The following is a 71,911-nucleotide window of genomic DNA, read 5'->3' on the forward strand; positions in this document are numbered from 1 at the left end:
AAAGTTTGTCATTTCAGCTTCTTAGCAGTAGGCTATTTCCTTAGTCACCATCCATAAAAGGAGACTTTTTTTCTTTTTTGTTTCATCAAAATAAGACATTTACCAACATCAGCTTTTTCTTTGGAAGACAATGATCGAATCAGAAAATTAATTGATTTTAAATAGTTAGGCGAGTGCAACATCAATTTCTCTAAAGTGGCATTGCGTCATTGTTTAGTTGTTTTTATTCATTAAATAGTAGGGTTTAAACCACCAATAATGAACAGCAAATACTTGAATACAAAATAAAAATGTATCCAATTATTCGATATAATAATTTACCATATTATCCATTTTAATGATCTTTGATAGTGACAGCCCTAATATTTAATCTCTTATGGTAAAGTTTAAACATACGGTGCACAAGAAATTGATGACTCGTTTTTAGCAAGCGCCATGTAAATTGACATGCTTGATTCACATTCATGAGTCGCTTAAAAATGATGGTGAAGCCCAAATCTGGCTCTCGGTCCTTGAGATTAACACCTGTGATTAATAGTATGCCATATGAAATTTAGATTACCATATTTTCCGCACTATAAGGCGCACTGGATTATAAGGCGCACCCTCAATTAATGACACATTTGAAAACCTTTTCCATATATAAGGCGCACCGCATTATAAGGCGCACCCTTAATTAATGACATATTTTAAAACTTTTTCAATCACAATATCGTAATACTCAAAGTAATAACAATAATAACTCAAATAACGCTAAACTTTCAATAGCATAATAACTGAATGTCAATATGACCAACCTTGTTCAACTGTAAACACACAAAAGAAACAGGTAACGCTTACTTTATCAGTTCATTCCCCATCTACGGATCCCAATCTCAATATTGATCCATATATAAGGCGCACCTGATTATAAGGCGCACCTATCAGTTTAAAAAAAAATAAGGCTTTTAGGTGCGGAAAATACGGTATGTAAAAAAAATATGTTATCTTGTACTCACGTTTGCGAAGCAATCGATTCCTCCCTGTGCTTCTGGATGAAAGGATAAACATCTTCCAGATTTGGGATTCTTTTTACTAACTGTGAGAGAACCTTCCAAACGTCCCAAATACATTTGTCAAACAAACAGAGCAGTAAAACAAAGGTTTCTCCGTGTCAAAGCAACATGGATGAGCGAGCCCCTCCAGCACAACCCTGTTGCAGGATTCGAACTGACAAATCACAGTTAATGGACAGAGTGCCTGCCGCATGTGTCCGCGGCGAGATGTCAGGGGGACATGGAGTGGTACTTGACTGAACACGAGCGTCACAACCAAGCGGCGGCATCATGACTCAAAGCAAAGCTCTCCCTGTACTGTGGAATGAAATGGAGAGAGTCTTGGTTCATCCCTGGAATGCTGCCCGGGACTGCACGTGCAAGTCGATTAACATCATTTGTCTGAAGATGTTTAATCTATCAGGATAATTTGTTTTGCTGCTCACTTAGAAGAGTGCTCTCCCACACGCAACATCTTAATCAACTTGTTAAAACATACGGAATTGCCTTTGTCAGTCACTGCAGTCCTAATGTTGCCTGTTTAACTTAACGAATAGAAATAAATGTGTTTTATAAATGAATGTGAGTGACTTCTTTAATGTGACATTTTTTACCTACAGCTCAGGTTGAAATGTGTTTGTTGTTCTGCCCACACCGGAGCAAGCTAACGTGCTGTTATGTAATATTCTCATTCATCCTCGTCATTTCGTTCTTGGCTCAGAATCAATTGCGATTTGACTTTTTGAGTTGTCTTTGCGGTTCGGTTCTCAAGTTGGGGTGCAAGTACACCTGGGAGATATCTGGAGTATAAGTGAGAGCTTACCAGTACCAGAAAATCAAAGGTAATTCTTTTATGTCATGACAGAAACTGTTTGAGTTTCTTTTCAAATTAAGAGCAAATTAAGTGTAACATGGAGTGAATTTTGCAATATCTTGTCTAGTATCATATTGTTTGGTTTTATATGGATCTGCATTATCATTAGTGGCACTTTTTCATCAGATGAGTCAGAAATACAACAGTTGATGTTACAAGATTTTTATCTTCTGGAGTTGCTGGGGAAGATACGCCTAGAGATAACACTACAAATCCAGTACCAATCAAACATGGCTGGCGCAGCATTTTTTTTTCAAGTTGGTTTTTTTTTTAATGTAAAAATGCTATACACTGGCTGAAAAGAAATCCAGGAGGGGTACATTATTGAAAAACATTTATTCACTAATGTCGCCCTTGTGAAATATTTTCAATGCTTTCACATACTAAAATAGACACAGTATATTGTTTCTTTTCAAACTACGAACAAATTAATTGGAACCTGAGGCACTTTAATGCTAAATTGTGTTATAGTGACTTTTTTGCAAACTTATGTTTGCTTTTATTTTGTTATGCTTTATATGGATGCACATAGTCATTAGTGACACAATTTTTCAGCAGACAAGACAGAAATGCAACAGATGATGTTACTCTATCTTCTGGAGTTGCTGAATAAAATACATCTAGAGATAGCACAGTCACGAATGGCACAGCACTGTGTTTTTAGTCTTATTTTTCACCAACGTACCCCATGTGAAGTAGATTTTATGATTCTTATTTGACATGGCAAGAACATTACATTTTTCCTTTCAAAATTCAAGTAATGAAGCATGAAGAAAATTATTTCAAAAGTGAGATAAAGGGGTTTCTATGCCTTTATTTTTATGGAATTATTATTAAAAAATCAGAGGGTACGAACACAGCTCTCATTTGCACGATTATGACTTTGCGAGACACGACTTGACGTCTTTGCATGAATCTCCTTTTTTGATGAATGGATCTGATCCTTTGGATTTGAGTTGAATATGCAAATTAAGTTGGCGCCACGCCAAGCTACCTTGCAAATTACCTTGCAAACCACACGAACGCCGAAGCGGAAATAATAAATCATATAAACATCTTTATTTGTAAATGATTCATCTTTTTTTTTGTTAATAGTATTCCTCTTCAGCGTCTGTGTGGGCATCAAGACCAAGAGACGTCAAGTCGCGTCTCGGAGGTCGTACAAACGAGAGTTATCTTGAAAATACTTTGCACTTGCAAATGTTCAATTCGTTAACTCCGTTTGGTCACCTCTGCTCATTTTGCACTGCTTTGCTCTGAGCCCCTCAGTAAATTGAGCAGCTTCTCCATCTTGGCCGTTTCCACTTCAGGACCTTCGGGGATCTCTTGACCTTTCTTGCCCTACAAACACATGAAGGCACACACACTCACAGGATTTATTTGACCTTTACAGTGTAAACACCAAGAGATTACATATACAGTACAGTTAAGCTGGCTGCAGTTATTTTATTTGGAACGACAATAAAAATAGAAAACTGATATCAACTGCAAACATATACACATTCATATTTGTGTTTCTGAAGATCAAAATTTAAATCATAATTCATCATTAGAACCTATTTTAACTCTAACCCTAGACCATGAACACACACACACACACACACTGCATATTTCTTCCAATATTTGTTTTTCAATTCTTTATAATAATTATTAAAATTCTCAACAAAAGGCTTTCACAGCATGCCAGTAGCCGGGTGCACCAAAACGTAAACAAAATTCTAGACAACAGCCCTCCAGCTCAGATCAATAGAACAGATAATTAGATTATAAAAGACGCTTTACAAACGTCATTAAATTCTCATTTTCATTCGCTGCCTTTCCTTGTAAACGTCAAATAATAGTCGAAATTACACGCGTGTGGGGCACGACATCCTGAATTTTGTTTCTGTGCGGCACCTATTTATAGAGTTGATTTTGGGGGTCTCTCTGTCTATGTTATTAGCATATTGTTGATCATTTTTTTGCAGTGGGTGCTTGTGTCTGATGGCTATTTGCCACGCTGAGGTCCAAGAGCACTGTCAGCGGTGCTGAACTTTGTAATTATGTCCCAAATGTACTCTCAAGGACTGCAGTGTAAGGTTGATAATGATGTGCCACGGGCCTACTTGCGTGTGTGTGTGTGTGTGTGTGTGTGTGTATATTCTGTAGTCACTGTTTGAGATAAACTTATGAATATGGCCCAAAATCCGTTGTTTAATGTATAACGCAATAAGATCATTATAATTGAACCTATTTTCATTGCTCCATTAAGAAGACTGAAGTCCTGGCTTGGTAAAGCCATTATTGCAAATAATAATGAGAAATTAAATTGGATGTGTTTTACTTTTCAATTATAAGTGTGTGTGTGTATATGTGAGCTCACGTCTGCTTTAGATACTAATGTGTTTTCCGTATTTTTGGACTATAATGGGGTTAATGTATTTTTCTGACTATAATGGGCTTTCTATATTTTCATAATAATGGGTTTACTATATTTTTTTCCAAGATAATGCGTATTTTTCAGACGATAATGGATTTATTGAATTTCGGACGATAAAGGGTTTACTATACACTATTTTAAAGACTATTATGGGCTTACATAGTGTATTTTTTTAATATAATGCAATATATTGTGAGTTTACTTTATTTTCATACGATCAAAAGTTGTTTTTTTAACCAAGTAAGTGAAAGTCCATTTACATCATTGAAAAGGACAGAACTTAAAAGGTTAGCTTCAATGAGTGAAAAGACACAGACAAATACATTTATAAAAAAAAAAAAACATCCACTACAGCATACTTAAAGCATTCAGTATGCTGTGTAAAAACTATAAATATTTGAAGTAAGAAAGTCTCTTGTTTATTAAATTAAATACATTTAGCCCTTAGGGCAATATGTTACAAGTTATGGTAATTCCTTTAAAAAAAAAAATATATACCTTAAAAGAATTAATGGGAACAACACACTAGGGAGCTGAAATTTCCAGCAGCTGATTAATATATGTAAAATTTCAAAATGCAACGATTCTGACATTTCTATGTGATTGCAGCTGGAAATGCGAGATTTTGTGTACAAAAATAATCTATTATCCAAATTTTGGTCCATGTAAGAATATCATAATTAACATTTTTGAGATGCATTTTAATAAGATTTATTACATTGATTTTGCATGCAATTTTTGCAACATTCCGTTGAACGATGTCAGCAAACAGAAAATTCTTTGTTGACTTGTGTTTCACCTCAAGACAGTAGGTGGCGGTATAGACCAGTTAATGGCCTTGTTTTAAAGAGCCATCATTGTGTCACAGACTACAAAACCAGAGCATACCATTTTTCAAATTTTTGTGGGTCTTAATAGATTTAATCTACATATAAATGTATAGAAAGAACTGATACTACTATGCCATTATTACACCTTTAAAAGCATTTCCAAAAATAGGAAAAAAAATTAAATGTGTACAGTTTGCAAAGTGTGTGCACAAGGCTGAAGCTATTAACAATTTGGAAACCCGTAGTAAAATGAATATGTCACCAAAAAAAGTCAGGTTAGATCATCTCTTTGCCTCTGGTTTTGGTGATACCGGATGACAATCTAATCTAATCTAACAAAGGCAAAGGGACACAATTGATTGCTAGTTCTGATAGTGGGTAGAGGAGCAGCTGTTTTTCAGTAAAAATGAGCCGTAGGTCATACATGTAGAACAAGTGAGTAATGTGATGTGTTCATTGACTTGGGATATTGACAAGGATGCAAAAACATGCCCGCCAGGGTTCTTTACCTTTGGCTTCTTGCGGAGGTTCGGGGACAGTTTGAGGCTGAGAACAGAGCCTCTGTCATCTCCCACGATGATGATTGGATGGACAGGATTGAACTCAATGTGAGTCAGTTTGCCCTTATTTTTTGCCACCACCGGCTGCTGGCAAATAGCTTGATACTTGTTGATGCTGAGGTCAAAAACGTGAACCTGGATAATAGGATCAGAACACAACATGGCTGAGCAAACAAAGACGATTTTAATTTGTGATTGAGATAGTTGTGTGGAATGTGTACTGCCGTAGCAATGTATATTATTTTACTCCTGGATTTATTATTTTGTCATTTTTGTCAATGTCATAAAAGTAATATACAGTATGCTGTAACTAGGAGTCTGTGAACTGGAGCAGTGGTTCTCAAATCGGGGTACAAGTACCTCTCAGGCACTTTAATTTTAATAGAGTTTCGGTAGGCATCAGCATTTGTAATTTTCTGCTTTCTAATGCAAAATAGGAACGGGATATTTGGGTTTTCAAATTAAGAGCAAATGCATTGGGACATGAAGTAAGGTATTGCTCAATTACTTATCGTGAGTCTTTTGCAAAATATTGTATGCACATATGATATTATTATAATGCATATTGTCATTAGTGGCGCCGTTTTTTCAACAGACGTCAGAAATAAAACAAATGATGTTACACGATGACCACGTGGCGTTGCTGAATAAAGTACGCCTAGAGTTGGCACTACAATTGTAGTTCTAATCAGACATGGATGGCATAGCAGTCTGTTGAATTCATTTTCTACATCCCAAATTGCCTTGTGTTCTGTGGCATTGCGGTGTGGAACTATATTGCTTAAGATCATATGTTTTAATTCTACTTATCTCGTGGAAAATTGCTTCACTCATGACAATGTGCATTCCTATGAAACATAACATAATGTGAGCATCTGGTGTTTGTATATGGAGTCATTAAATGAGCAATTAGTTTCTTCATGTTCTAATTCATTTGCTCTTAATTTGAAAACGTCTTGTTCCGTCACAGCTTTTTAAAGCATTTAACAGTAATTAGATTTGCTGATATAGTTCATCTCGCTTACCCCTGAAGTGCCTTATAACCTCATTTGAGAACCATACAACTTAACCCTCCACTAAGGGCCGACTATTAGTAAAAGTGAAAACAATTCATCGAGCTTAATGTTTGGGGCTGTTTGTCTGTTTATTTGTTTATTTATTTAAGTGAGGTCAGAAAATGGCCGGGACTGAATGAGTTCAAGGAGAATGATGAAAATAAATCAGGTGTCAGTTTGATTTTCCTTCTTGTGCCTTCATGCACGATAGTTCTGCAAAATTCAATGTGCAAAATTTTGTGCACATTGAATTTGTAGCCACTAGTTAATGTTTGTGACAGGGTGATGGTTATATACCAATACGAACCGGAATTTACTATCCTGTTCTGTTGGGGAGAAAAATGGCTCAAAGGTAACCGATCTGGATGACACGGCATAATATGTGAAGTCTTCGCAGCCCGCTCCTTCAAGCCAGCAGATGAATGAGTGTGCCTCCGGGTCACTTGTGTCCACACTAAGTGTGAGTACTGGCTGTACACAAAGCGTCACTGTCGTCAGTTATAATTAGCGATCTGAATGACTTCCCGCAGCCTGGTCTCTTTGCCAGTCAACTCCTGTGTGGTTTTTGATTACCGCCTTCTGAGATTTCTTAGTAAAATTGCATTAGATTGCCTGTCTGTTTATCAAGAATTAAGAGCAATACACATTATGTTCAATTTTCACCTGGTAATTTGGATTTACCAGACAAAAATTATTTTTATAGACCTTTATAGACCTTATTTTACCATAGCATTGCACTACATTGTACTGAGAGGTGCTTTGAGTAATACCCCCCAATCATTGATGCGATATAGAATTTAAATAACACATCTAATTTGTATTAAGAAGATGATGAAGTATATTTCAGGATAATCTCACTCGCTCCTGCTGATATTTCATCTTACTTGACAATTCCACATCTGTTTGCTCTGGTGTGAAGCCTCCCCTCAAAATGAATGAGTTTTATGTTTGTACAGGACATTTTTTCTCATCTCTCAGGCCAACAGGAATGTTGTGGAAAAAAATGATCACAAACAATATCATTGAGTCCAAATGAGTTAAACTGATCAGAATTACATGTAAACAATGAAGCATTTGGAAGACAATTTAAATTTAGTAGTAACCAGGAGAAAAAAAAAAAATTCCACGCTCATTAACATTACAGCCCATTTTGATAATGTCCACATGAATAATGTATCATCATGACAGAATTCTGGCATATGCAAGCGATGCGTATGCTTGGTGCTCTATATTAGGATTACTAAACCTTGGCAACGATATGCGCAGTAATATGTTTGCTGTAATTTTTTTTCTTGAGTTTCTATTGTCACCATATAAGATTAAAAAGTGGCATTCAAGGTTGGAGACACTTTTATGTGCTGCAGAATCTGAGGGTATCTCCAAAAAGATGATTGTGTCAGATATATTTCACAAAACCTTAGTTTGCTGTTATGAAAAAGTGTGTGTTCTAGTCGTCATTACTTTTATTTTGGACTTTTCTGCTGGAAAATTGTGTCACTGATGACAAAGGTTGTCTGTATGAAATTAAACAAAGTAAAGGCACATAAAGTCTTGCAAGTTGCTATAAGATCATTTAGAAATAGGTCACTCCATATTCTAATTAATTTGCTCTTAATTTGAAAATAAACGTACTGTTTCTGTTATCTTCTTGTGTGTTTTTTTTTAATGTTTGTAAATTATGGTGCTGAAACTATTTATCATTCCACTTGTCTAATTCAGTAAATGTCATCCATACTTTGGAAAAGGACCAGCAACTAAGTAGTCATATTTGTCACAAAAAGTCCATTTAAAAGGGTTCTTACCAGTCCTTCTGTTGTGACAGCGGCAAAAACAGTGGATGAGTATGGTGCCCAGGCCACATCACCAACTGGAGAACTGAGCTCAAACGTTAACACGGGAGTACTGGAAAAAAACATTTCCATCAAAATACCATGGGGGAATTTGTTGCAATCTTTCATTTGTCATATCTGTCTTACTTGATCGTGTGATCCCAGATCTTGATGGTCCAGTCGGAGCTGCAAGAGATGAAAACCTTTGGGTGGTAAGGATTCCACTTTACTGCATCCACTGCCATGTTATGGGCAACGTAAGTCTCCAGGAACTGGCTAGAGTAATTCTTGGAGCACTGAAGAAAGGCAACAAAACTGACTGTAAAGCAGAAGTAATGCTGAACACTCATTCTTCTCTCAATATTTTAAAGTTGCATTAAGGAATTTTAAATGTTGGACATTTTTTTTCACCCCATAAGGGCCTGCTTCATGGACGTTCCATCAAGGTTGCAGTTACACGTATGGCCTAAGAGTGTCGTTGTTTAGCATGAAACTTGTAACACCCCTTGCAGTGCCTCTCAAATATTTTTTTGCAAAGCTCCCCAGGAAAGAGAAAATATTCCACGCCCTCCCCACTATGAATAAGAACATTATCTATTTTTAACATAAAAAAAAGAAAAAACAACGATATAAATCAACTAATAAAATGTTATCTACATTTTTCAGGGTTTAGAGAGGTAAAGGTTAGGACTTTCCATGCTTCAAAGTGCCTAAAATTATAAAATATATAGATATCAATCCTTATTTAAAGTAATAACATGATGCTGAAAAAATATTAAATCCATAAGCAATAGTAAATGTAAATTGATCTGGTACATTAACAAAGAAGCACCAGTATCTTCACCATTTTAATCTGAAGAAAAACATACAAAACATTGTGCTGATTTTTTTTCTTCTAAATCACATTAATCAATAAAGTGATTTAGACAAAAAACCGTTGTGGACAACAATGTAAAAAGTTTAAAACTCCTGCACAGACTTTGACAATGAGAGTGCCACTGCACCACCTGTTGCCGTGGATGTGCAATTTCACTTCACACGGCAAAAGCATAAAACGTCCTCCTGGCATCGCATTGCACCGCTAAACAATTTGAGAACTGCTTTCATGCAACATAAGCTTTTTAAAAAATAAAAATAACAAAGAAGCAAAAATATGATTTGCAGTGGGAACGTGTTTGTTTTAGAATAGTTTGTATTTTAGTATTTGCTATGAAAAAAAAGTGTACCTTGAAGAATTGCGTGAAAAGTATAGATGCTCGTTTTTAATATTCAACAATAATGAAATCGTGTGTTTGAAGAGTTGAAAAGCCCAAGTTGAAAAACTTTGGATTGCAAGCCTGAGTGCAGTGACAAATAAAGTGCATACTCGCTCGCTAAATCAGCTTTATGGCTTGTGGGCACAGCTGCTGTATTTCAAGCCACTGACAGTTCATTGACAGCCAAATCATGGAGACTGGAATGAATTTCAAAATACCTTGTGGATTTTACCCTCTTCGGTGCCAACAACGAAAAGAGAGTCGGTTTGATTGTGGAAGTCGAAGGACGTACCTCCAACTGAAGACAACATTTATGTACTTAGGAACAATATTAAGAAGTCCACAATGACAGTGAACATAAAAACATCCTGTGAGCAATATTAGTCATATCTACAACATGTAGTTATGCTAAAACATCAAAAAAGAAAAATCTCACCGGTGCTGTGCTCCCGAATACCATCAGGAGCATCAAACACAGGATCATCCCGTGTAAGCCTGATAGCATCTGAGAAGACCAGCTCATTCTACAGACACACAAACACATTGTGACAAACAATGCTAAACACATTTATTCGCCCACTTGTCATAAAAACGAAAAGAGAGCCTACAGTACTTTAATGCAAAGTCATTCCATTTCAATGAGCTATGAACGTTTTATAACGTGAGATTTGAACAGGAATAATAGATTTCCAATTTATTTTAAACAGCACACTGGGCCAAAATGAAAAGTGAGATATTTCATCACTGAAATCATTTTATTGCTCAGGAATAGGGCTGCACAATTAATCAAATTTTAATCGCGATCACGATATTGGCTGCCACGGCTAATTAAGCTGATATTAACATTTAAAAAGTACATGTCAAATGAAGCACTTTGTCATTCTACCACCAGGGGGCAATGTTTCACGTTTGCATGATAAAAGTCTCTGCTCTTCTCACCCTAATATTTGATTTGCCAGTGTGAAATGGCATTGAGTATATCACCGGATTCGTAATAGATACGGTGCTAACTGTCAATTGAGGCCCAAAATTGGAATCAATTTAGTTTGAAATGACCGAAAATGACATTTTGAGTACTAAGTGATTCAAATTTGCTTAAGAGTAAATAATGTGCTTGATTTTAAGTAGCCTAGTATAAGGCTTCAAAAAGATAAAAGGATAGTCAGGCAATGAAAATATCTAAAAAAAAAACAAAAAAACAGAAAAGTAAAACACAGAAGAACACATCATGTCCTTGGATAACAAAGCCATTTTAAAATAGCTATAATTCATATTCAATGCAACCTAGTGTACGTTCATTTAAAAAAATTAAAACATAAAACTTGTACTATCTCTACGGCTACATTACAAACCTTAATGAGTGTCCAAGACACAACACGGCCATCAGAGGATACGGAATAGAAATTGTGGTTGTTGTCCATGTCGTCATTCTGCCATCGCACCTAATTGAAAAGTCACAATCATATATATATATATATATATATATATATATATATATATATATATATATATATATATATATATATATATATATATATATATATATATATATATATATATATATATATATATATATATACTGTGTACATTCTAAACTCACCTGCCAGACAGGGTCGGTGTGCTTGCCAGTTTGGGCATTGCTCTTGTATTCAGGTTGCAGTCCCTTCTTCTTCAAATTGTACACGCAAACACATCCATCATAGAAACCGACAGCTACCAGATAGGAATGTTGCTTATGAATGTCGAGGCTGAGAACGCCAGCACCTGTCGGGAAGATGTATTCGGGGAAGGTAGCGTTCTTCAAGGTATAGAAGAGAAGCATCCCTTTGCCCTGTTTGCTGAAGTCATCTGACGTAATACAAGAATAGATGAAATTATTAGTGAGTCATGTCAGCTTCCCAGAAAGTCAAATGATTCATTCGTCTTGATGACTTACAAGATCCCAAACCTACACCAAAAAGATCAGGATATTTCTCATTCCTGTGGAAGAAGGTGCATTGAGCGTTAAGCTTGTGCTGCGTTGTTGTGTGTTTGACGATGTGAGGAACAAAGCTTACCAGCAGAGTGCAGTGACACACATTATTTTGGCTTTGTCATAGTGGAACTTCCATAAGGGAAGAAGAGTGCCTTCATGCTCCCTAAATTCATCTGCTGCGTCCTCAAAATATTTGAAATCTAAAAGGACACACAAGAAAAGAGGGTATCAGTTTAGTTGCACTCCTTTGGCAGGAGTCTGTTTATGTGTTATTTTATCCAACAGCTCCAGAAGGTAAATTGGGTAACATCATATGTTTTTCCTGTCCTGGAGTATCGTGTCATTAATGACACTGTCCGTCCATGTAATACTTTACAAAATTAAGGCATTTATAATTTAGCAAAGGTCACAATAATAAAATTTAGCGTTACATTACTTCATGTTTCAATCAATTTGCTCTTAATTTGAAAAGATTGGTGTACTGCTCCCATCATTTGTTAAGAAGCGTTAAATTTTATTTGCTGGAACCTGCTTCAATTCAATTAAAATCTCACATATACACTGAAATTCTATCATGTTCTCCAGGACTAACATTATCTGTTTTATCGCTGGAAAATTACGTCAATAATGACAATGCACATCTATATACAACTTTCTTAAGACATACAACAGTTTGCAAAGGCGTCACCACACAATTTAGCAATAGGTTACATCATGTTCCAATTAATTTACTCTTGGTTTGGAAAATATACAGTTATTGGTCCTGTCACAGAATTAAAACACATTAAATTAGATTTGCAGATACCAGAAAATCTGTCAATATCTCACATATACCCAGAAATTCCTAAAGGGCAGTTCTACCCCAATTTGAGAGCTGCTAATCTACAGCAAAAAAAAAAAGAACAATACCTTGAGCTATGTCATTACATGTATTCTGATTGACCATCCGTTCCAGCAGTTTGACTGCCATGACCATTTGGGCAATGTCATCTCTCTGCAGGGAAAGAGAAAAAAAAGTGGCCTGACCAATACAGAAAAAAATGTGTTTCCTGTGAATATGAAGAAAATAAATCACATATATAGTAATTACAAATCGATTATTTAATATAATCTCGCAAAAGAGAAAGCTGTAAACAGTAGTTGCAGCTTGTATATTGCAAGTAAATTGAGTTACCGGAGTGTCATTAATTATCATCCCTTTGTTTTGTTCACCATCTTTCTTCTGGAAGGCTCTCTGCTTCTCCTTTTTCAATTCTTGTTTCTGCAGCTCCTCTGTGTACGCATCATATATCTCCCACTGAACACACAAAAAAGAATCAAGCATTTGTTGTAGTAGGAGTGAAGTCAGAGAATCCACTACCTGACTTGCTGTGGCTGAATAGTTGCAGCGTGGTGGAGGTACAGTCTGGCAGCTTCTATCCTGCACGGAAACACAACTTGAAGTTTAGTTTAAGGTATAATATATATTTATATATATGTTGTTTGTTGTTCATTCCTACCCGCAGTGCATTATTGAGTGTTTGTGAGGCTCTTTCAATGAAATTGAACTGATTTGTACACTTTGTGTCCTGATCATTTGTTTTGGAGGCAGCACTGTCCGGTCTGTCATCTTCTCCAGCATCCTCGTCCTCAAATCCATCAACGGATGCCTCCTTTATGGAAAATCGACAATCAACAATGGCTTTTTCTCAATTAAAATATATATTTAATGAAATATTTTTAAAAAAGGAGTACACAATTTACCAATGTTTCTATTCCCTCCTCTTCAAGTTCTGTTCGAGTATCCACTGATTCTGGACAAAACATACGTATTTGTTTTCAAATTTCATAACATGTTGACAGCACCTCTTAGTGGTGCAAAGGATGAACTACATCATCATTTTAGTCGTCTGCAATCATTAAGAACACTGCATACAATTGTACAATCACATGGGGGATTGACAAAACAATAATTTTCATGGGCTAGTAAAAAATTTGCAGGTGTTAGTAAGTACCTCCAGAGAGCTCTTCACTGGCTGCCAGCCTGCGAGCCTCATCGGAGTCCTGATGGATAAGGCAACCATCCAAGACGAAATGGACAGCCAATTGATCAACAGCACTAGTAAGCTTGAAAGCACCCTCCTGGAAAAGAAATAATTCAAATGGATTGAATGTGTCGTGCAAAAAAAAAAAAGAAAAAAAAATGAATGTCACATCGGAAATGATCATTGCCTTAGAATGCTTTAGAATATTGTCATGAAGATGCATAGTTTTGCTTTTGAACGCTTCGTTTCAGTCTGTATATATTTTTTAGCACTAATCAAACCTCATTTTCTAGTAGGCGTGATTTCAATATTTACATTTACCTTGAAGCTGTATCGGATGATGTTTTGTGGCGCATGCGGATTTTTTGCAGTCAGAATCCTTGTAACTTCTTCTTTCAGCTCCTATTTGAAATAAACAACGACCACAGTGAAACAATGAGTGAGTAGGTTACCATGGTTGATTTATTTTTTACGTTCGCTTTCCCTTACTGCATCAGTGAGCTCCAATTGATCAGTAGGTTTAATAAGTTTGCCATGCGTTCTTTCATCCCAGGCATAATCACCACAGTCATCTTCGTCATCCTGCAATGTTGCATGCAGTTGCGGAATATTTTCTCATCATTTGTAATGATATAGGAATTAACATAAGGATGTGTAGGAATTGCGTTTGATGTGACTCACCTTTCTCTTACCGGTAGCTTTTTGTGACTTTGCACCAGGCACCTTCTGGTCAATTAGACGTAAGAGTAAAAAAAAAAAAAAAGAAATAACGACAGTATCATTACAAATGTTGCATTTGAACCATGCGTGAACAAAAAGAATCACAAACAATGTCACGTATTCACGGAGCCAGGTCATTTGTTATTTAGTCAACTTCGTGTCAGTTGACTTTACGTTGACTAAGTTCGGAATTTTACCTTTTTCCCGTGTGCTGCAAGATTATTGCCTGGCATCTCCAAAAGAGTAGAGAGAACTTCAAAGGAAAAATCCAGCAGGTGAAGACAGGCTTGGCTGGCCTTGTATACAGGTTGCCGAGACAACCGCCAGTCTCAGTAGAACTTCTTCGAATGTCTTTCTGGGAGCTTGCAAACAACTATTGGTGTGCTTTACTGCCACCCGTGGATAATAGGCCTACCTCTGCTTGACCCACTTAGGTTCTCCTCAAAATAAACAAGGTGTAATATCTGTCTTGTTTTGCTCATTTCTGTGCAGTTGAGTGGCTGTCTGCGTGGATAAATATAAATGTTCTATAGTGCATTGAAAATACATTGCACTGATGTTTTGTAAGCGTGCAAACAAGCTCAGAGTGGTCTTGTGACAATTAGAATGATTTTAGACGCACTTTTGCTTCACTGCGCACTTCATGGTGACGTTGTTTTGATTGGTCGGGAGCCTCATGAATATTTAATGAACCCGGAAGTTAGGCGGTGCTGCTGTTTCGCTGTCGAGTCACCTCTGTTGGGATGGAGGAAAACGAGCCGCTATAATGCTGCAACGAAGCATCTTAAATAGGAACGCTTAGACACAAACCGTAGTTTATCGTTCATACTGAAGCGTCACAAGAGCGTTTTGGCAAACATGATGGAAGAAATCGACAGGTTCCAAGTGCCTCCAGTTAACGGAGAGACGCAACCTTTGGTAAGCGAGCAAGCGCTCATCTTTATGCTAATCGGCCCATTGAATACGATTGGAAACGTTATTTTTTTGTCTAGTTTGTGTCTTTATTTCATTATACATTCCAGCTAGTCTTCGGTCGGTGTGCGCACCGCATTTCTCATCTCGGGATGTGAGAAACGATAACGTCAGATTGATAAACGAATAAGAGCATCGCTGCCAAGTCTCGCCCCTCCTTGGATGAAATCGAGCTAGTAAACAAGGCATTATCCTTGCTTAAACTTGGCATAAATCACATCTTTTAAAACAATGCTACTAAATCCGTGTTGACATTTAACGCAGCCTGCGCCCACTACTATCACATTTCGTCATTTGGTGACGTGTTATTTGGGTGCAACCTCACATGATGAAGAGGGGCTCTGTTCTAGTCTGCTCCCTGCCTGCTACGCTCTTCACGGTTCCATTTTTAAAAACGTGTCATATGACAAATCTCAGTAACAGGAAGTCACAAGAGTATGAGTATTATTTTCTTGGGCAGTATTTTATAACCGTTACAGAGCCAAAAATATATTTATCCTATATCATCTAGTGGATTTTTTTCTGTCTTTTAATAGATGAGACAAAGATGAATGAAGATAGCTTATTTTTTAGACAAACAAACAAACATACGACCTATTAATGGAAACTTAACCATTTGTGGTTGCACTCTTTAGATGTCACTAAGACAAAAGTAGTTCTTAATTGCCACCATCTTATGTTATAGGCAATTACTAATCTTTTAGGGAAGCGTCAATTTTTCGATATTAGTGTCAGCGTATTAACAATGTGGCATTCCCTTGTTACTATTCTACACAGCAGTAGCTTCTAACATCTAATTTTATTACCCACTTTACATATCTATGCTATTTGACTGTTTTAATGGTACATATGGCAGGGCCTTTGTAATGGTAAATACTTCATTGTCATTCTGAATGAATCAACTTTGCATCTGCTACATGCAAGCATACACACACTCACACACACATACACACAACACGCACACACTCACGCACACGCAGACACACGCACACATAAACACACACACTAGCACTTGAATGGGAAGAACTACGTTGCTGGAATTGAGATCCAATAATGACGGATAACTCTGCTGACTGTAACAGAATAATGTAGAACATTTGCAATTGTCATTCGTGGTCACCTGATTAGTCAGGCCTCATTGCGATTGGCTTCTGGGAAGCTGTGAAGCCACGATGTATAATCCTCCTTCAATCTCTGTGGGCTTGATGCTGTATCAGCAGCCTTGTGGTGCTGGCATCATCAGGGAAGGGAGTAAAAGAAAGATCAGGGTAATGAAACGGATACAGTGAGAGATTGTGTCATTTATATGTCAAAGTGGGTGTCTCATATATGATACAAGGTGTGTGAAAGGCAAGGGCAGCAGACCATGTTTTTTTTTTAAACCATCTAAAAAAAAGACTCGCTGATCCTGAAAGTCATGGGTCCTAAAGTCCACATCTCAGTTCTGCGGCCCCACCGAGTAAGCGACAGATAAAATTGACTCATACATTTGGTCTTTCAAGCATCGGTCAAAAATAATCAATAATATTTACCAATTATTTGAACTTTAATGTACTCTAACCATGGACAGCAGTTGTATACATATAACACTTCTGTCAATATTTTTAGATATAAATATATGCCATAACTTTATATCCTTAATATATATCATGAAATTTGGCAAGTACATTCTGTAAATCTGTCATTCAAATGTACCCCTAAATTTCTCTAAAATCCTGAAAAATCTTGCCTGTTGAGGACTTAAAAATAGAAAAACCTGTGCCAAATATAGAACATTTTTGCCTGTTTAAACGATGGAAGACAGCGGCCACTGTGCCCAGTAAAGGGTTACATTGCTTGGGGAGCAAACCAATTTTCTTTTATTCATGATCCTTTTTTAAACTAATCGACTGATTAATCTGTATTTTTTTCTGCAAAAAAAAAATCCATATTAGTCATGCCCTTGTCAGTTTTCTGTTTAGTGATTTGTTGTTTTTAAACGTCCTTGCTTTTGTATTGATCCTGTTGGATTCTGTGGGTGTACCCAATGCGTTACTGTATCCTACTCACCCATTTTCTGATTCTTTTTTCCTATCCCAATTAGGAAACACACTGTTGGTTTAGCCCAGATTAAACTTTAATTCCTCGGAACACCCATCAATCACCATGGTAAATAAATGTTGTGTCTTTCTTGCCAACTGCCTGGCGATCTCCACCCCGTGCGCCCCTCGGAGCCCCTCCTGGTGCAACAGTGGAGAGCTTACGAATGAGCTTAATAGTGCAACTCTGTTAGCAGGGCGAGCCAAGCGTGACCCAGCTCCCCTCTCTCAATCTGTTGACGGGCCGGGCTGGAACAGGAGCCCCCTCTGTTCTCCCACGGCCTCCTCTCCATGCCATCAGCGCTCGCACAGAAAGAACTGGAGCCAGGAGTGTATAGGTCTCAGAACACTCGGGCCCATTGATGCTGCACGGCGCACGGCCACGCTTGCCCGCTGGCAATTAGTGCTGGGGTGTTGGACATGAATTCCATTTAAAAAGAGCTGATTTTGCGGGCCTTACGGCATTACGGACGAGTTTGTCTTAAGCATCAGGATATACTGAAATGTGTGTGAGGTCCAAAATAAAAACAAATCTGAATATATTACTGTTATCATTTTTTAGGATCCGGCAGCCTCTTCCAACTCAGAAGCTGACCCTGATGCCAAAGGAGAGACGGTGGCGATCAACTACAAGCCTTCACCACTGCAAGTCCAAATAGGTACTGCCAATAGGCGATATAAAGTTTATCCAAAAAATAAAGTTTTGCTTATCGTCAATTGTCGAGACGATTGCGATTTTAGTAAGAAATAAACCTAACAAACTTTTATTTAAAAGTGTGAGTTTAAAAAAAAAATAAAAATATTCAGACAAAATGAATTAATACTAATTCAATATTAACCCCCGGGGGAAATTTTGACCCAACTTGGACTTTTGATGTTTTTGTGGTGTGAAATCAAAGGAAAAGCATCCAAAAAACACCAGGAAGCTAAAATATTGCATAGATTGTCAAAACATGATGACTTTCAATATGCCATGCTGCTGTCCCTTCTAAATGCTTGCAAACAGGAGGTTGAGAGGTACACCCTATAGGCGTCAAATTTAGCCCATTTGGGGCTCGTTCATTAGTTGCGCCTTCAGCACCTACAATGTCATTTTCAGTCAACAGCAAGTGAAAAATTTGTTTTTTTTAAAAGTAGTAATTATACAAGAAAAACAATTTGGTTTCCAAATGAACTCATTCTATTCTAAGACTTAATTGTACATTTTTATGTATATTTTTTTCCAGGTAGTTTCAAGTGTTAGGCTAAAAGAGTGTCTCAAAATTGCTTGCGCTAAAAGTTAAATGTTGACAATATATTCACTTTTTTACTTCTAAAAGTGACTAGAAGTGGCATTTTGCCACTTTTGCAAAATCTTGATTTCACCGCTTAGCTCATTTTTAAATGTTCGGTTTTTACGATGACAAATTAATCAATATAATGTTTTATATCCCTGTCTTGAAATTATTTCTAGCCCCTGACTGGTATGGATTTTACTTTTTTTGTTGTTTGTTTAGGCTGATGCTAATTTTCGATTTTGGGTAGAAATATATTCTGATAAGTGATTAATTAAAAAAAAAAATCCTACAATAGTCCTAGTGTACTCACTAGAGTACTTCCCGAACCTCCGTTGATATCTTTATCGTTACAGCAGAGGTTTTACAAGTAATCGGTTTTCAAAAAGAATTAAAAGGCCAAAAGTTGCCTCATGCAATACAACCATGCCCCATTTTGCTTTTAATTGTCACATTTACTGATCACTTGACATCCTTTGGTTGCCCAGAGAAACAGAGGGATCTTGCCAGAAAGGGATCAGCGAAGAACGGCACTGTGGGAAGTCCCGTCAATCAACAACCCAAGAAGAACGCCCGGACAAGGTAGCACCTTTCTTTCCATTCAGTGCAGAATGTAGCAAAACAAGCGCACAATGGATTTGCATAGCGCCTTTTGAGAGACGTCAGCTGACTTTGGATAGCTACAAAGAGATTGCAACAACAAAGATGCGGGTTTGTTTGTGTTCTGTGCGAGCACACTCAGCCCATAAAGCTGGTGTAACCCACAGTATTGACAACCGGCTCTGTCTAATCCCGCTCCCTGGTGGATTAGTGGAAATATATGAAAGGCTAGCGAGTGGCTTCATGCCAAATGCCCTGAGGCGGACTGATAAACTTCCAGTCCTGCATTCTGAGGTTTACAAATGTTCCTCACATTTACCTATTTTCTGTGGACTTATTGCTTGTACAGATAGAGGGATGAACGTGAACATTCTTTCACTCTTTCTAGGATAGCTTTTTGGAAACTCTATGCACGTTAACATTCAGGATAGACTTGCAATTTTTTCTTTTGTGGTCTGCCTCTACTACAAGGTTTGCAAATGGTATTTATGGTGGCTAAGAATACAATGGAAATTAGCATAGTGTTCATTGATTGCCAACTTTCTTTGTTGGGTGTATAGTCACCAAAAGCTAAAGTGGCATTAAAAACTGTAAAAAGAACATAGCATTGAAGCGATTGGAATTAAGTGGAATTATTTAGAAGGCATCCTTGAGGCGAGAGAGGTAGGTGCTTCGGGCGCAATACACTAGGGGGCGCCAAAACCCAAGTTGCCCTTAGTTTTCAAACGCGTTATTTCTATCGGTTTTTCTATCAACTTCAAGTCAAAAAGGAAACAATCGTCACAATTTTAAATGATTCTAAACAATAAAATGATTGAAGAGGAACCATTTGAATAAATTTGAGGTTATCAAAGTTCCTGTCCAAACGGAGCCGCGGCTGACGCGCTGTACGTTGAAATAACTCCCAAGTGTTTGGGTTGGTTGCTGGTCACTTTTAAAATTAGTTTTCCGGCTGTTGCGCTTCAACTGGTTTAAGAAAAAAAGACTCCTTTTATTACTGAGGAACATATTGGAACACATTGGAAGAATGTTTTTATTTTATATATTTTTTTTAAATGTTACTTTAAAATGCAATAATGACAGACCCATTTGTTGTGGAAAAAAGATCGGTTTCTATGACTAATTGGTAACAGAGCCATAAACCTTTTACATTAACACATGTTCTAGTGTTATTTTTGTCCTCAATCGAATGCAAATGCTAATTAAGTTAATGCAACGCTTTGCCAGTGATAAATTTGCACGTGGACATTTTAAGTCAATCAATGTGGAAACTGAAGATCAATAGTCAGATCTTTTAATTTCGGGCTTAAGAAAAAAAGTTGAATCTTGTGTATCTGAAGAATAAATGAAATAGCTTGGATGATCTAGACATTGGTGGACTTGGAATAATTTGAATCAGTCAAGTAATGCTGAAGGAGGAGTGAACACGGTAGAATACTGTATGTTGTAAATGTGTTAATTTTGCTCGATAAAAAATTGGAAATTTTTGATAGTTGCAATTTAAAATAAAAAAAAAACAAATTCCAAAGGTGTAAGGAATGAGCTAAATGTTTAGAATTTCAGGGTAGAATGATGTAATGATGAAATGAATGGGGATTTTTACATTTATTTATTTTTTAACAAGAACTTTTGGATAGAGAAAAATAAAAGTCCACGCAAAACACTGGCTTCTAATTGAAACACAACTTCCTCTTTGCTTGTTTGCAGGTTGGTTGTGCCAAATAAAGGCTACTCCTCTTTAGACCAGAGCCCAGACGAGAAGCCCCTTGTAGCACTGGACACCGACAGGTATGCCACTTGACCTTCGTAAACATACTTTCACACTTGTGAATACGACAAAACAAAATGCCTGACCTAAAGGGAAGTGAGGGGATTTCGGTGTTGTCGGTCCCCCCGCGTTACATTAATCCATGAAGCCACTTGAAGAGAGTTGGAGCAGTCGGGATCCAAATATGGGGCAAAGCCTCTCCCAGGGTGCAGGATTAAAGGATAGTGGGGTGAGGATTTGCAGAGGGAAAAGCAGCTCAGAGGGAGCGCCTGCTTCCACCCAATATTTGGACACAGATGAGCCTCACCCTTTGTGCTCCGACCCGAGGGCAAACGATCCACCAGGCGTGTCGGAAAAGCCCCGGCGAAAAGATAGATTTCACAACTGAACTACAAGTTATGTTTGTCTTCTGCTCGGCAGTGATGACGACTTCGACATGTCCAGGTACTCCTCGTCGGGATACTCCTCAGCCGAGGTGAGATGTCTGAGGGACCAGGTATCTATGCGCACATTATATTTCGCTTCACGTAGTGTCACCCCGTTAGCCACATCGTTTAGTCAAAGAACAAACATTGCCGCCTTGTCATCAAATCCCATCATCTGCTCAGCCCTTCTACCACAGTGATTGAACCTTTTTTTCAATGGTAGCCCTGCTGAAATATTTCTTTCAGCCAAATACCTCCTAATAAGGAAGACTTTTGTTTACAACAGTGGTGAAAAATACACAACACACACACACACACACATATACATATATATATATATATATATATATATATATATATATATATATATATATATATATATATATATATATATATATATATATATATATTTTTTTTTTCTTTTTTTTTTTTCTTTTTTCAAAAACAACAGAAGCCCATTTCTGCCTGTGCTTCTTCATGCGCAAATCCATGGGCAAACAGGCATCTGACAATAAAAAGAAAAACTAACAAACCAAAAAAAAAAAAGAATCCTCCCCTTCCCCTCTCAAAAATCTTTTTTTTTTTTTTTTTTTTTTATTCCTCCAAAACCTGCTTCTATCGGTGGGGAAAAAAGAAGTAAAAGGTCTTCATGCACAAATCTACTGACAGTCAAAAATGTTTGTTTCACTGCCAGACTTCTGGTAGTAATAAAGAAATAAATGAAACTGTCTTCACGAAAACTGGATTTTATTTGTTTCCACTGGCAAAAACAAGATTTATTTATTTCTTTTTAACTGATGAAAATGGGCTTTTATACTATATATTCTATATTCTAACCAGCAAAAAAATCCTGCTTGTCAGATTTATCATACTTGAATCTACATCAGTAGTGGTATCTCGAGTCGTATTTTATTCAGCAAAGCCATAAATTAGGATGGGTGATGTCATCTCTTTCATGTCTCACTAGTCTGCCAGAAATTTGAAAAAACGCGTACAACTACGTGACTTGCTTGATGTTCCAAATAATTTACTCTTAATTTGAAAAGAAAATCATCGTTCTAAATAAAACATAAACAGCATTAAATTAGCTGAAAGCTGTTAACTCTTTTAGTGCCATTGACACAAATTCTTATAAACTATATGTTTTTTTTTTTTAAATGATTGATAGATGACATAGATAGATGAATATTATGTCAATCGAACACGGTTGTAATGCAGTTACTGTATATACATATGCAAACTGTTATTTTGCCATCAAAAACACATTTTCACTGTTTTTGTCTATGTTTTATCAAAGGGGAGGGACTGTTGAGATGTTTCAAATGCTACAACAAAAGTGTCAAAGTCACTGTTGTTCAGAAAAGACATCTTTTCACAAGGAAAAACTCATTGTCTCATTTTGTCACTCAAATGACCTATTTTCAAATACGGATTATTAAAGAACAGAAAAAGCTAGAATCGTTTTTTTTCCTAAGTAAAGAATGGAATCCAGTCTTTCATATGGTACCACGATTGTCTACATCGTCACACTATACACTATTCTGTCCAAAATCAAGTGTACTCCCCCCAAGTGCCTTCACACAATCCCAACTGGGCTACTGCTTTACCGGATACACTGATCCTGTTGTATTCTAGTGGTGGGATACATTGTATTTGTCTACCACTGGTCCTTTCGAGTTCCCTGTCCCTCTTACCCCACTGTGACTTTCAAAGATATCGTTTACTTCAGATTTCTGTCTGAATACACCATTTTTTTTTTTTTTTTGTTCTATACGATGTATGTGGTTCAAGTCCTACTTGTGTCTACTACAGCAAATCAACCAGGACCTCAACATCCAGCTCCTGAAGGACGGCTACCGGCTGGATGAGATTCCAGATGACGAGGACCTGGATCTGATCCCGCCCAAAGCGGTCAACCCCACCTGCATGTGCTGTCAAGCCGCCCCCTCCACAGCGTGTCAGATCCAGTAGCACCGCTCCTCCTCTTTCCAAAAAAAGAATATTACAGAAAGGGTTCAACAGATTGCACAGCTTTAGGAGAAGACAAAAAGGCGTTGTAAATGTCCGGTGAGGGAGGTAGGTAACACCAATGGATCTTGTGCACGTTCCTCCTATGGTTGGATGTGTGCACCTTCTGCCTTGTAGGGTGGACCGGGACTGCAATGATGGCACAAACATAAGCTTGAAGGAAAACTCAAAACTCCATTTTTTTCCCCCCTCACATGGACAATTCAGGACTGTTGATTAGAAACCATTGGATGAATGAGTAGAACATTTTCTTTGGGAGATCATTTGAATTATTTCATCTGCTATGATAAAAGATTGGAATTTGTCTGGTTCCAGGCCACAAGTTTTGTCTTCATATAAGAGTATATGCGTCCATTGATGACATACCCAGAGAAGTAGCCCTCAGCCATTAAACTTCTCACCATAAAACACTTGAAGTAGTTAAAATCTTAGTTTTCTAATGTAATGTCTGTTTCATCATTGCTTTACAAAAATGTGATAAAATACATTTTGCATGTTTGCCTGTTGAAACTGTCACGACGGCCAACTTGTGCAGATGATTACTCGGTTTTTGGACATCATTCATGGTAGCGTATGTACTAATTTAGTTTGGATTTTTCTGTTGCGTTTGTTAGCTAATAATGACGATCCATGCATAAATATAAAGGGAACATCTTGTCATGAGAATTCAGCAGAAAATGGTACGTAAATGTTATTTTATAATCTCAACGATATTACTACATGCATATGTGAGCTCTGTGTGCATGCAGCAGCCACAGCAAAACTCAGAATAGCTTGTATATTACTCACTTAAAATATGAATGGTTATAGCAGTATTTTGCTTTTTGTCATTTAAAAGCTAGATATGACATTTTATTTTGGCACAAATTTTATTTAGAAAACACTGAGCATGTCTGAGGTTTTTACTTGTTCATCTACATGACTTTTTGTACCAAATCCTACTAATTTCTCATGACAGGTTTCGGAGAGTGTTATTTATCATTTGTTGTACCTGCTGTGAATTTTCAAATAATTTTAAAAATGTGACTTCAGTGGACACATTTTATTTTATTTTTTATTTGAGCTTTCCTCTTTTGAGGAAGGTGTAAAATACTTCACATTTTTAAATTTAATTTAAGTGTAATTATGTTGTCTTTTTTTGTACATATTCAACCTGTATATTTTGGACAAATATCCATAACACCCGCCACAGCTTTGCATTGTCACTGCCAATGGCCTTTTCTCATACGGTCGCTTTGTGTATGTTTTCTATACACTACTCGGTTGAGGTAATTTCCCGCTATGTGCTAGCACTATTGTGTGAATTTGTTTGAATTAAAGTGACCCTAGAAGACCACATTCCTCCAAAACAATGGCATTTTGTCCCACTTCCTGTGTGCCAACCGTGACCAGTTAGCTGATATAACAAAACCCGTGCACGTGTGTGCGTCCGTAACACAACTAGTACAAAACAAGTTAACCAGTCTTTATACAAAAAAAAAAAATATTTGGGGAAACCCTCCGTTCATAACTCATCTTTGTTCCCATACTGTCCGTTTCCTTTTTTTTTTTTTTTTAAATTCAGAATGGAATATAGATAAATATATTTTGGGGTTAAAGTATTGCATATGAGGTCATATTCTGGTCTTCTGAAAGAAGTGCCATATGGAATGAGTTTTCCCAAATTGTCTAAGAGCACACTTGTAATGTGCCAATATTGAATTGTTGGAATTAAAGGGGAAGTCAATAGAAAGTTTCTCTGAATAATATGTTCAATGCACCCCCAAAACTCTAAAGATGGTTTTCCGATTAAAATTGCATTTTCGGAATATTAATAAAGCAGCAAAATGAACCTGATTTCATCCATCTCAGATGCTGACCATTTTGGCAGTTTCTGTTACCTAAAAATGACGGTTGCTCGAGGCTTAGTTAATGACCAATCACGGTTCATCTTGAATATCACATGACCAACCAGAGTAGTGATTTGTCTTTACCTAAGCCCAGAGCAACTGTGATTTCATTTTCAGTTGAACGCGCTTGAGAAAATGGCCGACCCAGGAATAAAACGGGTACATTTAACTGCTTAATTCATAGTCCACAAATGAAATGAAAAATCAGAATGTCATATTTAGACTAGTGGAACTGCTTAGAGCATAATATTGAAAAACAAATATCGGCTTCCTTTACAAAATGAAATCTGTTCGTTGAGAGCTTCTGTCAACTGCAAACATTTAGACTGTGTAAACGATGTGTTTCAGTCCTCTTATGAGTAACACTATTTCTGACTAGTGTCACTTGTACCAAGTTTTGTCAATAGCAAACCATTATAACACATATTTATTTGCAGCTGTATATTTTAAATTATTTCCAGCTATGTGGAATATATTTCTGTTCAAAAATGTTTGGTTTTATTTGTTGGACTCCTCTAATGACTGTACAATGACTCCAGTTAGACTAAACGGTATTCCAGTTCTGTGTAAAGTGCAAAATGTCCCCCCCAAAATAAATAAATAAATACCTATCTGAAAGCTGGGTTTGTTCTTTCGGTTGTTTTTTTTTAACTTGATAAAAATACAGTATATGAAAATATGTATCCTCCAGAAAGCCGGCCTATTCGTTTGTGTTGTAATGGAAAATAAGTTTTAGTACAACATTTTGTTGTTCACTTGCCACCTGGCTTTGCTTGTAACTATTTCACTTGAACATACATGAGGACTTTCTGTGTATGAGCGAGTAAGAATCTTCTCTCTCTTTCGTCTCTTCAAATTCTCTTACAGACCAGACCGCTCCGTTAAGACTTGTCTTTGAAGCTTCAAAGAAAAAGCCTTTTTTTTTCGAAACTGATCTTGCCTAAATCCTGAAAATTCCACAATTGTCCACTGTTGTGTCCATTTTGTCTCAGCCAGACAGCAAAGTTAACACGAGACAAAATTTGGAATGGCTGGGTTGTCATCTACTGAGCACACAAGAACTTAGTAGGAAAGCTCCAATGAGTCAAAGGATACGAACCAAAAATGGACAGATGAGTGGCAGAATTTCGTTCTGTGCGTCCATGTTGTGGGGGGGCGGCTCAGTGATTAGCCTTGAGCTGATCCCTTGGGAGCAGATGGTGCAATGTGGCTTACCTACACTCCTGGAGTCTGAAGAGATAGTTAGTTCTGAGCAGAACAGCACCGATGTCTTGAAAGACCTTGATTGGTTCAAAAGAAAGGTGAGGGATTTCTCAGTCTTATCTAGGAGTGCAATGATATTTTTCAAATAAATATTAGCAAAATGTATTTTGTGTTTCGAACGTTTCTTTGAATGTGTATTTGAGTATTTATCACCCATTTTTTTGTACTGTAGAGCACAAAGAAGACGGGGCAACACGTGGCACCATGCTCTTGCGGGTGTTTCGATTTGCTATCATAGTGCTCCTGCTCTGTGTCAACCACCTGCATGGCTCCCTTCTCTTTCCTGCATCCTCCTATGAGTTCACTGCCTACAGAATGCAACAATACAACCTGGCAAAGCAGACTCACGGTAAGGTCATGCTGTCAGATGACTGTTCCCTGTGCTCATCTGGGCATTGCTCGTAAAACTAAGGATTTTGTGTATCGTAATGTTTGTTGTTGTCAGGCACGAGGAGTATTACAGGGGAGGAGTGAGTGAGTCCGTTAGTTTTTGTATTTTCTATTTCTTTTTTTTTAAATAAAAGAAGCAGATTGAACAATGGCTCGGTAAATCCCTTAACAAATGCATGTGTATCCAGATCCATATTATTTGAACTATAAATCACAACTTTTCTCTCATAATTTGAGCCCAGTGGTTTATAGTCCAGTGTGTCTTATCTGCAGGTGTTTTTTTTTTTTTACAATTCACTGTTAAAGCAAATGTGTGTACCTGTTCAAAGTGTCAATTTATGGAACAACTATGACAAAAAAACTGAAAAGATGTGCTCAATGGCTGTGCTCAAAAAGAGTTTTAAAAATACAGTATTTAAAATATAAAAAAATATGTATAAATTGTGTATATATATATATATATATATATATATATATATATATATATATATATATATATATATATATATATATATATATATATATATATATATATATATGTCCTTGTATATATGACATTAGTGCAGTGTGATTACATGTTCCCTAAAATAGTCAGTCACTTAAAGGCAAACAGTAGGAGCCATTATCGAATTATTGATTTTGAGTTTGAACTGCTATTTAATCCTGCAGTATTTTGTCGGCGTTAAGTTGAAATCATCAATCCATTTTCTATAAATATGTTTGTCGGTGGTAAACATGTTGAATTAAAAAAAAAAAAAAGGTCCATATACCATCTTTCTGCCTATATATCTGATAGCCTGTAGCTTGAAGTTTGGTGCGGCTCATCCATGACAATTTTATTATTTCTCATTTGTTGCTGCTGTGGCTTATATATGGGTTTGGCTTATAGTCCCTAAAATGCAGAATTATGGACTGCAATCTGATGGGTTTGATCCTATCCATTTTTTAAATTTTTTGTCATTTTGCAACCCACCGGCAGGAAAAACTTCAAAATAAAAGCGAGGACAGGCTCCAACTCACCAATAAAGCTAATGAGGGTAGAAAATGGACGGCTATAACATTGGGGATTTTTTTGGTTCAGGTTGCCGAGGCGCCATCGTAGTGGCCGAGGCAAGAGCCGCTGATGAGCCAGTCCTGACCCGCCGCTGTGTCATCATGAGAGCAGTGGACTTCACCACCAAAACATACAGTGAGGCGCAGAGACAAAATGCTGCCGCCATTTTAATTCTGCTGCCTCAAAATATGTCAAGCATTTCCCATGAAGCAATCCAGGTAGCAATTTTTGATCTCTTTTCACTTTTTATGAAAACTATGATAACAGATTTTTGAAATTCCTGAATAGCTAAATACCAAAGCCAAATACCCCAAATTGGTGAGTCCATTTGTTCTCCTAAATATCAGCTCTGTTCCTATATTTTTATTTTTTTCAGTCCTTTATGCTGAGTGAGAGTCAAGCCTTGATGAAGGAGACTCTCACGCCAGTGTATGTTGCCCATGAGGATGAGCAGTTGCTCTACATGTACGAAGAGGTGAAGAAAGCGGCATCTGCACGAACCTCATCGATATTCATTCGAGGTAATTTTCATTCGAGATAAACGCATCACCCATAAATGACAGTTTTTAAACCACTGGGTTTTCATCTGTGACAGTCTTTCGAAGTATGGTAACAGCGACAGCCTTTCAGATTTTAGTAACCAACAATGTCCCCATTAAGGCCATTACAGACACTACACTGGTGACTCTGGAAGTAAGTGTACATTTGTTTGTGTCTTTTTTTTTTTTTTAAGATACTCCCATTGTCCCCACACTACATTGTCCAGTATACAATATTAATATAAAATTGGAATTGTGTATTTCAGGGAGTGCTTCCTGGATCTGGTGAGGATATACCTACGATTGTGATCACTGCCCATTATGATTCATATGGACTGGCACCAGTGAGTTATCAATAGTCAATATGTACATATTGACAAAATCAGACAATGAGAATAAATATGTGGCAATATGCATGTCGCAAGAATAATAATTATATTTTGCAGTTATTAACATTTGATGCATAGATGAACTTTTTCTGTCTGAATTTCAAACATCGTGCTGCATTTGAATGCACCACATTTTTAGCGTAAAGTGCTGACGCTGGAGACTTATTCCGCATGGTGCAACGGCAGCATAATTGACTAGCTTGTTTATTATTGGTTTTAATCAGCAATTGATTTTTTTTTCATGGCGGCATGTTGATGTTGGTAGAGACATGATGCGATAAAAACAGAATTTCAAGGAGTAAAGCCAGCCGGTTCGCAAACCGGGCTGTGATTGGTCATTACCTGATCAACTGTTGTTGTCATTTTCATTCAACAGCAACACACAAAATGGCTGTTGACCAGGGCTTTTGCTTCTTTATTCATGTTCTACAAGCACAATACTAATCAGAATGCCATGTTTAAAGGTGGGCTGCATATAACATATTCTATGCAAAAAAATGTACAGTATATGCATGCCCACTGACATGCCCAGTACATGCCCACTGACATACTAAACTGTATTGACATAACTTGCATCAACAATAAATCCATAATAATAAATAAAATGAATTTTTCCTGTGTGTTGTATTATGCAGTGGTTGTCTTACGGCGCCGACTCGAATGGCAGCGGCGTCATCATCTTGCTGGAATTAGCACGTCTCTTCCAGATGCTTTATAGCAGCCCAAGTACCAGACCACGGTTAGTTGCAGTTCAAAACTCTTTCATTCAGAAGCTTGAATGCGACATTTAAGTCTGCTTCCTTTCTTTATATTCATCATTAAGGTATCATTTAATGTTCTCTCTCACTGGAGGAGGAAAATATAATTTTCTAGGCACCAAGAAGTGGATAGAAGAGAACCTGGACCATGCTGGTGAGTTCTGGCAAACGTCATCATAAGAACACAACATTTGATCAGTTTTGTTTGAAATCTATATTTCTTGCCAGAATCAAGCCTCCTTCATGACAATGTGGCATTTGTGGTTTGTTTGGATACACTGGCTAATGGTGATGAGCTGTACATGCATGTGTCCCGCCCGCCTAAATTGGACACTCCCATCAATGAATTCATTCAACATTTGGATGAGGTAATTATCAGGGTATCAAAAAAAAAAAAAAAGAGGTTTGCTCATGTTCAGAAATCATGCGTCCCTTTTACCCAGGTGGTTTCCTCAAGATTCCCATGGATGAAAACCCAACTGGTCCATAAGAAGATCAACCTTGTGGAATCGACGGTGGCCTGGGAGCACGAGCGCTTCAGTCTACGCAGGATACCGGCACTCACTCTGTCTCACCTGGAAGACCCCAAATCCGAGCTACGGGGTTCCTTGCTCGACACTGCGTAAGTTGAACGAGACATTCTACATGTGTCCCCGTAATTGGGTGGCGCCCCTGTCAGGTTGTTACAGTTAGCTTGGATAGGCTTTGGCTTATCTATGAGATATTATTGTAAGCTATTGCAAAAGTTTTATTAAAATCTTGTTTTGGAAATGTGTTATAACAGTTCCCAAGTGGACCTTCGGAAACTTAAGCGGAATGCTATCATCATAGCCGAAGCGCTGGCACGGAATATGTACCATTTATCAAAGAAGGTGAGGAAAAATATGGTGAAAATATGTTGTGATTGTTCATCATTACCCTGGGCAATTGTGATGTCATATTCAGTTGACAGCAAGTGGCAAAATGGCCACCCTCTGAGATGGATGAAAACATGTTGATTTTGATGCTTAATTTATAGTCCACAAATAAATTGAAACCATACTACCATATTTGGACTTGCATTGCACATTTTAATTCAAATGAAAACTTATGGGTTGACATCTCTTTTAAGTTCTATGTATGTACGAGTTGCTCTTTGTCCTCACTAGTATGACATTTTTGTACACTAGTAAACAACGATAATACTAATAGCACAAGTACATGTTATTGGTGGAGCAAAACTACTATTTTTTTTCAAAGTGCTACTCGTGTGTATCACATGCTAGAGAGGCCTATTAATGTTACTAGTTCCGGACATTACTTTACTATGATTTTCAATTGTTTGAGTGTTCGAGTAGGCCAACTTTCGCAAAAGTGAAAAGTTAATAGAAAGAAACAGTCCTGCTACCGTTCAGGTGAATTTTATTTTGAGTGAATTATAGTACAAGGTCCATGGTTTCTAAACTCGAGATCAATGAAATGATCGAGCTATTTTCAACCATTTTCAAAGGACTGTAGATTTCTCAATAAGATATAAACAGTGTTAATGTGCCAATTTTGTTTTATTTCAAGAGCTCGCCACAAGATGTTCAAATCTTCAAAGACAGACTGGTACGTGTCTCATTGAAAATACGAACGAATTGCTGCCCTCTAGCGTTCATATTATGACATTAGATACAATTAAAAAATCATAGCAACAACATACTTTTCGCGCTTGATTAAGCAGTATTAATTGCATCACTTGAATATTGTAACTTCAGGACTTCCTCGATAGTCGAATATCCAGTCTGATGTCCTTCCTAGCTTCAGTCCCCCGCGCCACGCAGCTGATGGATAAAGAGCCTGCTCACATCCTCCTCATCAACTCGCTGGAGCATGAATTCAAACAATACCTACAGCAAGTCCACCGGCACACTTTTAGACAAGATAAGAGGTAATATTTGTTTAAAAACAGTCTCTTAAGTGCTCACCTGTGCTGAAACTGCCATTTAACTGACAAATTGTAACTTTTTCAACGCAGGGACCCCGATATAACTTTTTATGATCAAATGAACCAGTCAATAGTGATGTACAGGTAAATAGGTATTTTCTTTTATTTTTCAAAATAGAAAAAAAAAAAAAAACCTTTTTCTTGTTTCTTTCAGGGTAAAACCTGCCGCTTTTGATTTGTTCCTGGGTGGTTGCATCACGGCATATTTGGGGATTGTTTACTATGCAATTCAGGTATGTAAACATGAATATATTCACATGCCATATACATCGTAGTTATTTATTTATTTATTTATTTTGAAACAGCTTTGTTGGAGCTCATTGTTTGTAACTAATGCATATATTTAGCCATTTATTCTTGTTTCTTTTTTCTCTTGCAGAATTTTGACTATGTCTACACAAAACTAAAAGCGGCAGTAAAACCCAAGCACCACTAAGAAAAAAAAGACACACCATATTTGAGGATCGGTTTTGACTGTACATTTTTTGACACTTTTTTGATCATCATTTTAATTGCTAACTGCAGCGAAGTAGTTTTCAATGTAGCAATAAATAAAGCAATGAATACAGTGAGCCTGATATTTTAATAAACAAGACTGTATTATCCTAATATCCTCCTGAGAACTAACCTTTTCAACTGTGTCCGATCGAGTGGATACTTATTCATTTTTTTATTATACCTTATATTTGTAGACATTTAACATTTTGACGTTTTAATAAAGTTTTGAGGTTCACTTTTGTACTATCAGCAAGGCAGATATGAAGGACTACGTCTCCCATGATTCAGCGCGTATAGACGAGGCGGATTCGCAACATGTCTTGAAACATTTTTTTCTCTATCTGACTTCGAGGCGTGTGGCACAACAAAGTCGATCCTGGGTCTGTTCCTGAATGTTTCGGTAGGGAAAAAAATATCAATTATGATTGTTTAATGCACGCGAATACGCTGGAATCATCGCTTGTCACTTTCATGAATATTAAGTCTATTTTGCCTCCGTTAAGTTTGTCACGTTGCCTTCCACTCACGCACACGCAAATAACGTTTGCTTGAGCATCTGGACTTGAAGTCGCAAATTCAGCTTGCATTATATTTTTTTGTTCAAATATATGTGTCCTATTTTAACATTTCAAAAAAGTTGAGATCGTCGCGATGACGTAAGCGTTATCGTGTACATCCAGTTATTCCACTCAAGTTTGCGTTGTGACTGCATCAGCATGTTTGTGTTTATCGTCACTGTCACAATCGACGGGAATGCAGATGTTGATCTTTCTCACGCCACAGCGCTTACAAAGAAGACAAATGTCCCTTGTCAATGTCATTGACTAGACAGAGCGAATTTGTTTGTGCAGAATAACATGTAATGCGATAATATGATGCGCGTTAGTCTGAAGGGCAAAGTTTGACCATTTTTAAGTGATTGAATTCTTGATTGACAGACGTTTTGTTTGCTGGGTAATGGCGAAAACAATGTTGAGAAAACTATTACAGCGAAATATCAATAAACGATCAATGATAACAAACTTGCAGTTATGCAATAACTGAAATGTTTTCGAAGATTTTCCACAGTCCACCTAGTTCACGTTTTAAGATTTTGATCAAGGTTCTTCAAAATAGTTCATTGTTTTGTTGTTCTTGTAGATTATGAGCTGCGTGTTTTGGGTCTTCATCTCGTTGTTGGGCTGCTGAACTACAACTGTTAGAATACCTTGATCTTTCTGAAATTTTGTTATTATACCATGTACAGATCCAAGATGCCCTGTGGCAAATTTCACAAAGCAACTCGAGAAAACAGCCAAGCCTCATGCATGTTTGATTTGATTTATTGGACATATAAACACGATACAAAAAAAAAAAAAAAATCTAGTTGAAGGGGAAAAAGCAGAAGCAGTCCTACCCTTTGCTTTTTACTAAATTACTACCTGACTTAAAAAAAAAAAAACAACGATGTATATTATATAAAGTAAAATAAGGTAATATATCATAAATAAATCAAAGCAGAAATACACACACACACCTCTCAATTCACAACTTTCATGCTGGATTAATGTATTTAATTAACAGTGTCTTTAAACCTGTAAACCCCGATTTGAAAACAGTATTCACATAGTTCAGATCTATTCCATAATTATTCCTAAATTAACACATTTGGCAGGGACACACACACTTAGCTTTTTGTTGGTTCTTATCTTAGATTTTTAAAATCACTTGAGCTCCTCAAACTAAAACATCCCAGTGTATCAAATCTTTTTAAAATTGGTTAATCACCACATCATTTTATGTGGTCAGTGAAATGCTAATTACAACTTCACAATTCTGACTAAAATACCAAATTTGCCAACATTTAAAAATAAAATTAAAATAAAAAACACCATGAATTAAAATATTTAAATAAATGAGTAAATAAAAAACAATAACAACAATGCGGCCCATGATAAAAATGAGTATGACAGTACTGACTTATTCCATCAAATAATCGAATAAGATCTCTTCCCCCTTCTCTTAAAAAAAAAAAGAATACGGTTGAACGTGGGTTTCCCATTTTAAAATATGCTACTGAGTTAGAACGTGAGTTGAAGTGAGTGAATATATTTACTCATTATTTGATATATTCTAATTTATTCTCCAGTTTTGTGTTGCCTACTCAAAAAACATTCTCCCAGAAGTCAGTTTTCAATTATTTCATGTGCCTTTTTTCCCACTACAATGCATCCACGTATGTGCATGTAAGAACTTTTGTTTTTTTGCTGTCCAATGCTGACATTTGCTTCTTCCCTGCTTTTGCCGCATGCTCAAAAATGACTTGTGCAGGTCTTCACAACATGTAAACATTTGAGTCAGATGTGGGTTGCAAATCTGATAAAAGCACCAATAGTAATTTGGCGCTGAGACCTACAAAAAAAAAAAAAAAAGCCTAAGCCACACTGTGTGTCCCCTTTTCTTTTTCTCTGTTCGTCTCGCTTCCTGCCTTGGAGAAGAACCAGCTTTCGGCACTAGGTTAATTAATGATGGCTTTATCTTATCACTTGTGTTGCTTGGGGAAAATCCATACAGAGGGTGGTTGAACACAGAATCAGTCAATTCAATTGGTAATCACAACAAGTAAGAGGAATTAGAGAGCACTGGCTTACCTTTTATCTGATGCGCATTCTAATCCGGTATAGTACTCAATGTTGGGAAATATGCATGCATAATGCAGAAGTCTCAGTGTGTCCTCGCTTTCGTATTCTTCCAAGTTTTCAAATTGGCCCAAAGCAGTCAGTTTACTTGCAGCTTGCCTTTGTTTTGGTTGATGAAGCAGAAAGTTTAGTATGCTTTCCTCCGCCTCATCCGATTGGCACAGCTCTTGAGGCCCAAACCCCACTTTGTTGTTTCTACTTCCTCACATACAAATGACTTTAGTTGAACTTGTATGTTTAAAATTCAGCGGGGACGGTCTGCCTTGTCCTCTTGCGGGTAATTGGGAGTAGATTTGTTGTTTAAATCTCAAATATCCCTTTTAAGTTTACATCTTCTTTGTGCTGTGAAATCACTTGCTGTATCGATGAAGATTATGCGAGACACTGCTGGGAATTTAACAGAGGCTTTGGTTTGACAGTATTAATGCAATTGATACTCGATATGGACAAATGGTTTGCAAAAATGAAAACGCAACCTTATTTACTTTTTTGTAGTTAATAACTAAACATTTGCAGTTTCTGGAGAACTAGTGTCTCTGCTGGATGAAAAAAAATATGGACACTGGTGTGATGTTGAATAATATTGACTGATATGAAATGAGGTGGAATATAATTGAATAGGGATTTTTTTGTGGGATGTGGACATTTTAGACAGGCTGAAAAATGATGGTTCTAGCTATCGAATTCTTTTATAATTAATTATTCTGACGATTAATTGAATAATCGGATAGAATTTTACTTTGCATAAAATGTATTAAAAACATTTGTTGTCCAACAATCAAAGAATAACTACTCTTGAGAGGCTGATATCAGAGATTTTGACCAATGTTTTGCTAACAATGGCTATAAACAATTGCTCAATTATTAAAATAACTGTCAAATAATTGGATAATCAGTTAGGTATTAATTAATGGATTAATTTTTACAGCTATTAAAAGTGTGAATTAAATTAGCTGAATGTTCCCAATTTTAAATGGGAACTGTGATGTGAGTTTGTTTTGTTGAATACGGAATGAATCAGGATTTTTTTGTGGGAATTTTTGGGAGTGGAAAACACACCCCCATTTTTGCAAAATTGTGATTTTTAAAAAAAAAAAGAGAAGTATGGATTTTTGTAATATGTTGTAATATGTTTGTATAAAATACACCAGAAATTGAGCTCAAGTTGACACAAATATTAAGTTTTTTTCTTTTTTTTCACCCATAGTTGGGTTATTTTTGACCCAACTGTTTTTAGAGTTTATGTGAAAACATAATGTGACAATAATGTATCCCTCACATCAAATCTCTCTCTTATGACAGACGGACCAGTGCACTGGAGAGCGACAAAGAGGATTCCCTTAAGAACAATTCAATGTTCTATTGAGTGTCAAGCCAAGGATTCGTCCCGTGAACAGAACAAGTCATGTACCAGGTTGTACCCGGGGGAGCGGGCGGCACAATCACCGACGTTATCCCCAAGCAGAAACACAGCAAGGACACCAGACCCTTAGTCGGAGCAGGAGTTCTTGGCCTGGTGCTTGTGATAGCCGCAGTGGCCGCATGGTCTTATTACATCGCTTCACTCCGAAAAGCTGAGCTGCTGAAGACTCAGCTGCTGGATCTAAATAAAGATGGTTACATTATCCGCAACCAGGGAGGAGCGATTGTTTTCAGAATGGATTTTAGGTGAGTGGCTTCTGGTCCACCTCTGAATCATCATTCATTTAGGCTCAAAATGATTAAAACTACCACCGTTAGTCAATAAATTGACAACTAGTCCATTATCTAATCAACCGATCAACATTTTTGAGAAATCTTTAGTTGTTCTGAGACCTACCTATAGGCTCCGAATCCATGGCATTTCGGGCACACACGAGTAAATACTCATCTGTTTCTGTACTAACCAATGTAAGCAGACGTATGATCTTTGTGATGAATCAAAATAAATCATTTGAAAACATTTAGAATAGGATAGTATAGAATCATTTTATTGTCATTGTATTGATGGATACAACAAAATTGGGACCCCTGCTCTGATTGGTGCTTATTAAATAAATGCAGTATAAACAATAAATAGTTGAGAAATATTTTTGGTTCTTTTTGTCTGACTTAAAGACCAAACCATTTGCGTAATCTTAGTTCATTTATGTTAAATCTCTGTCCGTTTGCAGATTTATTTTTTCTTCTCTCCAGATTCATGAATTGATCTGTTTATTTATATATATATGTGTGTGTGTGTGTGTGTGTGTGTGTGTTCATTTGTTATTGTTTCGGAATTTAAAAACAGCCCAAAAATAAATAATATCAAACGAGAGGGATGACAGTTTTACACGCCACTTTTTGAAACCTACTCGATCATTAAAATAGTTATTAATTTGATGATCAATCAGTCCTCGTCTAATCGATTAATTTTGACAGCTCTAGTACATTGTACACTTTCTAAAATAATACTTATTCCGGTTTGACAATTTTAGGTGCATAAAGAAGTGATTGAAGTCCAAATGGAAGACTATTTCCTCTGGATTTGTATTTTTATCAACTGCTTTGTATAATCCTCGCACGTGTTTACACGTTTGCAGGTCCGGGACATTGGATTTGGATTCTTGCACCAAAGAAGGAGAACTTCTCAGTTGTAGTCGCACGACAGATAGAAGCCTCAACTTCTTCATTGAGACAGTGCGGCCCAAAGACACGGTGCAGTGCTATCGCGTGCGTTGGGAGGAGTTGGTTCCCGACATTTCCGTGGCCCACGCAATGACGTACAAGTTTGCCCACTGGTACGGCGGCGCAGTGTCAGCCATTCAGCACTGGCCCATTTCCATCTCCGGACAACAGCCTCCCAAACCCTTTGTTACAAATGACATCTACTCCAATCGCAATGAGTTCGGAGGAATCTTGGAGAGCTATTGGCTTTCATCTAATGCTACCGCAATCAAAATTAATAATTCGGTACCCTTCCACTTGGGCTGGAATGACACGGAGAAGACCATGTATTTCCAAGCGAGGTACGATGACAGTCCTTTCAAGCCCAACCCCGGGGAGGCTCCATGCGCTGAACTTAGCTACAGAGTGTGCGTGGGCTCGGATGTGACCTCCATCCACAAGTACATGGTTCGTCGATACTTCAACAAACCAAACAAAGTTCCCGCCAAAGCCATGTTTCAGCACCCTATCTGGTCCACGTGGGCACTTCATAAGACTGACATTAACCAGGAAAAACTTCTGACTTATGCGGCCAACATCCGGAAATATAACTTTAACTGCAGCCACTTGGAGCTAGATGACCGCTACACACCCCGCTATGGAGAATTTGAATTTGACCCCATGAAGTTCCCCAATGCCTCATCCATGTTTCAAAAGCTCAAATCCGATGGATTTCTTGTGTCCCTCTGGATCCACCCGTTTGTGAACTACAACTCGGAGAACTTCCATACTTGTGTGGAGAGGGGCCTGTTTGTACGGGAGCCCACGGGCCAGCTGCCGGCTTTGGTCCGCTGGTGGAACGGCATCGGCGGAATCGTGGACTTCACGAACCCCGAGGCGCGTGATTGGTTCGCCTCCCAGCTCCGTTCCCTCCGCTCCAGATATGGCGTGTCCTCTTTCAAGTTTGACGCAGGCGAGACTAACTACCTTCCGTGGAAGTTCAGCACCAGAACTCCCATTCGGGATCCGAGTTTTTTCACCAGACGCTACACAGAGATGGCTATTCCCTATAACGACCGAGCAGAGCTACGCAGCGGCTACCAATCTCAGAACATCTCGTGCTTCTTCAGACCTATTGACAGGGACTCCGTTTGGGGCTATGAGCTAGGACTCAAATCTCTCATCCCCACAGTGCTCACCATCAGCATTCTGGGCTATCAGTTCATTCTGCCCGACATGATAGGAGGAAACGCCTATCTCAACCGCACCGAAGGAAATCGGGCATTACCCGACCGAGAACTTTATATCCGCTGGCTGGAGTTGTCCGCCTTTATGCCCTCCATGCAATTTTCCATTCCACCTTGGGCATATGACAATGAGGTGGTTGAAATCGCCCGCAAATACACCGCCCTCCATCAGAGTATCGTAGCGCCACGGGTCTTGGAGCTAGCCGGCGAGGTGCTGGACACAGGGGACCCGATTATACGGCCCTTGTGGTGGATCGCCACGGGGGATGAGACCGCCTATAAAATAGACTCACAGTTTCTGATCGGAGACGATCTCATGGTAGCGCCGGTTTTAGAACCCGGAAAGCAAGAACGGGATATTTACCTTCCAGCTGGTCACTGGAAAAGCTATAAAGGGGAGAGATTTGATATCAAAGAGCCGCTGCACCTCACAGACTATCCTGTAGATCTGGATGAAATTGCTTACTTTCTGTGGGTGTAGAAAGAAGAAGAAGCTCAAGAGCTTGGTTGGTGGCAAAACAGGTCAGAGAGCCTCAAAATCTTACCCAAGAGCCTTAAATCTCTGAAACACAGCAAGACAATTTGATGTAAAGTACGAGTATCTCGAATTAGTGATAGCTAGAGAAGTTTTATGAAGCACTTGTCATGTTTTTTTTACTCCTCCAGATGGTGATCTTGGTTTCAAGATAAATGCTAGTACAGTAGAAATGTATTAGATTTTAACTGCTTCTTTGAATCAAGAGTGCCATCTAGAGGAGTCAAAAATATCACACCTGCTTCATGAAGCTTCATTTGTTCGTCACTAATGTTAACATGTCTTCAAAATGAACTGTGAATCAAGGGATAACTGCAACGATACATTCAAAGATGAGCTAAATTGTGTGTAGATTACTGTAACTAATAATTTCTACCACAACCAATCAAACTCTTCAAACGACCACCACATATTATATTTTACTTTTATTGGAAATGAGTGAGTACTGAAGCAAAGTATCACTTTCGGTCTGACAGTGTTGGTATCGGGCCGCATTCGGCCTTATTTCAAGGTTTCGATACTCACCATGGCAGCCGATACTAGTATCAGCCTCTCCTTTGGAGCAGTTTTACCGTTATGGTCCAGAAATTCTTAGAACTTCCAAATGATTTGAAATAAAAGTTTAAAAGTGCTGTATTTCAATAGTTAAGTGTTTCTTTAAAGTGATCTCATTTTTTTTTTCCGAGGGGGATTTTGTGCATCAATAGTATCAGTGGTATTTGCAATTAGGATATGAGGGATGTTCGATACTAGTTTTCAGACTGATACCAGTAACCAGATCGAGTAAGCTCTGATAACCAATAACAGATCATTTTCAAGGAAGACCTACCTATTCCAGTTTAACATTTTCCTTAAAATTTCATGAAATTAAAAGCAGATACCTTGAAATAAGGCTGAGTATCTGCCTGATACTAATACTTGGTATCAGTGCTCATCAATCCCAAGGCCTTGGTATCAGTGACTACTCAAGAGTTTTGTTTCATACTCATACTTGTATTGGTCTAAAAAAGTGGTATTAAACCTCCCTAATTGTAGTTTGTAATGGCCACCACATAAGAACAATTTAAAGAAACACAATGGAATATTTAGTAATTCTGAATGCCTATGAATTAAAAAAAATACATCCACAATTGGGGTTCCATCATTTTTTAGTTTTGCTTTAAAGGTTTTGTGTTGCATTGATCTTCATAATATTTTTACAGTTATCACACACTAACCACAAATGCTTTGACAATGTTATTTGTTGAGTACGAAATATGTGATACGCTTTCTCAGGTGACCCCTCTCTCAGGCTCCGTTTGAAATGAATGAATTATGTTTTGTCAATCCTTGAATATTCTTTATTTTAGCGTGTTCAATTATCCAACTAAAACTTTGCCCCTTCAAGATCATGCTTTTATTTGTTAAAACAATGACTAAAGCTTACCATGTCAAAATGTGCACAAAAGGTTATTTGTGTATTTAGGTTTTAAATTATAGAAATATTTTGCAGCTGTGACACTATAGGTTGTAGTGATATATATATATATATATATATATATATATATATATATATATATATATATATATATATATATATATATATAAATGTACACTAATTTGTACTGTTTTTATTATGTATTGTCTAACTTAGAGCAACCTTAAAAGCTGTGGAAATGTGTTCACATTTTTCCAATTTTCTAAAGCTGCACAATGTCAATACTAACTTCAGTCCTGAAAACGTTTTATCATATCATGAAAATGTCTAAATATTTATTGTATTGGGCACTGCATGCAATGATGTTCAAGTTAAGATGTATTTTGCTTCCTTCAAAGGAATTGCTTTTCCCTCCTATTTTAAGTTTGACCAGACTACCTCCACAAATGCGTTTTGCATTATTGTTGCTTTTTTTTTTTTTTAATAATCTGTCTGCCATGCAGAGTGCGGACTTTGACATATAGCTTACACATTAACCTCTGTGGGATCTGTGTGTACCTCTGACATAGTTCTATCCTAGCAGTGCTGCCTATATATAGCCGTTCTCACACAGTTGCTATTTATGTCAGAGACTCTCTTGCCTTGTGACAAGAACACAACGTTACTTCGCTTTTTGACCAAGTCATACACTTATTTGTGAGTTGATTTGCTTGTGAGACCGTGCCGTTTGTTTTTATTTTTATTGAATGCAATAAAACCCTTTCAAATGGTTGCGTGTCTGCAAATTTTGTTTCCATTAAATACAAAGGATTTCCTCATGCAATTTACAGCACACACGTTTCAAACTTGCAGGAAAATAATCTAAAAGAACAAAAATTCGGGTCAGTCAAAAGGCCATGCAATAAAAGAAGCAATAAAAAATTGGAGCACTTATGGGTCTGCAATGTATGAAAAATAATGTGCCTTTCAATATCGTATTGAAAGGTTTGCCCTTGAGGGACCTTTCAAACTTTGTGACACACGACTCATCATGGGGCAATAATGGCGATGCGATGAAACAATTATGCAGGTTCTTTGGAGACTTCAGATCAATAAATCATCTGATGGTTCATCGTGTGGGCCAGAGAGTAAAAGTGTACCGCTGGGTACTGAGATTAAAAAAAATGACAAAAGTGCCTTTTTTATTTTCAATTGCATAGACACACATTACATTTCTTACCGCTACCCTTTCGCTTCTTTTAAAATATATTTCATTACATGGCGATATGCTTCAGAACTATTTCATTTAAGTTTCTGATGCCTCATCTTTCTTAAAATTGATCTTGTCAAGAAGCCCAGTGTGGGGAGGATATACATGCATTGATTAGCTGTCTTTGTCTAGTACGGATCGATAATATTTGTTGGTTTGCTTTCTGCAATCATATTGTTTGTATCGGCTAGGGAGATAATTTATGCTTTTTGTTGGAGGCAAGAACACAAAACAAAGTCTCTAAGTCCCCTCATCTATGTATTTTTGCGTATACAACAAAATACGCTTGAAATTGTATCTACATTTTCGAAACTGGTAACACCCAAATGTCTTCTGGTCTTGCGGTGCTACAATCATCCACCAGGGTGCAGTATAGCTTCATCGATGAATTCTCGCTAAGGTTTGCACGGAAGCTGGTCCAGATGTTATGAAGACGCGCACACACTGCACTAACGCCACACAAGTAATGCATGAGCAAACAAAACTGGCAGGACATTCCCTCCTTCTTTCCCCACCTGCGATCACACCTGTGCGTCCATCTGCCAAAGAGTGCAACACTTGAGCCAGCGTCTCTCAAGTATGCTTTTCAAATACCCTCTTTCTTTCACACGTCATTGAATGGAAGTCAATTTGTATAGACAAAGAGCAATTCGGAATTGTTGTCAACGTCGTGTATTTACAGCAAAATGTTTTCGTTTTACTGTGAGTTAAACAGGACGTAATGCAGGGAGTGGAGCTACTTTGTGGCTCTCTAGCCTTATGGTTCTCAAAGTGGGGTCCGCGGACCACTAGGGAACCGTGGCTTCACTGCAAGGGGCCCATGAAATACTTTGGGTTCTTAATAAACAATATATATTTGTGTTGATTTCATTTTATGTTATATTAAATTGTGTACAAATTTTAAAAATGTAATAATTTCGAAATTTGTCAAATAGACCCATGTAATCAGTGTCATAATCAAAGAGCTTGAATTTAATCACTAAATATTTGACCGCACCTGAGGGAAATTGACCCAGTTTGTTATGTTTCAATCAATCAATCAATCAATCTATCTATCTATCTATCTATCTATCTATCTATCTATCTATCTATCTATCTATCTATCTATCTATCTATCTATCTATCTATCTATCTATCTATCTATCTATCTATCTATCTATCTATCTATCTATCTGTTCGTCTGTCCGCCCGTCTGTCTGTCTGCCTGTCTGTCTGTTTATCTACCCACCTTTAAAAATAAAGGAATTACAGTATATTATGTAAGTGTTGAAATTGAATAAAGTCAGACATCCGAAAGGCACTTGCTTTGTACTTTAGGGGGGGTCAAGATGGTGACCCCCCAAAAAAGCCGAGATGCACAGGAAACATTCCACAGCGACTTTTTTGATTGATGCCATTTTTGCCAACTTTTGTTCCTTCATGCTTGCGGAGGTCACCTGAGGAGAAACCGGGGAGGGGACGGGCGCTTGTGTTGCTCATCTGGGTTCCTCAGGAAAATTGGTGTCATCCATCAAACACTTGCATTTAAGAGACGCTAACGCGGGTCTGGTCAACAAAGGCTGGAAAAAAAAAAAGGCATACCGCAAATCGGGAACATGTGAGGTGCAGGCACCGGTGAGGGTCAATCAATCAGCCGCTCGGCTTCTTTATTTAACAAGCTAAGACCGCGAGACCCCAAAGGCCACACTCCATATTCTGCCTGGTTGAGCTTTGCTGTCTTTCCTTTCAAAGTAAGGAAAGGCAGTGGAGAGAGAGGCTTGTGAGGGAAGAGGATTGGTGATGGAGGTGCAGAAAGGTTTGGCCTGTGTCCCCTGGCATGCCGGCGTGCTTCATCTTCTCAGTGCAAGGGCCTGGAACTGGTCCTTGATGGGATTTTCAGCCCCGTGGCCTACGCTGTCCCAGCATCCATCTGGAGGGCTGCGCCGCCCGGAGCCGGCCACTCAGCGACACGGCCATAAAGAATAGCCCGTAGGCGGGCCAACGCCGGCGATCTGAGGCTCGCGCCACTGTTCAGTGGACAGGCCAACACTCAGTGACACGTTCCTGTCAGGGACATGGGCTGATCCCTAAGTTACTGTGTGCTCGGTGGAACAGACTTCATGCTCCGCAAGGCAGTCCCCATTCACCTATCGAGCGCTTCCAAGTTGCAGAAATTGCAACGGAACGTTATGGCCTTCACCATTCAGTACCTCTAACTCATTCAATCCCAGAGACGTATTTATTCGTTTTTACCAAGCAAGGACATTCAATTCCATGTACTTATTTATAGTGTTTTTTGTTTTTTTTTTCTACTATTAAGTTAAAGCAGATTCTGGAAATAGATGGTACTTAATTCGTTTGTCTCTTTCTTTGTACAGTGCTTGTAATTTTCACCGCTAGATCAAATAGACACGGTGACAATTAGCACAAAATTTGGGATTTTTGGTGTGGTGGGTAGCTTTTAACCCTTTGCTTTTATGAATATATTCCTGGTGCTCCAAAAATAATACATGGCAATTTTCAAAATGTCACATTTGTCAATAAGGGAACTTTGTATGAATGAATGAATAAATATATAAATCCATGAATACGTTCATAAATAAATACATAAATAACACCATACATATATAAGTCCCAACACAGGGTTATTGGTCAATTTTTGCTGGAAATAAAACGTTAACACTTATTGATCCTCAAGCTGTTTTTTAGTTTTTATTTTTTTTCAGTTTTTATTATCACATTATTTATGTACAGTTAATTCATTTGGTCTTTAACAGAAAAAAGACAGGAAAATGTATAAGTATGGTATTTAAAGAGATACTCATATAGCTGTTTTCAACAGTAAAAAAGTTAATATTTTGTCCATAATTATTTTGATGAAGTCATCACTTTACTTATTTAGCAATGTTAAGCATTTAAACATAAGAATTTAATTTAAAACCCAAGTCATTTTTCATTGACAATGAATACATTTACATTTTTTTTCAGTTGCTGTCGACTGAACCTATCATCTTGCTCAGAGCTCAGGAAACAGCCAATCACACCTGTTTTCTTGGATTGGTCACGTTATATTAGCAAACAAATATAAAAGACATTAGAGAGACACTGACACACAAAGATTTATACCAATTTTCATTAAAAATGAATAAATTAAATGATTATAAATTCCAAATAAACTATATAAATAAAATAATACAAAAATATAATAAAATGTTTTCTCTTGCTGGGACATTGAGGGATGTAATACCAGCGTTAACCATGTGACAGCAGGCATCGCTCAACTGCAACTCCAAAGTTGAGGTTTGAATTGTGAAGAAGAGTGTTGCTGCTGCATCTTCGATCTCCACAAGTACACAGACAACAGCGATTTCTTTCTTTCTTTCTTTGGAGTGTTTGACAGTAAATGTACGCTTAGTTTGACAAGCGGCTGTTGTGATGCAATCTCCTTACAGAAGTGGACGTTGCCAGCACCAACTTTACTGCACTTTTACACAGGTGAGTCAGGTAGCCTAATTATGTGCAAATTTCTATCATTTGCAGGAAAACATATGGTAATATAAGAATGACCGAGAATAATTTGTGACGAAATGCACAAAATGAATTTCATGTTGGTTTGCTGGTCACCAGGTTTCTGCCATCTTTGAAAGGGTATGTTTGTAGAGCAATGACCCTATATGGTTATTTTGTTGCGTTTCTCTGTGGGCGCCCCTATGGATTATATAAATTATACATATATGTTTCAGAATCAAGTACTAAATTATTGGGTACCAAAGTAATCAATTACTTAATTTTTAAAGTAGAAGTAGAAGTCCTAAACACCAAGAACAGCCATTTCATCATGAAAGACAATTTAAAATAAAAATAGAATAAAGCTGTAGCAACCTAGCTTTTAGCTTAAGTTTACTTTTTTATTTGTTTTATACATTTTAGTAAGAGTAACGTCGCTTTTCGCCAGTCCCTTGCCCGTTTTTCTCTCCCTCTAAACTTTCTTTTCGCTGCTTGATTACCGTTTTAAGATGAATATTTCAGTGATTGCAGCTTGTAATCTGCAGAATAGGATTTTCGTTTCAATGCCATTTTCGTTAAGTCCTCAGTTTTATTTTTTTAAATTACTGCTAATGTCAAATGATCAATTTACAGTTACGAAAGTAGGTACAATTATACTGGCATAGAGCGCCCTCTTGGGGTCCTACGTGGTCCTAAATTAATGTGTTAATAATACCACATTTAACACCCTCAGGAGCCAAACTATGGGAAGAAAACAAACAAACTGTGACTTAGTCTGAAAAAATATGTTCTTTATAGACAAAAATTTTAACCTTTTAGTACTGAAAATGATAATATAAGTCAAGTATCCCATTTGGTTGTCCACCACAGCTGGAGATTGTAGTTTATCCCCAGGACAGCAACTCTTTTGCCTTTTCATTCCGTTACTGCAGACGGCTGCAATTTAAGTGGCACAGTATCCAGAACAATACTATCAGAAATACATGATTGAAAATCAGGACCAAATATGCAAAGACAATCATTACGGCATCTCATTGTCGAATCCAATTTGTGCACGCCCCAGGAGACTGAGCAGCAAGTAATAGACGGCCACTTTAGGCAGCAATATTGGCAGCGAATGCGAAGAAGATTCAGCCTGATAAAAACTGATATGACCGTGGAAAGTTTGGATCCAAAACGGCTTTTGCGTCTCCTCAGAGAAGCTCCGCGTTATTAGCATATTTTTTTCCCCTCGCCTGCCGACTGTAAATTCAGTAAATGTAGCCCTGTGGTGGTAAGGTGGGCAGACGGCAGACTGTATAAATAAACAGAGTCTGTCTGAGGGCAGCGCAGTGGCCCCCACCTGCCTGACATCAATCAGTATTACAGCAGCCAGTGGCAGACCAATCGCCCTTTTATAGGCTTGTGAAATGATCAAACATCTGCTCATAACCATGCTTCATGTATACATGTTTCAGACATACAGGGCACTGCTACAATTTGTAATAAGTGACAAACCTGTAGCTAAAAGTGAGATTGCCGTAGTTTGCGACTCTCGGCCTTTAGGCAGGTCACATTCGTTGCAGGATCAACAGCGGACTTTTAAAAGTCCCAAAGTGGTAGCCTCAGTAGCGCTTTTTCAGTTAGCATTTTTTTTTTTTACATGCTTACTATAAAAAGGAGTGACTCGTGATATTGATTGATGCATGAAAGCGCAAGAAAATGGATGTTAGCCGCTCAGCGAAAGCGGAATTTGTGGGACAGTTAAGAGAACAAGCTCAAGTCGCTTGTAAGTCTTCAGGTGATCGATCATTTTCACAGCCAAATACGAGGAAGAGCTCTCATCTGAATTCCTGTCGCACTTGTCAAAGGTCATTCCTGAAAGCTTCAAACGTTCGTCATCGACTGATTTTGAAGAATCAAAATGATGGCCAGTTGGAAAAAAACAAAACAAAAAGGGTTTTCTCGCGGCATTAGCTGGACATTTGCTGACAAGACTTTACACGGAATTGATCGGCAGACAATTTGCATTTTATGCAGAATCGGTTGTAATATCAGAATTTGCTCAAGTTGTTGACCGGCTCCGCCAAATCAAACATTATCATAAACTCTATTGTTCCCTCCTGGAACATTTTTTGTTGCCATCATCAATAATCCAATTTTTTTCAGGATGTAGTCAATTTTTTTTTTCTAACATTGCCCTACATCGTAGGTAATCAATGTTTGTTAGCCATTTTTGTGAGTACTTTTTAGGGTTTCATTTAGGGCTTAGCAATATGGCAAAAATTAAATTCTTGATTTTTCTTTCTATCCTTTTTTTGCTAATTGTTGAATAGCTACAATATCCTGATTGCGTGCTTTGATGTAACTCACTGTAAATTTCAGTCTTAGAAACAGCTTTACTGATGCACACTCACCAGTAGATGGCAGTGATGCCTCATTTTAGATCTGAGATCAGCATAGTTTGTGAGTCCCCTCTTGATTTTGTCAATTATTAAGAGTAGTTGTTTAATTTGATTGGATAGATTGCTCTGCCTTTTCATTGAATTGGTGATTATCATTTTTGAAAAATCTGTGATAGACCACAAAATTCTGTCACGTATGCTAATAATGATTCAGCTTGACCCATTTGATTAATGGTGAGGCGACACTCTGAAACGATATGAAAAGGGCTTCATTTGCATATTTTCCCATCTTTAGAATTACGCATACAAGTTGTCATTTCCCTCCAGACAGCTGAAAAACGATAAAACGGCCGTCTCCTCATTGAGTGCTAAAAAGTCAGCTGCCTTGATGGAAGTTCGGCAAACAGGACAAAAGTTGAGACGAGTAACTAGCTTGGCAGCTGTAGTCGACAAAAGTAGCAAAGGCCGTGTCCATAGAGGAAGGAAATGAATCCAAATGGTCCAAGGTTAATGGTGGCTTCCGACAAAATGGATTCAGTGCCAGGGGTGCGCTGACAGGTGATTTGACAAGAGTGAAGGCGGTCCATCAATCTCAAGTTGGCCTCCCTGACCCCTTCCTCGCCCAGCTGTAGCAGCTAGGGGGCGCCAAATGTCACAGTGGCCTGACCCGGACAGGTCTCCAGACGGCCCACCTGCTGTCTGCCTCAAGCTCCCCCTATGGCCAAAGGAGACGCCACCACTTCATGCTCGACTGACATAATGAAACTGTGATTGGAAGATAGTGAAGTGTGACAGGCGCCGCTAGCCTCGAATTCATCTAGCCAAAAATCACACAGCAGCTTCAGGTATCCTTTTTTTTTTTTTTACTGCCTGATTTTCCTTTAAAATGCCCTGACAATTTAATGGTGCAAAAAAGGAGCTCTAAATGGCGTTCGGTGGGAAAAAAAAAAGAGGTCTGAAAGGCGTTCATACCACACATGCTCTTGACTACTGTAAGGAATCCTATAAGGCAGTGGTTCTCAAATGGAGGTACTAGTACCACTGGGGGTACTTGAAGGAACTTCAGGGGGGACTCGAGATTTTAAACAAAACAAACAAACATGCAAAAATCCTTCCAAAATAATTATTGAAATAATTGTTTCAAGAAAATATAAGTTCATAAAACAAATTTTGCGTTCAGTAGGTTATTCAATTTCATTATTGTAAAAAGATTCTCCAGAGATTCTCCCCCATACTAGAATGCTTGGACCCAACTTTTCATGTGCCACTTCTAGTTACCTGTCAAGTTAATGATTTATTTTGTGAACACATTTCTATGATCCCAAAAAAGGACACTTGAAGTTGAATATTTTTCTGTGGACAATTATTAATTTATAATTCTTTCACTTTGAGAGCAGGTCTGGCACTTGATGTTGATTATTTTTTTGGGAGGGTGAATATTTATTAATAATGATTTATTTTTGTGAACAGATCTCTCCTGTAATTTCAAAACAGGACACTTTATGTTGTTCTATGGACACATATTTATTTCTAATTATTTCTTTTTGAGAACAGCTCTGACACATTATTTTGATTATTTTTTTGTGGACAAATATTTATTAATAATTATTTCTTTTTGATAACAAATTTATTCTACCATCCAAAACGTTTAAGGTTTTAGGTTGGACGTTTTAGGTTGAATATTTATTTTGTGGACCAATACAAATGAAGTTTCAAAGGGTCTAAATCAAATCAGACAAATCAGACACTGATGGTCTGAAGTTTTTTTTTTAATTCTTATTGTTTTTTTTTTTTTTTTTTTTTTTTTTTTTTTTACTCAAAAATGCTTTGCACTGGTTAAGGGGTACATTGCTGAAAAAAGGTTGACAATCTCTACTATAAGTCACTCAAAATGAGAACAAATATCAGGCATACCACTATGGTTATGTGCACATGGATGTTCCTCTGTGCACTTGCTCTTCCTCCCAAGTAGCCAAAAAAAAAAAAAAACGCCCCTCGGAGGCCGGGCTTGGTGTTTAAACCTGACGTAAATTCCCTGTCACAAATCCCTGGGGCAAGCAGGCCTGCAGGCACAAAAGCAAATATTTCTGTTCCTGATCACGGCCATTCCCTTTTAACATCCTCAGCCCTTTGCACCCTCCTCTCAAGCTACCCTAGCACCATAAGCCAGCCATTTGTCACAAAGTAATTATAGAATTATCGATTGGCAAGCAATTAACACCTTTCTTCTCTACTTCCACCATCATTGGCGCGCCCGCTCCACCCTCTCCTTTCATTTGAACTTGGAGAGAGAAGGGAGAAAAAAAAGGGGGAGGGGGGGTTGATGTGGGAGTAACACGTTTAATCCTGCTGGCATTTCCTAGTTCTCTTCAAATTAATAGGGCGACAGGGGCAAAATGGCTTTTCTTTCTGCACCTCTGTTTTTCTTCTCCCTGACTTGCCCGCCGATCGTTCTTTGACAGACGAGGAGCCGCTTGCACTATAGTCATTCCATAGGGTCTGAAATCTACGTGCAAAAATTACACCCAACATCTTCTGAGTGGACAGACTGCTCACAGCTCTCTCTCTCTCTCTCTCTCTCTCTCTCTCTCTCTCTCTCTCTCTCTCTCTCTCTCTCTCTCTCTCTCTCTCTCTCTCGGTCTCTCTCTCTCTCTCCTAATTCCGTTTTTATTCGTAATTAATAAAAAATCCTGAATTGACACAAACAAAAACCATGAAACAGAATATGGTTAGATATTGATATCTGCTTTGGTATTTTCTCAGCTTTAGCAGACCTAAAAAAAAAAAAAACCTTAGGGTCTTTTATTTTTCCTCAGTCAGCTTTATGATGTGGATGATGATTTATATCCTGCAATGACTTTCAGTTGATATAAATGTAATTACAAGTTGGAAAGAGCTTTGCACATCTTGGTATTTTCTCAGTCAACTTTGTAATGTGGGTGATAGTCTATGATGTGGAATGACTTTCCTTCCATAGCTATGTTTTTTTAAACAATAGTTTTGCACATCACGGCATTCTCACTGTCAGCTTTATGATGTGGATGATACTTTATTACCCACAATAATTTTCAGTCTATGGGTGAAAGAAAGAGTATAAGTGCAATATTATATAAGAGCTTTGGACATGTTGGTATTTTCTCATTCAACTTTATAATGCGAATGATACTTTATGACCTGAAATAACCTTCAGTTGACAGCTACTCATTTTCAATTTAACAACAGTTTTGCGGCTCTTATTCGTCTTTTTTTAACTCAGGGGTATGATGTTGAACATGCTTTGTGACTGACTCACTTTCAGTTCACAGCAATACATTTTGAGAAGTTAATCAAAGTTTGCACATCTTGGCATTTTCACTGTCGTCCTTATCATGTGGACAACGCGTTACGATCTGGACTCACTGTATTATCTCAGCCAACATTATAATGTGGATTATACTTTATGATCTAGGGTAACGTTCATTTCACAGCTGTGCTTTTTCAAGCCTTAATAACAGCTTTGCACATCTTGCCATCGCTATTCAGCTTCATGATGTGGATGTTGCTTCATAATCTGGAATGATGTGAATGATGCTATATAACCTGGAATGACTTTCGGTTCATGGCTGTACATTTTTAAGAGTTAATAGCAGCTTTTCACATCTTGGTATTTTCTCCCTCAGCTTAATGATGTGGATGACGGTTTATCTGGAATGCCTTTCAGTTAACAGCTCCGAATTATGAAGTGTTAAGTTTCCTTTTTTTTTTTTTTTTTTTTAAACCTTTTGATGTGGTGTTTGCAAACCTGTGACTGATACTGTATATGTTTACCTTTGTCTTTTTTCCATCCGGGATAGCTATCATAGTGTCACCTTAGCAACATATGAATGGGCTAAACAAGCATGCCGATTTATCTTTTGATGTCTTGATAACACAGCGCTGTCTCTGCGCATTACTTTTTGATGCTCATCCGAGATGAACGAGATCTTCGCCTCTCGTCATACCCACAGAGACACATTAGCGAGCTACTCAATTATTTTTACATTTAAATTTCTACAAAGCGTATGGCGTTTCTCTCTGATCTGAGAACGTGCGTATGTATTCTTAAACTGTGATTCAGATCCCCAAAATTGGGTCACGGCTCCGCTTTTAGTGTGTTCCCACAAAGTAAAAGTACCAATAAATATTAATGAGTCAGTATCCCGGGATGAGAGACTAAATTTCTAATTTGGGCCCCGCACTAAAAAAGAACCCCGGTGTTATACGGATTTAATTTTGCTCGGCGTTCTCAAGTCGGGGCACTTTAAATTACAATTCGTGTCACCGCAGCAGCAGAAGAGATGGAACCAACGATGCCACCCACTTCATCAATTTGAACAAAATGACTCGTATTGATCATGCAAATGATACTAGTTGAATTAGAGCCATGATTATGACATGAATGAAGGCTATTTTTTTAAGTTAATGGGTCTCAATTTAAACTTGTATCTACCGTTTAATGAAAATGTTGTCAGCGGGGCTCTTAGTGCAAATGAAGAACCACGAGCGAATGGATCACATTCAATTTCACAGCTTCCTCTCTGGAAATGATGAGACGCTTCTGTGAGTGGACCTTATTTTGCTGAAATTGAGGGACAATTTGAGGTCATTTAGAGGCCTTTTTCTTTTCTGCTGAAACGTTGATCAATAAGTCCTCTCGGAGTTTCATTCAAACAAACATACAGCAATACTCCCGCTTGAAAAACACTGCAGTATTGACCTGTTTTTCTTGCCCTGCAGCTCTTCTTATTTTCTCAAAAGAAGGGCTAACCCAGGAGACGCACTTTGCTTTGGCTTTTATGGCTCCACACAGTGACTCTGTTACCATCGCTTCAAAGCCTGTTTGCACTTTTACCATGCGGTTTGTGAAGTAGACGTCTGAGATAGTTAGAAGAATCACAGGATGGTTTGTTTGTTAATCTGCCTTTTCTGATGTTTGAAATGTTTCATGTGGGGACGGGCGATTATTTCGATGAATTTGTCTTTTTAAAAATCAAAAGTTTGAAACGTGACACAGGGAATTCAGGATTTTACTTTTTAGGCCGTATCGCACAGTCCTACTGTCACGTAAGACCCGTAACAACCCATCAAACCAAACCATAGATCGTTTGGATGGCAGACTGCGGAACGTGTGATTTGCTTCAAAAAAGGAAAAGTTACTTCAGCCATAGTTGAGGACCAGTCAATACCGATGCTTTCGCATATCGTCGTACTCAGCGGTTGCTTGACGTAGCACTTTGGCGAGGGTGGCAAAATGTGAGGCGAGCAAACAATATATGGCTGCGGCAAGTGTCAGCCGCTCGTCCCTGACTTTGATGAGCCATCGCCGCGTTAATGCCTTTTATCACACGGCCCGTTTCGGCGGCTCCTTGAAAATGTGGAATGGTGTTGGCGTCGCGATCTTTCTCTCACTGACCAACCCATAGTCGTTTTTCATCTGATGGTCTTTGCTCATCGAATCCACGTTTTGGCATTCGGTCAAGAAACACTACATGCACGGTCCAATATGTGTGGAAAAGAATGTTGTTTAGTTTGTCAACTCAAGTTGCTGTGCATGAAGGGCTGCGCTTAAAGGTTAGTTCGATTAAACTCGCATAAAAAAAAAGGCATCTTTTCATTTCCAGCCCTTTTATTACAAAAACAGGACATTGTCCAGTTGAAAGCGCAGAAAATACACAAACAGATGAATGAAGATTCGCCTACTAGTTTGGTCCATAATGTGAGAAAATATTTGATTTTTTTAATTCAATAGAAAGATAATCAATCTGATTTAATTGAGGATTGCAGAAATCGAAGCGTGTCTAATGTTGAGAAGCTGAAATTTTGAATTTGGATTCATAAAAATAATTATCAATTATTTCTTAATCAATGTTGTTAATTGATTAGTTGTTGCACATCTGTATTGATCGTTTATTTGAAGTTGTTTGCAGTTCTGTCTACAATAATGTCTACTGTTGAGAAGTTGAAAATTTTTTGATTAATAAAAATAATGATCAGTTAATTGTATAATCAATGTTGTCGATTAATTCATTAGTTGTCGCACATCTGTATCGTTCGTTTATTTGAAGTTGTTTGCAGTTTTTAATACCAATACTTGTCACTAGCGAATATTTTTAGAATTAATATAAAACAAAATGATAAATATTTACTTACTAATTTGGTCTGTAATGTGCTGAAAAAGGGGCACAAATGATTCGTGTTAGTAAAACACAATGATTTATTTTGATTCAACCGAAAGATTATTCTGATGAGGAATAAGAAAAAACAAAACAATGCATAAAGTGAAGCAGGAAATTGCAGGGAAACACGTACACCAATTCCAATGTCTGTCCAGTTTTAGTGGCTCGTATCAAGAGCTACCGACTATCTTTTTTGTCCAAGAAGCAACAATATTTTTTGTATCCATTTTTTTGCAAATATGTGACCCGTTTTATGTTGTCTTCACTAAATGACTTTCCTCAGAGGAGCACAACTCAACTCAGTCATTTACAGGTCTCATTTGTACAAATTGCAAAAGTGGCAAAGGTTAGGAAAGAATCGCTAGTTCACATGCGAGGTATCTGAGGGTCAATGGGGGAAAAAAACCAAGCTGGATCCGCAAACCGCCATGAATTCAATTGGATCTGTGGCGGGGTTGTACGATAAATCAATGCACTATCCCAGTCACTTCGCTGAGTGAATGATGCATCTAATAGCACCCGCAGATGCTACTTTTGAACGGAATTGCATTTGTTTTTTGAGAAATTCAATCATCGCAATGTTGTAACATGCGTGATGTATTGCGCTTACATGGCAAATGTCATCTGGAGGCTGTGACAAGCCGCCCACACATTTACATGATGTCAACCACTTTTTGAGCTTTGTATCTCCAGGGAAAAACGGGTGATGAAGTACATTGCTTGTCCACTGTGCTCACATCACAGATTTGATTTTAGAGCATTTACATCTTTTGCTGATCGCTTGTGAACTAGATGAGCTACTTCTTTAAATGTTGATGACATTTCTTTTTTTTTTTTTTTTAAATAGAGTCAGTTTTAGTAAAAAACAAAACAGATCTGTTTCACTTACTATACTTACTATATTTACTATACTGTACTTTGCTATGCTATTCTATCCTATACTAAGCTATGCTGTACTATACTGTACTGTATAATACTGAACTGTAGTTTACTGTACTGTACTTGCTATACTATACTATGTTATGCTATACTGTACGGTACTATACTGTACTTTTTGATTCTATACTATACTATGCTATATTATACTGTACTATACTGCACTGCATTATATTATACTATACCATATACCATACTATACTATTCTATGCTATACTAAGCTATACTACACTATTCCATTCTATACTAAGCTATACTACATTACTCCATACTAAGCTATACTCAATGACATACTAAGCTATATTACACTATACTATACTGTATAATACTAAAATTTAATATACTGTACTGCACTTGGCAATACAATGCAGTACTGAGCTGTACTATACTAATTTGTGCTATGCTATACCATACTGTACTATATTGTACTGTATTATAGTATACTGTACTTTATTGTTCTGTACTGTATTGAACTGTACTACAGCATGCTATACATTACTGTACTATACTGGACTGCACTGTACTGTATAATAGTCAACTGTTGTATACTGTACTGTACTTTACTGTGTAAAACTGTGCTGTGTTATAATAAATTGTACTGGGATATGCTATGTTATAATGTCATATACTCTATTATACGCACTTAACTATTTAGTACCGCGCTGCACTGTACGCTATGTAATCGTGACAGTATGTCGTTAGTACGTACATGAACATGTGATTATGCTTTAGCATTAGCCAGTCATTGTCGCCACTGAAGCCACCCTGGCTATTTTACATGTAGTTACAATAAAGCACTTGATCATATCTGCTCTTTACGTGACAGTGACAAAGCTGTAAGTTTAGAAGCAATTAGCTGCGATGTGACGTTTACACCTCTGTGCCGCTGATCAGTCTGCCACCTCTATAGGCTGCTGCGTTGGCTTTGTACAGTATAATTCCAAGCGCTTTACATAATTGACAAATGGGGAATACTAGATTACATTGACCAGGCAGGTAGGTCAGAATATCATTTATCCTCTTTATATCATCATAATGACTTAATGAATTAGTGTCTTGAGAAACTGCTAAATGAGGTTGCGAAGGGGCCGGCGGAGACTCGGCTTGGCCGGCCTTCCCGAGTGGGTGTGACAAAACACAAAATTGACTTTTGGGGTGGCGAGGGGGGCGGCTGGCTGGCTGGCACAACATGGCGGAACATGGTGCCGCTCCTGTTCCCAGCTGAGGCGGGACCTGTGTGCAAAATCACCGGCCCCCTTGCCCAACCCTACACTTGCCTTCCAAGCTCTCATTTTCCACATGATTAGCTTGCCACCTGTCCTCCGACTGGCCCTTGGCCTCCGGGTCATTTACGTCATAGTAGCGTTTAGCGCTGGCAATGTTTGCGCCCAGATTTGCTTCATCGCTGTGGAATCCATTCCCATAGTTTAGAGTGTGAAACTTCTGAGGAAATGATCTCAACAACAACAATATAAAATACTTGGATGATACTTGGCTATTTACTCACAACTAGATGAAGCTGCCTTGAGGGGTCATCAGTGTCATCGCTGTTATTAACTTTCAATTTTCTCTGTCAGTCAAAGGGCATGGACCAGAGGAAATGACCTAATTAAATTGTTTTATTTAGAATTATTTGTTTATAAGGAATAATCCGGATTCTGCCATCCGGCCACCTGTATGTCATATTGTCAGCCACTGTAACATTTTTGAATAAATAAAAAATACAGCACTCAAATATATTAAAAGTCCAAATGCTATTAAATAATGATAAAATTGAAATGTATCGCGTGGAACAGCTACATAAAAATTGTACTTCGATAAATATTTAAAGAATGGTCCTTAAAGTTTTTACTCTACTTAAGAGTTGAATATATTTGAAAGTGTCTTGTAAAAGAAAAAAAAAAGTATACGGGTTATAATATAGCGACATGCTTGTTTCAATGATAGTATATTTGAGTGTTTTTCAAGTTTAAAAATCTGTTTATTTTGTTTGTACAATTAGATTTCTCTTGGTACAGAGGCTCTCCTTTTTAGAGTGTAATAGTATTTATTTCATGCGCACAAATATATAGTCGTACAACACTTTAAGAATCACTCATCTATGGCACACAAACTATTTATGACAGGTAAAATCCAGAAAGGTTTTTCTGCTAGAAAGCAGAAGGTACATTATTAACCTGCATATCCACATTTTGGGACATTTTTTTTTTCATTCTTTGTGCAGTGAAATACTGTGTTTTTCTTGGCTCAGTAATATTTGAGAAATGCCTACGCTGATGGCTGTGTAGTTCTTGTATGAATCAGCGGAAGGCACTGTTTACTACCGAATGGCTCCACAGCTTTGCTGACTTCTTGCACCGCTATCAAACGAGCGGATTCTATGACAATATCGCCAGTCTTAACACGTTAAGAATTTATAGGCTTTGGACTGCAAAGCAACAGCTGGAAATACATTAACATGACAAGATTAGATGCGCCAAGACATTGACAGTCTTCAACGATTTTTTTTTTTACCCACATATTCACAAAGCGTACTTGTTTGCATAATGGAAAAATTGTATCTCGATTTGTCCAGATTGTGTACTCTTGTATCCAGAGGATGTACCTTGTTGAAAAGCAGCTTTTTATTCTTCTTCTCTGAATACATTTTCCACCTGTTTGAACCTGTTGTGTAATACACAATGGCACTGTGTGACACGCCACGTTATCCTTTGGTAGCAATGCATGCTGGTGATACATTTGCGCTCCGTCAGAGCAAAGGATTGGCTCTGACCCATGTTGGCCGCACTTCTGATGTTAGTGGCTTTGGACAGCGGGGAAAAGCAGAGGGTTACTAAAGAGAGATGGAGGTCAGAGTGTTGAAAGGAAAAAAAAAAAGCCCTCCATTTAAAATGATGACAGCCTTCAACGTCCGTGTTCATTTTTACACCTGCATGAGTCGACATTATGAGCCAATGAAATTTCATTAGAACAGTTTGCGTTAGCTGAGTGAGCTTTATGAATGTGTGATGAAGTTTCTTCTGGTTCGGCTTTTAAAAAAAAAAGTTTCTCGTGTTGTAGCGCACGGTCTGACAAATGTTGTGCTAGCTCGACTAATGAGCCGGCGGATGCCCGGAAAAACTTTGTATTGCGAGCGTATGTGTGCATGTCGGACATTCGTTTGCCAATGTGGTCATTACCAACCCAGATGCTTTTTGGGTTTTAAGGGTCGTGTTGCCGGGTCGGAATCGGTTTGAGGATCTGGCTTTTACCAGAGTTTCAACATCGGCCCGCTCAACACAAATTCAGGCATAATTGAGCACAGATTGGAGTTTTGTCTCAAAGGGAGCGTGAGAGGGGGAGAGAAGAGGAGCGCGTCAGACTGAGTAAAGTTTTTCAGGTCTTTGTCCCTCCTCAATTTGCATGCCTAATGAAGCTGAGCAGGAGTTAATAGTGGGTGTAATGACTTCTGTCTGGCTAGGTCGTGGGCTGCTGGGACAGGATAGGCTCTCCGAATGGTTAACCGTGGGGCAATGTGGCCAAAGGACAGACGGAAGGGGAAGCTGGGTTAGCGTCTTAAACCATTTCACGTACAGTGTGTGTTTAACCCATGTGTTATGTTACAAATGAGGGAAATTCCTTAGATTTTTTTTTTTCGTGATATCATAAAAGTATCAATGGGAAAAAAAATACTAGGGAGCTGAAATTTCTTTTAAAATATGTAACATTTCAAATTGCAACCATTCTGATATTTCGATGTAATTGCAGCTGGATGTGTGAGATTTTGCGTACAAAAATAATCATTGTCCAAATTCTGGACCACATAAAACTATTAGAATTACGGTTTTTGTCATGCATTTTAACAGGATTTATGACTGAGTTTCCTTAAACATTCTGTTGAGCGGCGGTCAAACTGTCAGCAAACAGAAAATTATTTGTTGACTTGTTTCACCAATAGTTAATGTTTATGGCTATGTCTTAGTGTCATCCTCACTTCACAGGCTACAAAACAGACCATACCATTTTTCTAAAATTTTGTGGGTGTTAATAAATTTAACCAACATATGTATGGTTAGAACTGATATCACTAAACAATTTGAGTGGTTGAAGGAAAAACAAATCATGAATAACTTTAATTTTTACTTTAATTATTCAACTGGAAATATTCGTTTAGCTAAATTACCAAGCAGAGTCAAATATTCTCGCTTCGCTCATTAAAATACCGTCAAATTTGACATATAAACGGCTCCTATTATACAGTAAGGATAGCTAAAGAATATAAGTTCACTTTTTGAAGAAATAACTACATTGTGACAACATACAACTTCAGGGAATGTTTAGAATTCAGTAAATGCACAGTCCTGAACCAATAACTAGTATTTGCTAAAAAATGGTCATTTTAACTGCATAAGAAACTAATATGTTGCACTGAAGTGAAAATGTTTGGCCGAAAACAGGAAATGGGAAAAGTATCTATAACAAAGGCAGGTTTAGTCTTCATTTGGATTCAGTGACAACATAACAAACCCTGATGTTAAAGACCGAAGCATGCTTATTAGAGTAGATTTTCCAAACATAAGTAACTAGATGGACCATTTATGGTAATTAAGAAAAAAAAATCAATTCATTTTCCTATCAACCGTCTTGATGTTAGCTTTTAAATATTGAAAGGAAGACCAAATTATTTCTGAACTTGCATTTATTACCGCATTGAGCAACCTTTATTTGTATTTACTCATAAATATCCAAATCAGAGAAAAAAAAATGCCGTAGAGTGGACTTCTTATGGATTAAATCCAGGTATACGAAGAATTTACGAACTGGTTGAAGTTTGACAGTGCAGACAGCAAATATATCCACAGCTGTCTATCGTCTTCTTTTTCATCCTCAAGCTGATGTGTTTTGCAGCATTTTTTGGCGCATCTCACAGAGAATTCAAGTTGGCACCAACACCCCCGCTCGGCACACGTTGCCAACATTTCTGCTACTGCTGACCAAAGGACGCACACACACATTCACACGCAGTCCTCGTGGCTACAGATGTAGCCTCGACCAGCTCATCTCCACCAGGTGTTGCTTTATAGCCGTGTCACTTTGAGCCTGACTCCATCTGCCACACTCAGCATGCAAAAAAAAAAAAAAAAAAGTGCTTCCTGCTTTCTTTGAGCGTGTTCACGTAGAAAAATACGGTGGATGTAGCCCTTGCCATAGTTCGGTTTCAGTCTTTCTAGATGTTTATTATTTTAATTGATTTCAGTCTGAGAAATAAAAAAATGTGGAAAATATTCAGGATTTTATAAGTCCAGACATTCTATTCCTGTCACAATGTGGTGTAGTAGGATCCGGAAGCGACTACCGGCACGTAGTTAATTTCTATTATTTATTAACAAAAACAACTCGGTATTGGAGCGCAAACATCCTAAGCAGTCATGTCTAGACTAAATAAAGGGCTTAAAGACCAATTGTGACATGCATTCCTACATGACATTGAAGATCAAGGCTAACTGACCTACAAGCCTGAATGACATGTTGTGATGCGAATGGTGACATCTTGAAACAAAAGCTCAATGACATGCTTTCCTTAAAAACTTCTTGTGATAAATGTTGACATGTGCATTGTGACAATTCCAGGTACAGTACTTATTTGCAGTAAGTTTTTTCAGATATTTGGGTCTGAGGGTCAGAAAATAGCTAGCATTATCTTTTTTTTAAAAGCACATTTTCTACTAGCTGTTGAATGAAAATGGCACTTGTTGGTCATGTGACATTCATAAGATGAGCTCTGGTTGGTCACTACTTGGGCCTTCAGGGGACGTAATTATCAGTGGAAAAATGTCTTTTTAAATGTATTAATCATACATCAAAATAATCTAGAAATCAAATTATGAATCACTGCTAGAAATGGATAGATAATGGGACTATCCCTTTAAGTCATTCAATCCCAAAGACGTAATTTCAAGTTTTTTTTTGTTTTTTGTTTTTTTTTTAAAGTCGGGACATTCAATCCTCCAAATTAAGTATTACAGTGATCAATTACATTAGATAACTAGAGCTGCAAGCAGCTATAAAGGGCCCTCGCAGACCTGTGCACGTTGGGGTATGAACAGGCCGGGGTATGAACAAGGAGTATGAACGATGAAAACTTAGTTGTAGATGACTTCAGTGCAGGATTCTTACCAAATATGTAAAATTTAGACAAGGTGGGACAATTTGGGTTGAGTTACTGCAGCTATTATTGTTACAGTTTTGTGACTCTCAATGCCGTATGGGCCACACCCACTGTGGAAACATCGTACTCATTTGTGGAGGGCATAAGGCATGGCCCCCGGCTTTTCAGAAAACATTTAAGGGATATCACTTCAAGGGGCTCAGCAGAGTACATAAAAACGTTAAGGATTTGCTATATTTTTTTCTGCCACTAGGTGGCGCTCGTACTATGATAAAAAAAAGGCTTGTAGTTGTGTTTCACATTGGACTCCCATCCCATATACGAAGTTTTAAAAATATCAGATCGTCTAGGTCCAATTACAGCAACTTTTACCGTTTTCGCGAGACATCGAATTTTGAGTTGGCATAGAGGCCACGCCCTTCATTGAAAAGTCATAAAAGTTGAGAACCTTAATGTTCCAATGTGTCATAGCTTTTCTGACCATTTTTGAGTTCATTTAGTCAAACAGGCATTTCACAGTACATAAAAGTATAAAAAATGAGATGTTAGTCCGCCACTGGGTGGCGCTGTAAATGATTTGAAAGTTTATCACATAGCTGTATTATTGCATGACTTTTAAAGTCCCAGGAAAGTTTCAGACGTTTTGAAGCTGTCATAGCTGAGTTATTAAGATTTTTGTCACTCATGGCGAAGGAAGTATTAAACATAATTTGAAGCTCCGCCCCCATCTTTTATGTCAAGAGATCCTCACGATATTTGGACTATGTGTGCCCCTCAGTTGGATAATGATTCATGCCAAAGTTGAAGGTAATGGGGTGAATCGTTTAAGAGAAAAAGGCACTAGTTTGAGACCAGCTAATGTCTAAGAATGGGACAAAACTGCACATTAAAAAAATTCATAACAATTTTTCTGTACATCCTAGCACATCACTTCTATTGACATTTTTGTAGGTCTTACAGTCCTTCATTAGCCTACAAAGTTTCATAGCTGTAGGTCAAACCAAACAGGATTGACTGTAATCTTTCGACTAATGACTTTTTTTGCAGCCACTAGGTGGCGCTAGCTTTAAACTGGAATATATTTTTGTCGCTATGTTCAGGAGAATATTTTTATCCAATGTGTGAAATTGTGAGAAGATCAGATCATCTGGGTCAAATTACAGCAAGTTTTACTGGACAGATAAAGCTTCGGAATGAAAATGGTCACAGAGGCCACGCCCATTATCGAAACTTCGTAAAATTTAATGGAGGTCAGCAAGGCTGTCTAGAGGCTTTTCAGACTTAATTTCAGCAATATTACTTCAAAGGGCTCAGCTAAACACATAAAAACGTTTAAAAAATGCTATATTTTTGGCTGCCACTAGGTGGCGCTCACACTATAGCAAAAAATAAGTTGATAGGTGTATTCCGCATTGGAAATCCATCAAATATGTAATGTTTAGAAAAGATAAGACCATCTGGGTCCAAATACAGCAATTTTGTTCGTTTTCGCGAGAAATCAGACTGACATTTTTGTTTGCCACTAGGTGGCCTTATAAGCAATTTAAGATTTTTTTAAACACATGTGTTAAGGGCTTGAGTCTTCATGTGTCTGTGAAGTTTCAGATTTTTCCAAGCTTGGAAAGCTGAGTTATAAAGGTTTGTTTCACATGTGGCAAAGTAATCATCAAAGGCTTAATATGAAGCCCCGCCCCCAACATATTTGATTGCGGATCGTCACGAAAATTTGAACATTTGTGCCTCACAGTCAGATAAAACATCACAGCAAATTTGAAGGCGATCGGGTCAAGCGTTTGGGAGAAAAAAGGAGCAGTTCGGGGCCTGCAAATGAGCAAAAACGGGCCAAAGGTGCACATTCAAAAATTCATACCTCTCTTTCTGTACATCTGAGCATATGGCTCACGCTGACTTTTTTGTAGGGCTTGAGGTCCTACATAAGGCTACAAATTTTTGTAGCTCTAGGTCAAATGGGCCGGGAGTAAGAGGCTATTTTCCACTCATAAGGCCATTTTGGGGCCAATTACAGCCACTTTTTTCGTTTTGGCGAGTCATCTGACTTTGAGGTGGCGTGCAGACTACGCCCATTATCGAAAAGTCGTAAAATTTTAAAACCTTAATATTCCATGTCTTATTGATATTCTGACCAATTTTCATTTGTTTTACTCAAACAGACTGAGCACAATACATGAGAGTGTAAAAAATGACATTTTAATCAACCACTAGGCGGCGCTAGTAGGTATTTAAAAAAACTTTTTTTAAAGGTGTTAAAGACATAAGTTTCCATGTGTCTATGAAGTTTTAGATTTTTTTAAGCTAGTACATCAAAGTTATTAAGGTTTTTGTCCCTCTTGGCGAAGGAAAAATTGAACACATTATTTGAAGCCACGCCCCTTATCATATATGTCAGCGGATCTGCACCAAATTTCGCCCACTTGTGCCCCTATGTGTGAATATGGACCACAGCAAATTTGAAGGTGATTGAGTAAAGCGTTTAGGAGAAACAAGGAGCAGTTTGGGACCTGCAAACGTTCAAAAATGGGCCAAAAATGCACATTCAAAAATTCATAACTCTTTTTCTGTACATCTGAGCACATGGCTCGCGCTGACTTTTTTGTAGGTCTCTAGGTCCTACATATGCCTAAAAATTTTCGTAGCTCTAGGTCAAACGGGCCGGGACCAGGTGCACTTTTTCGACCTTAGGTGGCGCTGCAGAGCCATTTTTTTTGCATTGTTTTGGGAAACACAAAAATATCCAATTTTTCACCGGGCCCGACAAATGTGCAAATTTTGGTGACTTTTCGTGCATGTTTAGGCCCTCAAAAATGGAAAAGCGCTGCACAGTAAATAATAATAATAACTAGAGCTGCAAGCAGCTATAAAGGGCCCTCGCAGACCTGTGCACGTTGGGGTATGAACAGGTCGGGGTATGAACAAGGACTATGAACAATGAAATAGTAGTTGTAGATGACTTCAGTGCAGGACTCTTACCAAATATGTAAAATTTAGACAAGGTGGGACAATGTGGGTGGAGTTACTGCAGCTTTTATTGTTCCAATTTTGTGACTTTCAATGCCATATAGGCCACACCCACTGTCGAAACATCGTACTGATTTGTGGAGGGCATAAGGCATGGCCACTGGCTTTTCAGAAAACATTTAAGGGATATCACTTCAAGGGGCTCAGCAGAGTACATAAAAACATTAAGGATTTGCTATATTTTTTGCTGCCACTAGGTGGCGCTCGTACTATGATAAAAAAATAGGCTTGTAGGTGTGTTTCACATTGGACTCCCATCCCATATATGAAGTTTTGCAAACATCAGATCATCTAGGTCCAATTACAGCAACTTTTACCGTTTTGGGGAGACATCAGACTTTGAGTTTGCATAGAGGCCACGCCCTTTAATGAAAAGTCATAAAAGTTGAGACCCTTAATCTTCCAATGTGTCATAGCTTTTCTGACCATTTTTTAGTTCATTTAGTCAAACAGGCATTTCACAGTACATAAAAGTATAAAAAATGAGATTTTTGTCCGCCACTGGGTGGCGCTGTAAATGATTAGAAAGTTTATCACATAGCTGTATTATTCCATGACTTTTAAAGTCCCAGGAAAGTTTCAGATGGTTTGAAGCTGTCATAGCTGAGTTATTAACATTTTTGTCACTCTTGGCGAAGGAATTATTAAACATAATTTGAAGCTCCGCCCCCATCTTTTCTGTCAAGAGATCTTCACGATATTTGGACTATGTGTGCCCCTCAGTTGGATAATGATTCATGCCAAAGTTGAAGGTAATGGGGTGAATCATTTAAGAGAAAAAGGCACTAGTTTGAGACCAGCTAATGTCTAAGAATGGGACAAAACTGCACATTAAAAAAATTCATAACAATTTTTCTGTACATCCTAGCACATCACTTGTATTGACTTTTTTGTAGGACATGCAGTCCTTCATTTGCCTACAAAGTTTCATAGCTGTAGGTCAAACCAAACAGGATTGACTGTAAGCGTTCGACTAATGACATTTTTTGCAGCCACTAGGTGGCGCTAGCTTTAAACTGGAATATATTTTTGTCGATATGTTCAGGAGAATATTTTCATCCAATGTGTGAAATTGTGAGAAGATCAGATCATCTGGGTCAAATTACAGCAACTTTTACTGGACAGATAAAGCTTCGGAATGAAAATGGCCGTAGAGGCCACACCCATTATCGAAACTTCGTAAAATTTGGTGGAGGTCAGCAGGGCTGTCTAGAGGCTTTTCAGACTTAATTTCAGCGATATTACTTCAAAGGGCTCAAATAAACACATAAAAATGTTTAAAAAATGCTATATTTTTGGCTGCCACTAGGTGGCGCTCGCACTATAACAAAAAATACGTTAATAGGTGTATTCCGCATTGGAAACCCATCAAATATATGAAGTTTAGAAAAGATAAGCCCATCTGGGACCAAACACAGCAACTTTGTTCGTTTTGGCGAGACATCAGACTGACATTTTTGTTTGCCACTAGATGGCTTTATAAGCAATTGAAGATTTTTTTAAACACTTGTGTTAAGGGCTTGAGTCTTCATGTGTCTGTGAATTTTCAGATTTTTCCAAGCTTGTAAAGCTGAGTTATAAAGGTTTGTTTCACATGTGGCAAAGTAATCATCAAAGGCATAATATAAAGCCCCGCCCCCAACATATTTGATGGCGGATCATCACAAAAATTTGAACAATTGTGCCTCACAGTCAGATAAAACATCACAGCAAATTTGAAGTCGATCAGGTCAAGGGTTTGGGAGAAAAAAGGAGCAGTTCGGGACCTGCAAATGAGCAAAAACGGGCCAAAAGTGCACATTCAAAAATTCATAACTCTCTTTCTGTACATCTGAGCACATGGCACGCGCTGACTTTTTTGTAGGGCTCGAGGTCCTACATAAGGCTACAAATTTTTGGAGCTCTAGGTCAAACGGGCCGGGAGTGAGAGGCTATTTTCCACTCATAAGGCCATTTTGGGGCCAATTACAGACACTTTTTTCGTTTTGGCGAGTCATCTGACTTTGAGGTGGCGTGCAGACTACGCCCATTATCGAAAAGTCGTAAAATTTTAAAACCTTAATATTCCATGTGTTAATGATATTCTGACCGATTTTCATTTGTTTTACTCAAACAGACTGAGCACAATACATGAAAGTGTAAAAAATGACATTTTAATCAACCACTAGGCGGCGCTAGTAGGTATTAAAAAAAATTTTTTTCAAAGGTGTTAAAGACATAAGTTTCCATGTGTCTATGAAGTTTTAGATTTTTTTAAGCTAATACATCAAAGTTATTAAGGTTTATGTCCCTCTTGGCGAAGGAAAAATTGAACACATAATTTGAAGCCACGCCCCTATCATATATGCCAGCGGATCTGCACCAAATTTTGCCCACTTGTGCCCCTATGTGTGAATATGCACCACAGCAAATTTGAAGGTGATTGAGTAAAGCGTTTAGGAGAAACAAGGAGCAGTTTGGGACCTACAAACGTGCAAAAAAGGGCCAAAAATGCACATTCAAAAATTCATAACTCTTTTTCTGTACATCTGAGCACATGGCTCGCGCTGACTTTTTTGTAGGTCTCTAGGTCCTACATATGCCTAAAAATTTTCGTAGCTCTAGGTCAAACGGGCCGGGACCAGGTGCACTTTTTCAACCTTAGGTGGCGCTGCAGAGCCATTTTTTTTGCATTGTTTTGGGAAACACAAAAATATCCAATTTTTCACCGGGCCCGACAAATGTGCAAATTTTGGTGACTTTTCGTGCATGTTTAGGCCCTCAAAAATGGAAAAGCGCTGCACAGTAAATAATAATAATAATAATAATAATAATAATAATAATCTGGAGAAAAACAAGAGGGCTCTCGCAGCGGTAGCTGCTCGGGCCCTAATAATAATAATAATAATAATAATCTGGAGAAAAACAAGAGGGCTCTCGCAGCGGTAGCTGCTCGGGCCCTAATTAGGTGCTATACTAATGAATGACTTAAAATCAATATTGAATGCTTTTGAACTAAATACATAAAATATTTAATTACTTTAGTACTTATTACCTGAAGTAATTAACCATTTAGTACTTAATTATGTAATTTTTTACTTTAAGTATTTTTAATACTTAAAGTAATGTTACTTTCATACTTTCATACTACCTAAAGTAATTGATTACTTTGCCACTTAATTCATCAATGACTTAATTCTTAGTTCACCAGCTATTTTCAGAGCATCCAATTAAAAAAAGTACTTAGTATTGCATTTCTGGACTCCTTAAAAGGTAAACATTTGTCCTTGGGATTCAATGTGTTCAATGCCACGCTAGAGTAGTATCTTTTGGAAATGTGTTGTAAACAACCACCCTGGCAAATCTCAATTTCATGCTTTAGTTACATTTCAAAAGCTTTTTTTTAAAAATGACAAATAATATTGCCACTAACTGATGGTAGTGATCATCATTTTCCACCATCATCAAAGGAACTATACAGTACAGCACATTAAGATGAGTGCTCTGTGGGATGTTTTAACAGCATTGCTGTTTTATGATCATTCTACTCTAATCAGAATTAATCATTCTGTAGCACTGTAATGTTGTTTACCTGCAAACCCAAAATTAGGATCTGAATCGCAGCCTTCCCATCCTAATAGCGTTGTTTCGACTTAGCCATCCGTCATCCCACCAACAGGTAATATGATAGTTGAGCAAACAGGCAGTGCAATTAGATTGCTGTTGAACAGTGGGGCGTGTTTTTCTTCACCACATGCTTTGATATTTAATCACAGTTCTATTTTGGAAGTAAAACACCAGTCCTGTTGTTGAACTTCCGCAGTCTGCAACAGTGCAAAAGGATGCAAAGATTATTATGAGATAAAGATAATAATAATTGGCTCATAAATAGCTATGCCTTATTTGACCACATGAAACACAGAGAGGATTTCTTTTTGTGTTTTTGAAACTCGATTGTTTAATTCGCTTAATTAATTTCAACTGTGATTCAGAAGGGTCTGATGCATGCTTTGGTCATGTTTATGAATAAAACGTTGACATCCACTACACATATCAGCTGACTGTAGAATCTGTCTGCCTGCGTCTTGGTTAAATCCACCAAATTTCGCTACATCACATGTGCCACAATTTAAACTTGGTCATCTAGTCCAGTGGTTCTCAAATGAGGGACTTTGTGAGATTTTTACAGGGTTTCTGTAGGTATTAGAAAATCTGATTTCATAGTTTGTAATGCTGTGGCAGGAACAATACATTATTTTCAAATTAATTGCAAATGAAACATGAAGCAACTTTTTCCTAAATTATACTATAATGAATCCTTTGCAAGATGTTTTATGAATATTATTTTCAGTTTTGGATGCACATTGTCATTAGTGACAAAGAAATAAAAGAAATGTCAAGCTATCTTCTGAAGTTAGTAAATAAAATGCGCCTAAACATGCTACTAGTAATTATAGGCTAAATGTTAAAAACATTTTTTTCCGAAAATATTAAGCTAAGGGGAAAAAAATGCTTTTATTAACATTCAGCTTAGAAGTACGTTCGAATGCAATATCAAGTGTGTTTAAACGTATTTGCAAGCACGTTGTTTTTTTTTTAATTTGAATGCATTTGAAAATATGTTTGAACATAACTAATTTCATTGGAACATACTCTTAAACACGTTCAAACATAGATGTAAACACATTTGAAAAATGTTTGCCTCTCAAAAAGTTTACTCCACATTGACAGCTCCACTCTTTCGTAGTGTGGGAAAAGTTAACTCTTTTAGTGCCAAGCATTACTGGAAAAGGAAACCTCTCGAGGGCCAATATATTTAGCCATTTCATTCATCTTTCAAGGCCAACAGAATATTGTGGGCTATGTCTATGTAAATATGTTATCATATGAAAGATTGATTTCCGTTCCTTACTTTGAATTGTACTGTATGTAGGTAAGAGCAATGTTAGCTGTTTGGAAACACCGCCATCCAATGGTCACAGCTATCACTACAGTGCTTATATTAGGTAAGCATTAGTCAAAGGTGTCAGCTCCTCTCCATGAAAAACAAAAAACAAAAATTCACAAGAATTGTCATTTTTAATTATTGTTGTTACTATTTTAAAAGATGAGAATTCTCTTCCGTGGCACTGAAAGAGTTTATGAAAGCATATCTAGAATATGATGATTATTGTAAATAAATCTGTCACTTTGGCTGTTTTGTATGCCATGTCTCTTTCAGAGTTGCAATGTTCTTTATTCCCACCAAACTTGATACCTTTTTTTTGTCTGCGACTTGTGTTTGCATGCCTGCATACTATAGCTATACCTTCAATTCAACACCTCCTTCCACCGTCACTCGTAGATGAATAGTGTGCTGTCACTCGCCAGGCTCTTCAGAGGGCCGGCGCTCTGTATGAGGAAAGTGCCAGTCATTAACGGGAGGGGGAGGAAGGAGGGAGGCAGGATGAAAAATGAGTTCATTTACGGCCGAGTCCTGTGAGCTGCGTAACGTCAGCAACAAGCAAGCCCCATCACCTTCTCCTCCCATCTTCCTCCCATCACTTTGCCTGTGCCTGTAGGGGGGGGGTGAGTTTGAAGTTTCTCAGTAGATTTTTAGAAGCTTTTAAAGGAAAAAAAGAAGAGTCTGTGAGGAAAAGCATACACAAGATTAGTGTGGGTAAGTCTGAGATGGAGGGGGGCGTCACAATGGAAGAAGAAGCAGGTGTTAGCAGGTGGGAGATTAGACATCAAGTCATCATTCACACTGAGTGGGTTCAGGGTGATTTTTTGGAGGAAGATTATAGCTTGTGGTCACAGCTACTGTATACAATTTTAAATGCCAGGTCAAACAGCCTCAGACCATATAATGGAATGTTTTGTCAACCTTTATGGAATGGAAAGTTATAGGTCAAATGCTGTAGTTGAAATTCACTTGTAAACTTTTGACAGGGAAAAAAAAATAGTCGTGCGTTTGTTTTGATAACATGCAAACTTGTGGAATTTTAAGGATTTTGGCGAAATCAGTGAAAACATCTGGAAAACCCATTGTTGTTTCTTTAATTTGAAACTTCAAAGACACAAGTCTTGACAGACTCTAAGAGAGTATGTAGGGACAAGTGAAAGAGAAGCTTCTTAAGGCTCTGGAAGGGAGGAACCATAAGAAGGGAGTCAAATACAAAATGTCATACACCTGTGTTATGAACTCACTTATATAGCTAACTATTATATATCTACCTACACAGAGTTCTCATGTATGTTAAGTGAAAGGGTCTTTGTTCAAACCAGGTGGTCAGTGAGCAACAACATGTTACACTAATCCTGGCTGAATACTTAATATCCATTCCATACAATTTTTCCATTTAGTTTCCATGTTTATATTTACAATCATGATGGTGAATTGGTAGGTATCATAAACCACTACCGCCCAGGAATTGTAATCCACTCCTGCCCTTATTGATCAATGGTCATGCCGTGAACCAATCACGTGTCTTGTAGGAGGGCCCCTGAGCTGATTGACGGATTGCCTGGCAAATCAGTTGAGAACAGTACTTATGTTGTTGTTGTTGAGGACGTTCTCGGAGTAAAGATCACTCGCGAGCATGGCTGAAAGAGAGCAATGAGGAGGAAAGAAAGTCTGGCTAACCAACCAGACATAGTGGCGGTGGCCAAAACAGGGTAGTGGTGATAGATGTGGGAGTCCCAGCTGACGCCAACATCAGGAAGAAGGAACATGATAACCTAAAGAAGTATCAGCAGTTGAAAGAGCAGCTGTAACGGATGTGGAAGGTCAAGGGTTCCGTGGTCCCCGTGGTAGTGGGGGCACTTGGGGCAGTAACCCCCTAACTGGGTGAGTGGCTCAAGCAAATCCCAGGACCTCAGTCCCGAAGTGTGAACCCTCAAACTCCCAGGGCTCTGGTCGAAGACCTGACCTTGAAGGAGATTTATATATATATATATATATATATATATTATTATTACCTCAAATTTACCAATATTGTTTATACATAGTTGCAGAATTGCAACCCGACGTCTGACACAGCACATTTCATGATAATCTTGTTCCCGAAAGCACTGGGCCACAATGCTCATTCAAATATTTCCGACGCAGTCACCCCCATCAACCGGCTTTAAATTTTTAAGTGGCTATTGTGAGCTTATGGCGTATTAAGATTGTCCTCGTCTTTGAGCCTGTCTCTTTAATCACTGTTATTTCCTGCAGGCAAGTGAAGGCAACAATGTTTATTATGTTAGGGCGACGCTGTCACGGTTTACACCAAACACAAGCCGTTTGTCACTGTCAGCTCAGCATGCGAGAGGAAGGTTGGGCTCGTCGTAAACTCGAGACTTTGGAAACCATGATTATGCCTGGTCCTTCTTTCAAGTGCTTAACCAGGACGTACAGTAAACAAAGGTGATGGATGCAGATGTCTCGTTGTCGAGCGCTTCGCCGTTGGCACAGTCGGATGTGAAATAAATGGAACCAAACCCTTTGCCGTGATCGAAGCACAAAAAGGGCCAGCAACTGATGGCAGTGCAACACTGAAG

At 37.9% G+C, this 71,911-nt stretch overlaps 4 protein-coding genes across 6 annotated transcripts; 3 read left to right on the top strand and 1 right to left on the bottom strand.

The window, feature by feature from the left end:
* Positions 1-2,164: 2,164 nt before the first annotated feature.
* Positions 2,165-14,903, bottom strand: LOC148419134 (dynein axonemal intermediate chain 1-like). 2 transcript variants are annotated; one of them, XM_088423562.1, is made up of 20 exons: positions 14,774-14,903; positions 14,538-14,582; positions 14,346-14,438; positions 14,178-14,258; positions 13,827-13,953; positions 13,576-13,625; positions 13,332-13,484; positions 13,193-13,252; positions 13,007-13,129; positions 12,742-12,826; positions 11,915-12,032; positions 11,794-11,837; positions 11,458-11,705; positions 11,210-11,299; positions 10,294-10,381; positions 10,076-10,155; positions 8,749-8,897; positions 8,575-8,674; positions 5,667-5,852; positions 2,165-3,249 (listed from the first exon to the last, which is right to left on the bottom strand). In XM_088423562.1, the coding sequence occupies exons 1-20, from the start codon at positions 14,807-14,809 to the stop codon at positions 3,145-3,147; spliced, it is 2,061 nt and encodes a 686-aa protein (XP_088279688.1). In that variant the 5' UTR covers positions 14,810-14,903; the 3' UTR covers positions 2,165-3,144. The 2 variants fall into 2 exon arrangements, with proteins under 2 accessions (XP_088279688.1, XP_088279689.1); XM_088423563.1 differs by having other exon boundaries at positions 14,538-14,579; positions 14,774-14,895.
* A 374-nt stretch (positions 14,904-15,277) lies between these two features.
* Positions 15,278-26,234, top strand: fam219aa (family with sequence similarity 219 member Aa). Of its 2 annotated transcripts, none has more exons than XM_088424287.1 (6): positions 15,278-15,494; positions 18,189-18,285; positions 19,389-19,482; positions 21,208-21,288; positions 21,689-21,764; positions 23,506-26,234. In XM_088424287.1, the coding sequence occupies exons 1-6, from the start codon at positions 15,435-15,437 to the stop codon at positions 23,662-23,664; spliced, it is 567 nt and encodes a 188-aa protein (XP_088280413.1). In that variant the 5' UTR covers positions 15,278-15,434; the 3' UTR covers positions 23,665-26,234. The 2 variants fall into 2 exon arrangements, with proteins under 2 accessions (XP_088280413.1, XP_088280414.1); XM_088424288.1 differs by having other exon boundaries at positions 21,689-21,743.
* A 558-nt stretch (positions 26,235-26,792) lies between these two features.
* Positions 26,793-32,544, top strand: LOC148419136 (BOS complex subunit ncln). The gene is made up of 16 exons (XM_088424268.1): positions 26,793-26,911; positions 27,046-27,222; positions 28,345-28,535; positions 28,694-28,838; positions 28,913-29,010; positions 29,123-29,200; positions 29,881-29,984; positions 30,069-30,157; positions 30,232-30,371; positions 30,447-30,625; positions 30,788-30,875; positions 31,555-31,593; positions 31,743-31,915; positions 32,003-32,056; positions 32,127-32,205; positions 32,352-32,544. The coding sequence occupies exons 2-16, from the start codon at positions 27,078-27,080 to the stop codon at positions 32,406-32,408; spliced, it is 1,659 nt and encodes a 552-aa protein (XP_088280394.1). The 5' UTR covers positions 26,793-26,911; positions 27,046-27,077; the 3' UTR covers positions 32,409-32,544.
* A 225-nt stretch (positions 32,545-32,769) lies between these two features.
* On the top strand, positions 32,770-41,743 carry myorg (myogenesis regulating glycosidase). Its single transcript, XM_088424267.1, has 3 exons — positions 32,770-32,870; positions 36,451-36,816; positions 37,710-41,743. Exons 2-3 carry the CDS (start codon positions 36,554-36,556, stop codon positions 39,499-39,501), a joined length of 2,055 nt encoding a protein of 684 aa, XP_088280393.1. The 5' UTR covers positions 32,770-32,870; positions 36,451-36,553; the 3' UTR covers positions 39,502-41,743.
* Positions 41,744-71,911: the final 30,168 nt, after the last annotated feature.

Source organism: Hippichthys cyanospilos, chromosome 9, assembly GCF_059441005.1.
Source record: "Hippichthys cyanospilos isolate Australia breed blue-spotted pipefish chromosome 9, RoL_Hcya_1.0, whole genome shotgun sequence".
NCBI classification, from domain to species: domain Eukaryota; kingdom Metazoa; phylum Chordata; class Actinopteri; order Syngnathiformes; family Syngnathidae; genus Hippichthys; species Hippichthys cyanospilos.

Excerpts from the sequence above, each read along its gene's own strand:
- LOC148419134 (XM_088423562.1), bottom strand. The coding sequence starts at position 14,809 with ATGCCAGGCAATAATCTTGCAGCACACGGGAAAAAG. Across the intron at positions 14,439-14,537 it reads AAGCTACCGGTAAGAGAAAG|GATGACGAAGATGACTGTGG; the intron begins GTGAGTCACATC and ends GCAACATTGCAG. Across the intron at positions 13,130-13,192 it reads ATTCAGCCACAGCAAGTCAG|TGGGAGATATATGATGCGTA; the intron begins GTAGTGGATTCT and ends TTGTGTGTTCAG.
- fam219aa (XM_088424287.1), top strand. The coding sequence starts at position 15,435 with ATGATGGAAGAAATCGACAGGTTCCAAGTGCCTCCAGTTAACGGAGAG. Across the intron at positions 15,495-18,188 it reads ACGGAGAGACGCAACCTTTG|GATCCGGCAGCCTCTTCCAA; the intron begins GTAAGCGAGCAA and ends ATCATTTTTTAG. Across the intron at positions 19,483-21,207 it reads AAGAAGAACGCCCGGACAAG|GTTGGTTGTGCCAAATAAAG; the intron begins GTAGCACCTTTC and ends GCTTGTTTGCAG.
- LOC148419136 (XM_088424268.1), top strand. The coding sequence starts at position 27,078 with ATGCTCTTGCGGGTGTTTCGATTTGCTATCATAGTGCTCCTGCTCTGT. Across the intron at positions 31,916-32,002 it reads ACTTTTAGACAAGATAAGAG|GGACCCCGATATAACTTTTT; the intron begins GTAATATTTGTT and ends TTTTCAACGCAG. Across the intron at positions 32,057-32,126 it reads CAGTCAATAGTGATGTACAG|GGTAAAACCTGCCGCTTTTG; the intron begins GTAAATAGGTAT and ends TGTTTCTTTCAG.
- myorg (XM_088424267.1), top strand. The coding sequence starts at position 36,554 with ATGTACCAGGTTGTACCCGGGGGAGCGGGCGGCACAATCACCGACGTT. Across the intron at positions 36,817-37,709 it reads GTTTTCAGAATGGATTTTAG|GTCCGGGACATTGGATTTGG; the intron begins GTGAGTGGCTTC and ends ACACGTTTGCAG.